This window comes from Lolium rigidum, chromosome 4 (genome assembly GCF_022539505.1).
Source record: "Lolium rigidum isolate FL_2022 chromosome 4, APGP_CSIRO_Lrig_0.1, whole genome shotgun sequence".
NCBI lineage: Eukaryota > Viridiplantae > Streptophyta > Magnoliopsida > Poales > Poaceae > Lolium > Lolium rigidum.
The window spans coordinates 194,328,396-194,400,484 of NC_061511.1; the positions used below are offsets into that span (position 1 = coordinate 194,328,396).

Below are 72,089 nucleotides of genomic sequence, written 5' to 3' on the forward strand. Positions count from 1 at the left end.
TTCAACAAAGAACTACAACAACCTATATGCATACCACAATCTTCAAAACTAAGCTCAACCTACAAGTAAACTTTTGATGGATACTTGACTCATCCCACAACACAAACAATACATGAAGGAAAAGTATTTCAACATCCCATTATCACTAGACATTGAGGAGGTCTTGGAGAAATCTTAATAAAGAGGTAGATTGTTCTAGGGTGTTGTATTCATATCTAAATTCTAAAGGCACACCCAAAGCAAAGCCAATGTAAACTTCAGTTACCATTATACGAATTAAATTCTCGGTGATATAAACTTACAGTGGATATCATCACATAAAGGCAAACACCATAAAAAACTACCAACCTCAGAAGAAACATTAACTTACGAGCTTATCGAATAAGTCACCCAGCTTATTACTTGAGGCTTCGGAACTATTTATCCTATAACTAATTTATAAGCCTAGAATAAGTTGGGTGGCTTGTCGAATAAGCTAGGGAAGGGCAGGTTATTTTTTAAGCTGATAAAATAACTGGGCCACGACATGTTGTTGATGTTCTTCGTGCTCTTCTTCTGCAGCGCACATTGATCGAAACCCATGAGAAAACCACTGGTCAACCCAAACAAACCAATTCGAAATGGGAGAAGCAGTGCAAGGGGGATCATTCGAGTGGCTGCAGCCCACAACAAGCTAGGGGATGCGGGTGGCCTCGGGGTAGGCGGCGGCGTCGTCAATGGAGGGTTCTCCTATTTAGCGATTGTTCCATCGTCGAGCGAGTCAACACACACACACATCGCTCTCGCGGGCCACAAGCAGAAAACCAAACACCGACAGAACCTGCGAAAACCGAAAGGAAAAAACTAAACCAGAATGTTCTAGAAAGGTACTAAACCGAAAACCCAGAATACATGTACATGGCCCACGGCCCAACTTGGTCTTCCATGCGTGCGCGCATTAATAGGTCTCGCTGCTGGGCGATGTATAGTACTCCGTAATTGGAATTTACTAAATGGAAGGCTCACGAGTCACGGAGGGATCAGCGAGAGGCACTATGGGCCTTAAAGGACTTATTCGAGCTCAACAAGATACCGAATGGGCCGTAGCTAGGGCTGATAAGATGCGTCCCTGTTGTCATTTAAATGCATCGTAAATAGAATGCTCCTGGTTGTTCCAAAGTCCTAGCCCATCTCGCCACTGTTTGCAAAAAACCCTAGCACGAGCCGTGCAGCCCCACCGCCGCCGTCGCCCTAGCAGCAGCAGTGAAGGCGTCGCCGGTCCGGGAAGATGACGGCGGAGGGCAAGGGCAAGGGGAAGGTGCTGGACATCCTCGCGGGCTCCGACGACGACTCGGACGCCCCCGCCGAGGACAACTCCAAGATCCAGATCAACGAGGAGTACGCGCGCCGCTTCGAGCACAACAAGCGGCGCGAGGCGCTGCAGCGCCGCGAGGAGCAGAAGAAGAAGGGCCTCATCGCCGAGTCCGACGACGAGGACTCCGACGACGAGTCGTCGGACGAGGACGTCGCCGTCGCCGCCACCTCCCGCCGCGTCGACCGCCGCGTGCTTCAGGTCATCCGCCGCATCCGCAGCGGCGACAGCGCCATCTTCGACAAGGACGCGAAGGTGTACTCCTCCTCCTCGTCGGAGGACGAGGCCGGCGCGGAGGGGGAGCCCAAGGCGGGGAAGGCCAAGAAGGAGCGGCCGCTGTACCTCAAGGACGTGAACGCGCAGCACCTTCTCGAGGAGGGCCCCGAGTTCGCGGCGCAGACTGGCCGCGGCAACAAGTACGACAGGATTGCGTACGACGAGCGCCAGAGGGAGGGGCTCAAGGAGTTCCTTGAGGCGGAGAAGAAGGAGGTGGGCGATGGTGACGGCGAGGAGGACGATTTGTTCATGGTGAAGAAGGCTGGTGGAGATGGTGGCGAGAGCGAAGAGGATGAAGATGAGAAGCAGACGGAGGAGCTGGCAGGCGAGGTTTTCGGGAAGGATGAGGAGCTGGATGAGAATGAGAAGTTCTTGAAGGATTACATCCTCAACAGGCCGTACCTTGAAACAGGGGCGGGCAAGAACTTCTCTCTGGATGATATCCAGGAGGTGTCGGAGGAGGAGGCTGAGATAGAAAAGTGGGAGGATTATGAGGATAATTATAATGCCCGAAGTTATAATTTCCGGCATGAGGAGATGGCAGCTTCAGAGGCGCCAGTGACTGATAGGGTGATGGGACATCCCCGGGTGATTGAGGGGTCTGTGAGGAAGAAGGAGAGCAGCAGGAAGAAGCAGAGGAAGAGCAAGGAGGAACGGAATGCACTAGCCAAGCAGCAGCAGGCAGAGGAGCTGAAGCATCTCAAGAATCTGAAGAAGAAAGAGATCGCGGAGAAGCTCGAGAAGATCCGGATGATTGCTGGAATCGAAGGGGATGCTGCTTGCAAGCTTGGTGCGGATGACTTGGAGGAGGATTTTGATCCGGAGGATTATGACAGGAAAATGCGCGAGATGTTCAATGAGAACTACTATGGTGCTGATGAGGTTGATCCTGGGTTTGGAGGTGGGGATGATTTTGATTTGGCCAAACCTGATTTTGACAAGGAAGACGAATTGCTTGGGCTACCTAAAGAATGGGCTCTTGATGATAATAACGAAGGGTCTACTGCTAGTGGTGAGAAAGCTATTAGCGAGAAGAAGAAGAAGAAGAAAAATAAGGAGCTTGCAGACGGTGATGAGGTTGGTGAGAAAAGGGAAGGGAAGATATCTCGCAAGGACAAAGTGGAGCTTGAGAAGGAGTTTGACGAGTACTATAAGCTAGACTATGAGGACACCATTGGAGACCTGAAGACTCGGTTCAAGTATAGGAAAGTTCAGCCAAACAGTTATGGCCTAAAGACCTATGAGATATTGCAAGCAGATGACAGGGATTTGAACCAATATGTTCCCATAAAGAAGCTAGCACCATATAGGGAGGATGAATGGGAGGTGACTTATCATAAGAAGATGCAGAAAGATTTGATCCTAGGAGGACAGAAGATAGAAGGTAAGAAGGTCAAAGCTCACAAGAAATCAAAGTCTGAGGAAGGTCCTAGTTCTGAAAAGCCAAGGGAAGATAAGCTGATGAGTGAGCGCGAAGAAATATATGCCAAGACAAACTCAGAAGGCAAGAAGGTCAAGATTGGCAAGAGATCTAGGTCCGAGGAAGACCCTAGTTTGGCAGAGCCAGAGAAAGACGAACAGACAAGTGAACAAGAAGGAACACATGCCAAGGAAAAGTCAACCAGAAGTAAACGGAGAAATCGTAGCAGGAAGGAGCTGCGTATATCTGACGCCAGGCGAAGGGCATATGAGTGATAGATCCAAAGCATCACAAGGGCAATTGAGTTTTGGGGATTCAGCAGAGTTCATCTAGAAAATTTAGTTCTTTCAATGCATTTCTGTGTGGGTGTTACGCTAGTGGAAACATCTGTTTGAAGCCATCGATATATTATCTAAGTAGGAATGTAGGATATGTTCTTATATTCTCGGAAGTTACAAACCCAGTGTTATCCTTGAAGAAACTTATTTATCTCTGAAAGTTTTGAAGACAGTTGCATGATATAATATATTAGATTTTTGTTACAGTTTGTTTCGTTTGTGTTTTCTGGATGAGTGCTGATACCAATGTTTGTCTTACCATCAGATCTCTGTGATTTTTACAGATTAATTCATATATGCTCTACTTCTGTAGTACCAGAAAATACCCATTGTCCGTGGCATTAGTTATATGGTAGTCCCTCTGTCTCATAATGTTATTACAACTAATATAGGCTGTAATTGGTTGTAATAACATCTTATATTACGGGATGGAGTGAGTAGTAGCGATACAGTCCTGGTGTTCTTGATCAATTTTCTGTTACTTTCCTGCTTGTGCATTTTACTCTTCCAGGAGTAGTTGCTTACCATTTTAATTTGACGGATTTTCTGAATCTGGTAGCAATATTCAGGTGAATAACATCTCTATATGTTCAGTAAAATAGTTGTGGTGATTGCTTTCACGAATTGCCCATTGTTGTTTGCAGTCCAAAATGTGAGTAGTCAGATCAGATCAACTGTGAAGTGGACGCTGTTTTTTGTACTGTAGCTCTCATGTGTAATCAGAACGGAGCTTCTTTCACATGCATATATTTACAGGCCTCCAGCTCTAGGGTCCGGCTGAAGAAGAAATTTCCATCAACAATGTAAGACAATGCATTAAACTAAGACTAATATAGGTCTGGCCTCACCGGGTGAAGACCAAATCAAAGTAACCCTACAGGCTACAGCAGTGGCAACCAGGTCAACATGATTGTTTTTTGGCCTGGCGTCTTCCTCTTATCATCTAATTTCTCAATTCTTTGTCATCTTGCCCCCTGCACGAAAAAGAAAGTACTCGGTGAGTTTATTCCCTTTTGTTGGTTGTTGCACATGTCTCTTTCTTGTGGCGTCACAATCTTCAACTCCCCAACGTTGTGCTCTTTGTATATAGTTCTCACAGTGGAGCTGTTTATATAGACGTCCCTGTCTGTTCCCAACTACTGTTTCCAGTTTGTGCTCTGCTGTTCCCCAATCTTTCTTCTCCCCAGAGACCTGTGATCAATTTGTTCTTCCTGTATCAGTGATCACTCTTCTGATTTCTTGTGTGAAACAGGTCGATTTGTACCGGTTTATTGCTGATTTTGGGTGCTCGTGCCCTCTTGGCTTCCTTCTTACCGGTATTTGTTACCTTCAGCTGTTAGGTTCTTGAGTCAAACAACTGGTTGAAGCTACTCTTGCTGCTACGCAATGTCCACGACTGAAAGCAGAAAGCTGTCTGATGACTATGAAGTTGTGGATGTCCTCGGCCGAGGTGGTTTCTCGATAGTGAGAAGAGGAGTCAGCAAGTCTGAAGGAAACACCCAGGTCGCGATAAAGACCCTCCGAAGGCTCGGCCCAGCGATGATGGGGATGCAGCAAGGGTCAAAGGGTGGCGCGCCGAGCTCGGGCCTCCCGATGTGGAAGCAGGTATCCATCTCCGACGCATTGCTGACTAATGAGATACTCGTCATGAGGAGGATAGTTGAGAATGTTGCGCCCCATCCGAATGTTATCAGCCTGCATGATGTGTATGAGGATGCGAACGGCGTGCACCTTATCCTTGAGCTGTGCTCTGGTGGTGAGCTTTTCGACAGGATAATAGGCCGCGAGCGGTACTCGGAGTTTGATGCGGCTGCTATCATTAGCCAGATCGCCGGTGGGTTGAAAGCTCTTCACAAGGCGAACATCATACACAGAGACTTGAAGCCGGAAAATTGCCTGTTCACGGACAGAAAAGAAGATTCCACGTTGAAGATCATGGATTTTGGGTTGAGTTCTGTAGAAGATTTCAGTGACCCGATTGTGGCGTTGTTTGGGTCGATAGATTATGTTTCACCAGAAGCACTATCGAGGCAAGAGGTTTCAGCTGCAAGTGATATGTGGTCTGTTGGGGTGATTCTGTATATTCTCTTATCTGGGTATGTTGGCCATCCTTTCTTCTGATAATTCTCTTGGCTTGACTCATGTATGATAGTTCACAGGCTTTATTGTACATTGCAGATGCCCGCCATTTCATGCTCCAACTAATCTAGAAAAGCATCAAAGGATCCTCCAAGTAAGTATCCATCTGAACTAGCATCTGGGGAAAATTGTCTGCAATGGTTATATTATTGGTTTGGAGTTTTCTTGTGATTCATATCTCCAGTTTTTCACCTATACAGAACTTCTACAACCTAGTATGACAATACCTGTAGTGGAAAAGGGTGTTAAATAAATTTCTTTGAATGCATTTGCTTATGAAACAAGATTGTTGTGCCCATGAATCATCCGATCTCCATAAACTGTATGCCCTATGCTCTTCCAGTATAAATTATGGGCGAGCCATGTAATGTCAGAATGAGTGTTCACCTTGTGTCAGTTGGATTGGAACAATTGACTGTACTTAGTATAGAAACATGCCTGTCAATCATTGCTGAAGTTTCTTCTCTGTTAGTTATTGCCACTTGAATTTTTATTTGTCTTATCTGATGTCTAGTTCCAAACTTCCAATGGGCAAGTTTCTTTGAGATATTTAAGTCAGTAGCAAACTAGAGATTCCTTTAAGGATGCAAACAAATATTGTCTTACATGTAATCCACAAGAATATAACGTGTTCTACTACTCAGAATAACACCCAAAACTGTGAGCCATCATGGATGTGGGGTTAATTGACTTTGTCATAAGCCACTCAAAAAGGAACTGGTACCTTTTCTTTGAAGAATTAAGGCCTTATAAATACGGATAATATGGTGTCTTAGAACTTGAGCACTTGAGTGTCTATACAAAATTACAAATACTCCTGCTTACTTGCAGGGTGAATTCAGTTTTGAGGAGCACACATGGAAAACAATAACTTCATCAGCCAAAGAACTGATTTCCAGTCTTCTTTCCGTTGAACCTTACAAAAGGCCCACCGCGAGTGATGTATATCTCCTGCTCCCTTTTGTGCTTCTTCGCACTTGACTTGATATAACTGTACTTAGCTGTGTGCCCATTTATCATGACAACCCAGCTTTTGATGCATCCTTGGGTGATAGGAGACTGTGCCAAGCAAGATCGAATGGATGCAGAGGTTGTCACAAAACTGCAAAGATTCAATGCCAGAAGGAAATTGCGGGCAGCAGCTATAGCAAGCGTCCTGAGCAGCAAAGTGGCACTGAGGACAAAAAGGCTGAGGAGTCTTTTAGGAACCCATGATCTTACCTCGGAAGAGCTAGATAATCTGCGGCTTCATTTCGCACGGATGTGAGTGTATGGGTTTATCTACAATATGTTGTCTAGTGCTTGATATATCGGTAACAGCGTTACTCAGTTAGAGCATCCCCACTCGTTGACGCTCCCCACGCCCAAATCCGGCGAAATTTTCGTCCGGATTGGACGAAAATTTGGCCTGGGCGGCAGTATATTTCCAGTCGTGTGCTCTCCAAGCGGCGTTTCTCGGGGAAAAAGAGGATGGCCCGGGGAGTCCGGACGAAAGAGGAGACACGTGGGCGTGGGCGATTGGTTTTGCTCCATCCGGAGTCCCCGAGCGCTCCCCGGGGGGCCGGGGATGGCGTGGGATCGCCGGATGGATGAAGGGCCAAATCCGGACGAAAACGAGGAACCGGGGGCGCGACTGAGCCGATTTACGCCGTCCGGATGTAAAAAAGGCTCACCGGGGGCCTGTTCGGGGGGACGAGTGGAGATGCTCTTAGACGAGATGTTCAAAATGTGGATAATCCCAATACGGATAGTTGACCATGATGTATAAGCAGATTAAAGTTTGAATAGTTGCAGTCCCTTGTAAGAAGCTGCGTATTTCTGAAATCTGTAACTTTGTTGAATGAATACCTGAACTTATTTACAAAGTGGTCCTGGTGCAGATGCGCAGACGGAGAGAATGCCACGCTAACAGAGTTCGAGCAGGTGCTGAAAGCAATGAAGATGGACTCCCTGATCCCTCTAGCTCCCCGTGTGTTTGATCTGTTTGACAACAACCGTGATGGAACCGTGGACATGAGGGAGATCCTCTGCGGGCTCTCCAACCTGAGGAACTCGCGCGGCGATGATGCCCTGCGGCTCTGCTTCCAGGTATATACCCAAAATCACACTCTACTAGAGAAAGATTTGATGCTACAGATTGCAGTAGCAATCAATGCATCATCTCAATGTTTGCTTTCAGACTGGTTCCTAAACTGACACGCTAGGTTGATTCAACATCTGACAACAAGAAACACGATTTCAGATGTACGACGAGGACCGGTCAGGCTGCATCAGCAAGGAAGAGTTGGCGTCGATGCTCCGGGTAAGAGGAATTCAGACTAACTCTACCAGACCAAGCGTTCTTCAGGCGGTTTGGTTTTAGATGTTGACAAAGCTTCTTGTTCTGAACTTGTGAAAATTGCTAGGCCCTGCCCGAGGAGTGCCTTCCGGGCGACATCGCGGAGCCAGGGAAGCTGGACGAGATGTTCGACCAGATGGACGCCAACGGCGACGGCAAGATCACCTTCGACGAGTTCAAGGCCGCGATGCAGAAGGACAGCTCCCTCCAGGACGTGGTCCTCTCGTCGCTGCGGCCCAGCGGGCATTAGCCAGCCTCCTTCAGATTAAATCTGTAGTTGATGATCGAAACAAAGCCCCCTGTCTGTCTGAATTTCATTTTCTTGCCAGTGCCATGTGGCAACTCAGTGATGTGATCGTTTCTTCAAAACGTATGTTGTGTTGTGACATTTCTTTGGCACGGATTTGGAAGCTGGCACCGCGTCAACTGACGCGTTTTTCCCTCTCTGGAAGTCAGCTAACTTTTCTGGATCAGTTCTTGATGTAGTCTTACCATTTAAAACTTACTAGTTAAAATGCCCGTGCGTTGCCACGGGTTCTCAAATTTTATTTGCCCAATGCACATATATAGTTCCTAATGCACTTATGAAAAAAAATTAAAGATATCATAAATTATAATCATCAAAGAAACCAATACTACTTATAAAAGATAATTTAAAATCATTGGTTATCACAAACCATGTCACCAACAGAAAAATATTTGTTTCTAACAAAATCTCCTTAGGCCAGGAATTCCTTCAATTGCTCCACACCTCCTCTTCACCTTGAGTTTCAAAAACACTATCAAAATGCTACCATACACCTTCTATATGCCTCTTTCAGCAATCTCTATAGCTCGATCATGCTCGCCAACTACTTCACCTGCCACACTAACATGCTCTTCAATAATGGCAGGGATTATAAGAAAATATGACTTCTCCACTTCAATCAGGTTGGGAGAACACACTTACTCTTTACAAGAATTTTACAAGAACTTTGCAGTTTCCATAGTTCATTTCATATTGGCATCTCAAAACATCCATGCTACTACTTTCAAGAAAACAACTGAAGAGAGCAGCAAAGACATCGTCGAACGCGAAAGACACTGAAGAGAGCGATACTGCACTCGAGACACTCATCATAATGTACTATTTGTTTATAATTTATAAACAAGAAAATGTGTGTGTACTTACAACACAGCCGCCCACAATCTAAGAAAATATTGGCATCTCATTTAGTAACTGATGGTATGAAATACAATATTGCATCACAACAACCATCAGAAATGAACCATGATATACTATTGGAGTGGTAGGTAACCAAAGCAATTCGGAAAATGAAGCAACACACCTACAATATTACAACAAATATTGGACTGGTAGGTGACCAAATCAATTCTGTTTTAAACGAGCAAAATCAAGATCCTATCTTTTTGTGAATTCTGAACCTCAGAATCACCCCCATAATCCTAAATCCAGAACTGGACAATTATTTACCATGAACAAAACACTACGTGGTACGCCGCATTTTCTCCACTTGAAACTAACATGTTACACTTTCTTCAGCAACACCTTTGTGCTGCTTCTTCAGACAGTTCTCACAAATTTTCACAAAAGAATGTCTAGCTTTATCCTTACTGTAGTGCAGAGATCTTGAATACATCTCCACAGGCTCCACCGTGAAAAACTTGGTCCATGTATTAGCATGAACCATCATTTTCTTCCGTTTTTGCATTAACCAGATGTTGTCTCGGGAACAAGCGATGTAATTTCTTTAGAGGCGACAAGAGCTGGAAAAAACGATGGTTGTTTGATTGGACCGCTGCAACAAAGAAACATTAAGCTAAGTGTCAATGAGGCAAGTGACATATAAATGGGAGAATAAAATTTGAGAATATTGATCCAGGACTTCTAGTGCCATCCACTCCGAATGAAGGCCAACCGGAAATACGGTCATGATAAGCACGCCACCTGAACAAGGGAAATATAAGACACAGTACTTGTTGAACTAAATCAATGAATCAGGAAACTATTATAGATGAAAGAATATACAGGCAGTTGCTTCTACACTGAAGCAGAGCAATTATTCAAACAAGAGAGCACACAATGATCATGTTGGGGATTTCTAATAGTGCACAAGGAACAATATGTTTCTTTTGACATGAAGTTTTCCGTGTGAGTTCAAACATTATGAAGGTATGTAGGTGCTAGTCAACTCAACCGACGAGACCTCACAAGTTTCTCTCTTTCAGGGTGCAGTATAATCTACGTATCCAGCACCACTGTCTCAAATGGTTTTGCTTCTCCATATTAAACATGATATAAATCCATGAACACATATTTGGTAAGCTCGGCCCATTTATATTGTACTACAAAAGTTTCAGTATAAGTTCAAAAGCATGGTTTCGATTATCTTAATGCATACAATGTCCACTCGAACAACTCAATTTGAAGTCTGATTTAATCTCCAATGAATATTTGCATGCCTTTGTGTGTGAGATGGTTGACAAGAATAATAATTCTAATAAACCAAAAAAAGATAAGCAGTGTAAGTGGCTCGAACTCTGCGTACACCTTTTTAAATTCTAAATTTGCATGACCAGAACTCAAGGGTAAAAACAATGGAGACAAAATAACACAACCTCTATCCCCGTAAATCCCATCAGTTGTCACCTCATTGGCCAGCATAACTTCATTGAAAGTCCACGTAGAAACAATGAATATTTCATTAGCAACAGAAAATAGAAGAACAAAAATCTAGCACATCAGTGCTTCCTATGTGCTGCAAAAATCCACATGATGCACATGTAAGAACTTCAAGAAAACTCAGACCTAAATCAAACCCAGGGTTGGGCACTGAACCATCGAAACCAGCTGTGCTTGCATGTTTATTTACAGGCAGATTCGCTGGACAGTGCACAACCAGCTGGTCGCTGAAAGTTACCCTAAGGCACAAGAGTATAGCTTGCTGTTGTAGCACAAAACAGTGCAAAAAATTAGCACACACACTTTAGCAACATAAAAGAAACTAACAACAATAACTTCCGTGACAAAAATCTATGCTAGGTAAGCCTTATGGCATCTGTAACATTAAAAGAGAAGCATTATAAATATATGCTTCCAGAATTCCTAAACAATGATATTTTAGGCATGGGAAATGATTGCGCTAGCCCATATAGATAATCAAGATATGTGAACACGGCACGATATTGGTCAAGCTTTGGCCCTCCAAAATAGTGGCATCTCATTTTGTGAGAACTTTTAAAACTTTATAGCAGATCTCAACTTATCTGAAAATAATTTTATCCGTGTTTTGCTTTAATACCTCATTTAGATGGAATTTACCTTTTCTTAATAGCAGATCTGAGGCTATCTAAAAAAAATCTAGTATCTAACTGGACCATATTGTAGAACCATATTTAGATGGAATTTACCTTTTCTTTCCTCCCAAATCGAATAGGAAGAAAGGTATATGCCACTCTGTTGTCTTGGATCCATCATACATTAAACTCCAATTAGGCCTTGAATTGGAACTCTAAAAGAACCGGAATAATTATCAAGAAATTCTGATTCAGAGACAACTCACAAGCCACAACTCACCTCCATAATTCTTATTGCCCTTCACGGTTCATCTTCATGTCTTCCTAACTCCCATGACCCAACTTGCAAAATAAAGAAGCACAGTCATCCATAAGAACAGAAGAACGATGAAGAAAACGGAAACAAAAGCGAAAGGTAAATCAATGGACTGCTTTCAAGCATGACATGTATGTGTTCTTAAATGACCACAATATCAGAGCCAAATAACAGCATCCATCCCTATACATAACAATATAACAATATCAAATTCTTCTTGCCCTTCACGGTTCATCTTCATGTCTTCCTAACTCCCATGACCCAACTTGCAAAATAAAGAAGCACAGTCAGCCATAAGAACAGAAGAACGATGAAGAAAAGGGAAACAAAAACGAAAGGTAAATCAATGGACTGCTTTCTAGCATGACATGTATGTCTTCTTGAATGACCACAATATCAGAGTCAAATAACAACATCCATCCCTATACATGACAATATAACAATATCAGATTTTCTATTCATAATTGCTATATAGTCTAGGATAATATTTGCTTGTTTCAAGAAACTAAATACTAATATGAGCATTTTGTAGTTGAAACAAAATGAAACCTAGCCGGCACAAGATAAGAAAAAGTTACAATGCATTTTCAGACGTATCTGCAGGATCATTAAGTGGAATGTTCTAAATAGTCTTTGATGCATGACTGTCTGGGGTGGTCTTGGATTCTCCAAGGTCAAAACCTGAATAAGCAGAAAGGATCATCCCTTTATTCTTTCAATGACCTCCACCTACCATCCTGCAAAGCATAAATTTAATTTTTCAGCTGAACTGGACCATGTATCTATTTGAATGAACCAATCAATAAAATCCGGGCACCTACTTTTCTGTTGGAGACAAAGGAAAAAAAATCGCTGTTTTAATAGGAAATGCCTAGTATTGCCACATATAGTAGCAACTCTGCTCCTAACCCACATAAAGGCAATTAAAATGGCGCAACTGGATTTTGTTGACATACTACTCTCTGTTACTATTATTCATGTGAGTTTCATAACTACCAATTCTACTTTTCTTCATACTACCAAAGCCAAGAAGGGACACATCATATATTGATAGGACAGTTAATTGTGTTACCAATAGCGGCAACTTATTCCTACATGCTGACATATTTCGCCCCGTCCTACGCCACACTCGTTGTTACCGACCGCGTGCCAAGGCATCATCCGGGCCCACGCAGCTGGTCGATTCGCTCCTCGTCGCCACACACAACATGGACATCCCCAGATTTCTTCGTTTTATTTATATTCTTCATTTATGCTTCCGCAAAGCAACTGAGCTTCATTTCAAAGATATAAAAACACAAATATACATATTTCAACAAAAGAAATTGCATGCATATATATAATATATCTCACAGGCACTCCACTTTATATTTGCTAACAGAAGGAAAGAAGCATTTCAATGATTAATCGATTGAAGTTGTTTGCTGGTTATTCCTATTGCCGCGAAGCAACTGAATATTAGATAATTTAATGCCAGAGTTGCATTTCAAAGATATAAAAAAATAGAAAACCACAAATATACATATTTGACGAAAAGAAACTACATGCATATATTTCTCGCAGGCACTCCACTTAATATTTGCTAACAAAAGGAAAGATTAGCAGGTTGTAAAAATTAGCAGTCAAAGCTCTCAAGATAACAACTATCTTGAATATTTGTTTTCTGGTCATTCATAAGCAGTCGATTCAAGCTCCTAGATCATTCTTTGGTATTAACACACAAAATGCATATATTTATTCAATGCATCATAACAATAAGTGCATGTAGAAAAGGTTCCACTACACACCTTAATACAACCAGGACCTTCTCCTGGCAAAGAACACAGTGCAGTTGTGCGAGCCAGGTTCTAGCAACCAGCCTATCCTACTTCTTTTCCTGAGTTACTGGCAATTAAACATAATTAGCGAGTCAACACCCGTAATCCCATTCTTTATGTACAGTGAATACAGTGAATTCGAAGGTTGTGTACATGCACAACAAATGCTGAAGGTTAATGCTTAGCAACCCAAGAAGCCAAGATTCCAAGAATGTGTGAACGGATTAGATTATGAACAAAACTGGAATTCTAGTTAGAGTGTTTTTACCATGTCGTTTGGGTGTTGTGGGCAAAGAAATCCACCATTTGATGCTCATCGATCTTCTTTCAGTTGCGTCCAAACCTGAAATCCGGAAGAATCAATCAGCTATTGCAGGGACGCAAGATTATTCAGAGGCAGAGTAGAACATAGCACATCCCGTTGCAGTGGTCCGAGGAGGGCATCGAGGAAGCGCTCATAATCCACCGGGCACCACGCTCTCCCTCAGCCCGAGGAGCCGTCCTCACCTTCCCACTTCCCGTCCCTATCTCTCCTCGGTGCAGATCTGGTGGACGTGGACCTGTGGGGGGATCAGGGTTTGCCCTGGAGGCAGCGACGAACGAAGCATCGTGGGCGGATCCGATCTCATCGCAGAGCTTGAGACTACGGAGGTGGCGGCCATGGAACCAATGGAGGAGGAATCGGTGGGAGGAGACGTCGCGGTGTCCACGGATCCTTTGGTGGACGATGCGGCCGGGTGCGGGTCTCGACTCTCGCCGCCCACAACCTCATCCAGCTCCGCGGCATGCGTCTCCACGCCCTTCCCGGATCCGTTCGCGGGATTGGGCATCGCCGTCTCCAGTTCTCCACCTCCATCGTCAGGGGCGAGGGGATGTGTCCAGGATTCAGGTGGTGGCGGCCGGGAACAGACCTAGGTCTGGGATCAAGTGTGTAGGGGAATGGAGAGGGCAAGGAGGCAAGGTAATGTGCGTTGACGATGCGGGCGGACGAAGGACGGTATAGCGGAGAGCGTGAGTGATTTGTTGGGCTTGGCCCAGTTTTGCGCGAGCGACGTGCGACGAGAGGACGATGACGAAGGGGTTGTAGTGGCAGAATAGGGAACACCTTCCTCCTTTTTAAGTAGTGTAGATGTAGATTTCGGCTAGAATCTGAAGACATCAATTTTTTTTGTATAACATAAATTTCAAAAAGCTTTGGCACCATCTTCTGAAAATGGTTGTGCAGCACAAGTCATAACCTGCATCATAGCAATTTGTTCCGTGCATTATTTGGTGATTCTTGTAAAGCCAAAAATGTTCATACATTTTGCGAAATTTAACAAGGTTAACTTTTTACCCATCCTTAGCTTACATATTTTTGCACAATTTTCCGTGCTTGGAATTTTTTTTTTTTGAATTGAGGATGGTTATTGTGCCGAATAGTATTTTCCTAGTAGTAGATTTTTTGTTGTTCCCCACCCACTGATAGTCGGCAAAAACTAACGGCTTATCGCTGCTTCACATCTGTCAGCTGCCAACCAAATCATTCGAAAGCGCCCGACTGACCGTTCCTCGTACTCAACACACTCGCCGCAGACTGCTAGCAAATAAGCTCAGTAGCTAGAGTCACACCACGCACGGCACGGCACGGCTCGGCGTACCTACACTACTCTTCACGCCGCCGCGATGGCCCGCACGAAGCACACCGTGGCGAGGATGCCCAGGCTGGAGCCCAGGGAGGCGCCGCCCGGCTTCGAGCGCTCCCGTCCCTGGAGGCCGCCGCCGCCGCTGCGGATGGTGTCGCCAGAGCCTCGGCCGGAGCCGGAGAAGAAGAAGAAGAGGGCGCACCGGCTCCGGCCGGGCACGGTGGCGCTGCGGGAGATCAGGAAGTACCAGAACTTCACCGGGCTGCTCCTCCCCTTCGCGCCATTTGTCCGCCTGGTGCGTGCCTCCGTCGTGTCCTCTGCTCTGTCACTGTCAGTCAGGGTGTCCATGATTTAGATCGATGAATTTGCAGGTTAAGGAGATCAATGACTCCCTCTCCACCGATGTGAACCGCTGGACTCCTGAAGCGCTCGTCGCGCTGCAAGAGGTCAGTCAGTAATGCCCTAGTTGTACTTCCAGTCACTGTCCTTCATCATATTTTGCTTTGCATTCAATATGGTTTTCTCTTCTTTTCCATACGCAGGCTGCAGAGTATCACTTGGTAGACTTATTTGAAAAGGCAAATATCTGCGCCATCCACGCGAAGCGAGTTACCATCAGTAAGTTGTCACTGAATGAGCACTTCTTTTCGTTTGCACTTATCTTATTTTTGGTAATTGCGAAAGAAACATGCCAAAGTTATCAAAACATTTCAATCACAGTATCATCTTTGCTTTTATTTGAGGTGATATTTAGTTTTATGTTATTTAAAGTTGCAAAAATTCTAATGGTTAATAATAATTAATAAGAAGATCTACAAATAGCAGATCTCAACAGGACCTTCTATTCTTTTTTCTCAACGAACATGTGGAACAAACAGTACATATTCTGAAAGTTATGGCTAGTGTGCTAGAATTTTCAATCCTGCATTTAGACACCAAATCTGGTTGGTTACCATTGCAGATAACTCTGTGTTTATTTCCCATCTCGAGGATACAAACATAGTATCAAAATAAGAATTTTTATTTGTAAAATATGTCTGTATTTTCTACTTGCGTACTGTTTGTCGTAACAAATTGATGTCACTCATCATCATCATCATCGTTCTTGTTTCTATCTTAACAAATTGATGGTATCAACTAGCAATTACTTTATATATATAATGGAAATACATGTATAGATTGGCATGCCCTCATTCACCTGACCTTTTTTGCTACAGTGCAAAAGGACATACATCTTGCCAGGCGCATCGGGGGGCAAAGGCATTGGTAATACTAATGGAAGATGCTTTTCTTGGGTCGGGGTGTGCAAATATAGTGGTCATAATAATCGGTTACGTTTGTGAGTGTATCATTAACAAGTGTGGGTGTGTATTGGTTAGCTTGTCGGTTCTGACTTGATGCATGTTAGGGCTCAGTTGAGTTTTCAGCCTTCGCTCCATTTTAATTGGTCTAATTCAGAGTTTCTGCGAACAACACTATGATATGGATTCTGAAATTACTAGTAATTGTTGCTCACTATTATTACTGTCATTATTATTATTATTATTATTATTATTATTATTATTATTATTATTATTATTATTATTATTATTATTATTATTATTAGGGGAGCACAGGGACAAGATAGATTCGAATTATTTGCACAAATGTGATTCTAGCATTGCACATGAATATGTACATTCGTAACTGTATGAGTAGATGCACTTTTGGTACTTCCTGTGCTTCTACTATAGTTCATTCCAGGTAGAGGCACTTCAATGTTTACGCAAAGATAGTCTGGTATTTCCTTTCTCTTGTTTGCAATAATCTTGTACCTAAGAGAACACTTTTACATGTTCTTTTCTTGATGAAAGTGCCATTGGCTCATCTCTAGTTAGCCAAAATTCAGACATTTGACTTTGTAATTATAGCTGCATCTTTCTCATTACAACTGAATCAGAACTTTCCTTTACCGATTAATTAATGAACTATTGGTACGAACAACTGTACCTACTTCAGAATTAGGGTGCTAAGTGATAGTAGTTCTCATGACATGACTTACATATTGAAAGAGCTTAGTTGTTCCCTCTGTCTTCTAACAACTATGAGAGCTCTTAGCACAATAGAGCTTGTTCGATCAGTAGTTTCACCCTGAATCTTCTAACAGCTATGAGAGCTCTTAGCACAATAGAGCTTGTTCGATCAGTAGTTACCCTTTGTGAGATTTTAATTACATTACCCATTACAAGGTAATTATCAATGGGTGTAGGTGAAAAAATCCAATAATTGTATTTGTGGAATTTGAACAATTATGTAATTGATTAATGCTAAAATATGATGAAGGACAATTTTCTCCTGGATAAATTTAAATCTAAAATTTCAACTTATAAAACTAACTCCTTATCTCTTGTGGCGAGAGTGGAACTTATTAATTATGTGTTTGACTCCATTCCTGTTTATTACATGTCTAATATCATTTTCTCTAGAAAGTTTCTAGGAAAACTGACCTCTATCATAAGGAACTTCTGGTGGACACGAGTGGATTTAGAGCCTTCTTCTAAACCTCTTTGTCTTGCAGCTTGGAAGAATATTTGCGAACCAAAAAAGAAAGGGATGCTTAGGGATTTGACATCTTCAGGCTGTCAATTATGGGCTTATCCTTTCTCCTTCCTGAGAATTGCATCGAATCCTAGAAGTTAGCTCTCCTGTATCCTTCAATCCAAATATTTCAGTGACTCGTCGATTTAGAGGCCGAAGCCCAACGTCCCCAAATTAGCTCTCTAGATCTCAAACTTAATGTTATCCCACTGCTTCAACAAAACTCTTTCTGCCAGATTGCCATAGGGAATCTTTCAATTTGGAGTACGCCTTGGTGCTTGTCCTGGACCAAGATCGACGTTGATCTTATCATTCAGCCTCAGGGTTATACCTATCCAGCTAAGGTGTCTGGTCTTTGGATCCCTCTCCAAAAGTCTTGGAATGTTCTCCTTATTGATTCTCTCCTCCTCCCTACCACAATGGCCTCAATCAAATCCACTCAAATTTTAAACTCTTAAGAGGAAGATATCATTTGTTGGAATTCACTCCAAATGAGAATTGCTACTCTAAATCTACTCACCGATGGGCCGTGTCAGGGGCAGTTAAGAGATGACTTCATTCAGTGGTTATTCAACCTTGATATTCCTGATGATGAGTTATGGTTATTCATGGGGGATTTTAATTTTATTAGATCCCAAGATAATAGAAGTATTCCTGGTGGAGATGCAAATGACATGTTTATCTTCAATGAATTAATTAGCCACTTGGGCTTGCTTGAGCTACCTCTTAAAGGAAGATCTTTTACTTGGTCTAATATGTAGAATAATCCTCTCCTAGTTCAACTTGACTGGTTCTTCACAACCCCAAATTGGACTTCTGTTTACCCAAATACTATGGTTCTTCCTCTCTCAAAACCCACTTCTGATCATGTTCCCTGTGTAGTTTCTATTGACACAGTTATACCACAGGCTCATATTTTCAGATTTGAGAATTTTTGGGTTGATCAACCTGGTTTTTTGGATTGTGTATCTTCTGCTTGGAGCATTAATGTCATGGGACAAAATGAGGCCTCTGTACTGGCTAGAAAGTTGAAATTTTTGAGACAAGCCTTGAAGAAATGGAAGACTGGTTTGTCAAAATTAAAGCAGTCAATTGCCAAGTGTAATATTGTCATCTTATTTTTTGATAATCTTGAGGAGGAGAGGGGCCTTTTCACTATGGAACAGAATTTCAGAAAAATTGTGAAGATTCATTATGAAAAGCTTTTGCATGCTCAATTTCTTTATTGGAAAAAGAGGTGTACTGCAAGATGGATGAAGTTGGGAGAGGAGAACACTAAATATTTTCACTCTATGGCAACCATTAGGTACAGGAGGATTAATGTGGTGAGTCTGCTTGCTGATGATGGAAGAATTGTCACTGATCATCAAGAAATGGCTGCCTTGGCGCTTAATAGTTATAAAAACAGAATGGGAACTTCTAAAGAAATTGATATGTGTTTGGACCTTCATGCTTTAATTAAAAGGGTGGATGGACTTGATGTACTTATTGCTCCTTTTACATCAGAGGAAATGGATAATGTGATTAGGAAAATGCCTCCTAACAAAGCTCCTGGCCCTGATGGCTTCAATGGTCTTTTCTTAAAGAAATGCTGGGGAATTGTCAAGGAAAGTTTCTACAAGCTGGCTGAGGAGTTCTATCATGATAGAGTAAATTTGGAACAAATTAATACTTCTTATATCACACTGGTTCCAAAGTGTCAAAGCCCTAAGAAAATTACCTATTTCCCTCACAAATTGTTGTCTCAAATTCCTCACAAAAATGGCTGCAGATAGACTGCAAGATAAAATTATGATGTATATCCATAAAAATCAGTATGGTTTTATCATAAACATGACAATTCATGATTGTGTTGCTTGGGCCTTTGAATACATCTATCAATGTAAAGCTGTTAGAGCTGAATGCATTATTTTGAAATTGGACTTTGAAAAGGCTTTTGATACAATTGAGCATGAAGCTTTAGTGCAGATCTTGAAGCATAAGGGTTTTAATGATGAGTGGATCAGATGGGTCAGGTGTTTTCTTGGCTCTGGGTCTTCCTCTGTTTTGCTTAATGGCATCCCTGGAAAGCAGTTCAAATGCAGAAGAGGAGTGAGGCAGGGGGACCCTCTTTCACCCCTACTATATGTGTTAGGGGGTGATGTGTTACAATCTGTGGTTAATGATCTGTTACACCAAAATCTGCTACACTTGCCAATCATTACTGGTGATGAGGATTTTCCAATTCTTCAGTATGCAGATGATACCCTTCTAATTATGCAAGCTGATGTCAATCAACTATGGTTTTGAAGCAGGCTCTCGATGATTTTAGTAAATCTACTGGATTGTTTGTGAACTTCCATAAGTCATGTATGTTGCCTATAAATATATCAGAGGAGCAGGTGCAACATCTAGCCCAGGAATTTGGCTGTATTGTGGGCACAATGCCCTTCACTTATTTGGGTTTGCCTCTGGGTACAACTAGACCAAAAATTCAGGATCTATTGCCTTTGGTAGACAGAATGGAGAGAAGATTGGTGTCCACTTCTTTCCTTTCTGGCATATGGGGGGAGATTGCAGCTTATTAGATCATGCCTGAGCTCTATTCCTATAACTTTTCTATGCTCTTTGGATATTCCTCAAGGAATTATTTCTCAGATGAACAAAATTATAAGATAGTGTTTATGGAGTATTAGAGATACTGAGACAAAAGGAAAATCCCTAGCTTCATGGGATATGATCTGTAAGCCAAAAGAGAAAGGTGGGCTGGGTATCATGGACTTCCAGAAACAAAATGAAGCTTTGCTTATTAAGCATCTCCATAATTTTTTCAACAAGAAGGATATTCCTTGGGTAAAACTTGTCTGGAATTATTATCCTAATGGTGTGTGATACGTCTCAAACGTATCTATAATTTCTTATGTTCCTTGCTAGTTTTATGACAATACTCACATGTTTTATATACACTTTATATCATTTTGATGCATTTTCCGGCACTAACCTATTAACAAGATGCCGAAGCGCCAGCTCCTGTTTTCTGCTGTTTTTGGTTTTAGAAATCCTACACAGGAAATATTCTCGGAATTGGACGAAACAAAAGCCCACGGTCTAATTTTCCACGGAGCCTTCCGGAAGTCCGAAGAGGAGACGAAGAGGGGCGACGAGGCGGCCACACCATAGGGGCGCGGCCCCACCCCTGGCCGCGCCGCCTTATGGGGTGGGCCCCTCGAGCGTCCCCCGACTCTGCCCCTTCGCCTATATAATCTCTCCGTCGTGAAAACCCTAGTACCGAGAGCCACGATACGAGAAAAGTTACTGTGGCGCCGCCGCCGCCAATCCCATCTCGGGGGATTCTGGAGATCGCCTCCGGCACCCTGCCAGAGAGGGGAATCATCACCGGAGGGCTCTACATCACCATGCCCGCCTCCGGACTGATGCATGAGTAGTTCATCCTTGGACTATGGGTCCATAGCAGTAGCTAGATGGTTGTCTTATCCTCTTGTGCTATCATGTTTAGATCTTGTGAGCTGCCTATCATGATCAAGATCATCTATTTGTAATGCTACATGTTGTGTTTGTTGGGATCCGATGAATATGGAATACTATGTCAAGTTGATTATCGATCTATCATATATGTGTTGTTTATGATCTTGCATGCTCTCCGTTGCTAGTAGAGGCTCTGGCCAAGTTGATACTTGTGACTCCAAGAGGGAGTATTTATGCTCGATAGTGGGTTCATGCCTCCATTGAATCTGGGATAGTGACATAAAGTTCTAAGGTTGTGGATGTGCTGTTGCCACTAGGGATAAAACATCAATGCTTTGTCTAAGGATATTTGTATTGTTTACATTCCGCACAGTACTTAATGCAATTGTCTGTTGTTTGCAACTTAATACTGGAAGGGGTGCGGATGCTAACTGATGACCCACAAGTATAGGGGATCGCAACAGTCTTCGAGGGAAGTAAACCCAATTTATTGATTCGACACAAGGGGAGCCAAAGAATACTTGTAAGCCTTAACAGCGGAGTTGTCAATTCAGCTGCACCTGGAAACAGACTTGCTCGCAAGAGTTTATCAGTAGCAACAGTTTTATAGCAGTAGCAGTAGTGAAATATAAGTAGCAGTGTAATAAAGATAGCAGTAGTGATTATAGTAAATAGCAGGATTAAAATACTGTAGGCATAGGGATGGATGAACGGCGCTGCATGGATAAGAGAACTCATGTAATAATCAAGGCAAGGCATTTGCAGATAATAATAAAACAGTATCTAAGTACTAAATAACCATAGGCATGTGTTCCATATATAGTCGTACGTGCTCGCAATGAGAAACTTGCACAACATCTTTTGTCCTACCAGCCGGTGGCAGCCGGACCTCTAGGGAAACTACTGGTAATTAAGGTACTCCTTTTAATAGAGTACCGGAGCAAATCATTAACACTCCGTGAACACATGTGATCCTCATATCACAGCCTTCCCCTCCGATTGTCCCAACTTCTGTCACTTTGGGGCCTCGGGTTCCGGACAGCAATATGTGTATACAACTTGCAGGTAAGATCATAAAACAATGAAAATCATCATGAATCAATAACATGTTCAGATCTGAAATCATGGCACTCGGGCCCTAGTGACAAGCATTAAGCATAACAAGTTGCAACAATATCATAAAAGTACCAACAACGAATACTAGGCACTATGCCCTAACAATCTTATGGCTATTACATGAACAATCTCATCCAATCCCTACCATCCCCTTCATCCTACAGCGAGGGATTTACTCACACATGGATGTGGGAAACATGGATGGTCGATGGAGAGGCGTCGGTGGTGATGATGGCGATGATCTTCTCCAATTCCCCGTCCCGGCAGGGTGCCAGAACGGAGTTTCTGATCCCGAGATTGAGTTTCGCGATGGCGGCGGAGTTCTGGATGTCTTCTGGAAAATTGGTCGAACCCCCCTTGCGTTTTTAGGTCAAAGGCTTTAAGTAGTCCAGAGGGGAGCGTCGGGGGCTGGCCGAGGCGACGCCACCATAGGGCGGCGCGGCCCAGGGGCCCACCGCGCCGCCAGGTGGTGTGGGCGCCTCGTGGCCCCCCTCCGTCTCGTCTTCTGGCTCCGTAGGTCTTCTGTGAAAATAGGCCCATTGCAATTATTTCCGGGGATTTTCCTGAAAGTTGAGTTTCGCACAAAAATAAGACACCAGGGCAATTCTACCGAAAATGACTTTAGTCCGTGTTAGTTGTATCCAAAATACACAAATTAGAGGCAAAACAATAGCAAAAGTGTTCGGGAAAGTAGATACGTTTTGGACGTATCAACTCCCCCCAAGCTTAGCTTATTGCTTGTCCTCAAGCAATTGATGTCTACGTTCCCCCTCCTTTCCTGTAGACAGTGTTGGGCCCCCAAGAGCAGAGGTTTGTAGAACAGCAGCAAGTTTTCCCTTAAGTGGATCACCCAAGGTTTATCGAACTCAGGGAGGAAGAGGTCAAAGATATCCCTCTCAAGCAACCCTGCAACCACAAAGCAAGAAGTCTCTTGTGTCCCCAACACACCTAATAGGTGCACTAGTTCGGCGAAGAGATAGTGAAATACAAGTGGTATGAATAAATATGAGCAGTAGTAACGGCGTGTAGTTGATGGTGGTAATATGGTAGCGGTAGTAACACAGCAAGTAGTAACGCAAGAAAAACAAGTAAACAAGCAAGCGATAGCGATATTTTAGGAACAAGGCCTAGGGATTACACTTTCACTAGTGGACACTCTCAACATTGATCACATAACAGAATAGATAAATGCATACTCTACACTTTTGTTGGATGATGAACGCATTGCGTAGGATTACACGAACCCTCAATGCCGGAGTTAACAAGCTCCACAATTTGTTCATGTTTTAGTAACCTTTAGTGCAAGATAGATCAACAGACTAAACCAAGTACTAGCATAGCATGCACACCGTAACCTTCATGCATATGTAGGAGGAATAGATCACATCAATACCATCATAATGATAATTAATTCCACAATCTACAAGAGATCATGATCATAGCCTACGACAAGAACCACACGGTGCACACACTAGTCACCTTTACACACGTGCAGGAGGAATAGAACTACTTTAATAACATCACTAGAGTAGCACATAGATGAATTGTGATACAAAACTCATATGAATCTCAATCATGTAAAGCAGCTCATGAGATCATTGTATTGAAGTACATGGAAGAGAGATGAACCACATAGCTACCGGTACAGCCCCGAGCCTCGATGGAGAACTACTCCTCCTCATGGGAGCAGCAGCGGTGATGAAGATGGCGGTGGAGATGGCAGCGGTGTCGATGGAGAAGCCTTCCGGGGCACTTCCCCGCTCCGGCAGGGTGCCGGAACAGAGTTCTGTCCCCCGAATTGGAGTTTCGCGACGGTGGCGGCGCCCCTGGAGTCTTTCTGGAGTTTCGTCAATTGGTGTCGAAGTTTTAGGTCACGACGGCTTAAATAGGCAAAGAATCGGAGTCGGAGGGGTTCTGGGGGGCCCACACCCTAGGGGCGCCCCCTTGGCCGCGCCGGGGGTGGTGTGGGGCCCCCGTGGCTCCCCTCCGGTCCTTCCCGGGTGTTCTGGATGCTTCCGATGATAATAGGAACTTGGGCGTTGATTTCGTCCGATTCCGAGAATATTTCGTTACTAGGATTTCGAAACCAAAAACAGCGAGAAAACAGCAACCGGCCTCTCGGCATCTCGTCAATAGGTTAGTTCCGGAAAACGCATAAAAATGATATAAAGTGTGAACAAAACATGTTGGTATTGTCATAAAACAAGCATGGAACATCGGAAATTATAGATACGTTGGAGACGTATCGGCATCCCCAAGCTTAGTTCCTACTCGTCCTCGAGTAGGTAAACGATAAAAGATAATTTCTGAGGTGACATGCTACCAACATAATCTTAATCATACCATTGTAAAGCATATGAGATGAATGCAGCGATTCGAAACAATGTAAATGCAATGAGTAAACAATTGAATCATATAGCAAAGACTTTTCATGAATAGTACTTTCGAGACAAGCATCAATAAGTCTTGCATAAGAGTTACTCATAAAGCAATAAATTCATAGTAGAGACATTGAAGCAACACAATGGAAGATTAAGTTTCAGCGGTTGCTTTCAACTTGTAACATGTATATCTCATGGATAGTTGTCAATGCAGAGCAATATAACAAATGCAATAAGCAAGTATGTAAGAATCAATGCACAGTTCACACAAATGTTTGCTTCTTGAGGTGGAGAGAAATAGGTGAACTGACTCAACATTGAAAGTAAAAGAATTGTCCTCCATAGAGGAAAAGCATCGATTGCTATATTTGTGCTAGAGCTTTGATTTTGAAAACATGAAACAATTTTGTCAACGGTAGTAATAAAGCATATGCATCATGTAAATTATATCTTATAAGTTGCAAGCCTCATGCATAGTATACTAATAGTGCCCGCACCTTGTCCTAATTAGCTTGGACTACCGGATCTTTGCAATGCACATGTTTTAACCAAGTGTCACAATGGGGTACCTCCATGCCGCTCTGTACAAAGGTCTAAGGAGAAAGCTCGCATTTTGGATTTCTCGCTTTTGATTATTCTCAACTTAGACATCCATACCGGGACAACATGGACAACAGATAATGGACTCCTCTTTAATGCATAAGCATGTGGCAACAATTATTATTCTCATATGAGATTGAGGATATATGTCCAAAACTGAAACTTCCACCATGAATCATGGCTTTAGTTAGCGGCCCAAAGTTCTTCTCTAACAATATGCATGCTCCAACCATAAAGGTGGTAGACTCTCTTACTTCGGACAAGACGGACATGCATAGCAACTCACATGATATTCAACAAGGAATAGTTGATGGCGTCCCTGAAACATGGTTATCGCACAACAAGCAACTTAATAAGAGATAAAGTGCATAAGTACATATTCAATACCACAATAGTTTTTAAGCTATTTGTCCCATGAGCTATATATTGCAAAGGTGAATGATGGAATTTTAAAGGTAGCACTCAAGCAATTTACTTTGGAATGGCGGATAAATACCATGTAGTAGGTAGGTATGGTGGACACGAATGGCATAGTGGTTGGCTCAAGTATTTTGGATGCATGAGAAGTATTCCCTCTCGATACAAGGTTTAGGCCAGCAAGGTTGTTTGAAGCAAACACAAGTACGAACTAGTACAAGCAAAACTCACATAAAAGACATATTACAAGCATCATAAAACTATACATCGTCTTCCTTGTTGTTCAAACATCTTACTAGAAAATATCTAGACTCTAGAGAAACCACTCATGCAAACCAAATTTTAACAAGCTCTATGTATTTCTTCACTAATAGGTGCAAGGTATATGATGCAAGAGCTTAAATAAGAGCACAACAATTGCCAAGTATCAAGTTATTCAAGACATCATATCAATTACTACATGTAGCATTTTCCAATTCCAACCATATAAAAATGAACGAGCAGCTTTTAACCTTCGCCATGAACACTAAAAGATAAAGCTAAGAACACATGTGTTCATATGAACCAGCGGAGCGTGTCTCTCTCCCACACAAGCATTTATTCAAACAAAAACAAAAACAAAAGCACACAGACGCTCCAAGTAAAGTACATAAGATGTGGCCGAATAAAAATATAGTTTCAAGAGAAGGAACCCGATAATTTGTCGATGAAGAAGGGGATGCCTTGGGCATCCCCAAGCTTAGACGCTTGAGTCTTCTTGAAATATGCAGGGGTGAACCACCGGGGCATCCCCAAGCTTAGAGCTTTCACTCTCCTTGATCATGTTGCATCATACTCCTCTCTTGATCCTTGAAAACTTCCTCCACACCAAACTCGAAACAACTCATTAGAGGGTTAGTGCACAATATAAATTGACATATTCAGAGGTGACACAATCATTCTTAACACTTCTGGACATTGCATAATGCTACTGGACATTAGTGGATCAAAGAAATTCATCCAACATAGCGAAAGAGGCAATGCGAAATAAAAGGCAGAATCTGTCAAAACAGAACAGTTCGTATTGACGAATTTTAAAATGGCACCAGACTTGCTCAAATTAAAATGCTCAAATTGAATGAAAGTTGCGTACATATCTGAGGATCATGCACGTAAATTGGCATAATTTTCTGAGCTTCCTGCAGGGCAGTGGGCTCAGATTCGTGACAGCAAAGAAATCTGGAACTGCGCAGTAATCCAAATCTAGCATCAACTTTACCATAGAGACTTTACTTGGCACAAAAACATGATAAGGAGAGGTTGCTACAGTAGTAAACAACTTCCAAGACACAAATATAAAACAAAGTACTGTAGCAAAATAACACATGGGTTATCTCCCAAGAAGTTCTTTTCTTTATAGCCATTAAGATGGGCTCAGCAGTTTTGATGATGCACTCGCAAGAAATAGTAGTTGAAGCAAAAGAGAGCATCAAGAGGCAAATTCAAAGCACATTTAAGTCTAACATGCTTCCTATGAAGAGGAATCTTGTACACAAATGAATTCATGAAGAACAAAGTGACAAGCATAAGAGGATAAAACACGAGTAACTTCAAGATTCTCAACATAAAGAGGGGAAACTTAATATTATTAAGATGCATATAACCATATTTCCCTCTCTCATAATAACTTTCAGTAGCATCATTGATGAAATCCACAATATACCCATCACTTAAAACATTCTTATCATGGTTCATATGCATAGAAGTATCATTAAATTTGGCATAAGAAGAATTATTCTCATTAATAGTAATTGGAGCAGGATTATTATCAAGAATTTGAACATGGTAAACAAGTTGCATATTAAGGAAATTGTTTTTGGTAAGCCTATCATAACTATGACAAGTTTCATAAGGATAATTGTAACATGTGTCATATCCATCTCTATAGCGATTATCTAGACCGGAATATGTGATATCATCATTTTCACTAAAAGTAGAGGTCTCAAGTATAGGATCTTTGAGCACAACATCCCCAAGCTTAGAGCTTTCAATATCATCGTTTGAGGGGACATGAATAATGCTATCATCATTACTTTCATAATCAGTACCAAAGAGATTTCCAACATCAAAGTTAATGTGCTCTTCCAAATCATGATCATTAATATGGGTAAAGGGTATAGGAAGATCATCGTACTCGGATTCATTATCACAATAATCATCGGGAGCAACATACTTACGGTTACCTATCGTTATCTCATATACGCGGGGATATGTTGTTACCTCTTTCTTTTTATTCCCCTTATTCTTCTTCTTCTTCTTCGTTCCCTTCTTCTTCTTCTTCTCCTCCTCCTTTTCCTCGTTCCCTTCTTTAGGAGGAAGAGGCTTGGGTGGCTTGTCCGCATAACCTGATTTACTTTCAGAAACAATGGAAGAAACTTGGGAGGATCCCTCCTTTTCATTAATTAGTTGAAAACACACAGCGGTCCTATCATATTTTGGTAAGGTGTCATCTTCTAAAATATTTTGTATGTAAGTATTTGTATGACTATTATCAATGCAATAAGAAAAACACCCATGCGGGACATCATCGATATCAAGATCACTCATATGTAACAAAGAGATTTTTCTCGACAATTCTTCACACCCCAAAAATAAAGTAAGTTCATCATGCTGATTAGGAGTAATTTCATCATCACAATACAAATTTGCAGCACTCATTGGGTTCAAATTATCATTGGAGGAGCATTGAAAATTAAAATGACCCACTTCATGGCAAACTTCACAAATAAAAGGATAGAGGGCACAAACTTTTTTACCAAGATCATCTAGAGTCCTAAACCACTTTCTAGTTTTTTCATTAGCATGATGGATACAATATTCATCTTTGATTTGATTAACTCCACAAGGTCTATGTATTCCACAAAAATTAACATGCTTATAGGAAATAACATTCTTAGGAGTTTGAGCATGCTCATTACAATAATTAACAACAATTTCATTCTTCATGCAAGCCTCTTTAAAAGGTTCATGATACTTATTCAAAATGAGAAACAAAGGCTTTATAAAGATTTGCAGCAACTTGAGAGTCAAGACCATAAGTAGCACTAATATTTCGAAATTTATCGGTATCCATAAAAGTTTCAATGCATTCATAATCATAATTTATACCGACTCTTTACCTTTGTCGTTCTCCCAATCTTCAGCGTTCTCCTTAATCCGATCAAGAAGGTCCCTTTTAAACTCTTCTTTGTTGCGCGTGAATGATCCAGAACAAGTAGCATCCAAGCAAAGTCTTATCTTGAAGAGAAAGTCTCGCATAGAAATTATCAATAATGATATTACCTGGAAGCTCATGATTGGGGCATTTGAGCATTAAAGACTTCAATCTCTCCCATGCTTGGGCAATACTCTCTCCATCATGAGGCCAGAAATTATATATTCGGTTTCGGTCTTTGTGAATTTCACTTGGAGGATAGAATTTAGAATAAAATAGAGGCACAATATCCTTCCAATCAAGAGAATGCTCATCTTTTAGCAGTTTATGCCAATGCGCCGCTTTACCAGGTCAACGACATAGAGAATAATTTCTTCTTCACTTCATCCATAGAGATACCCGCACACTTGAATAACCCGCATAATTCATGCAAAAACAAGTAAATGATCTCCAGGATGCACAGCTCCATCCCCTTCATAGCGGTTATCCATAACACGTTCAATAATTTTCATAGGTATTTTATATGGAGTCCTTTCAGTAGGTGCATTTAAAATATCACAAGCATCATTAGAGTTATCGCATATGGGAGATAAAGTATTATCGAGCAAATTTTCTCACTCGAAGATGGGAAGCTAAAAAGATCATGAAAACCAGACTTCCCCAAGCTTAGACTTCTCCATAGCATTAGCGGTAATTGCATTCATACTAATAACATCGCTACTAGCATGCAAATGAGGTTCTATTGGTTTTTTAATGTTTGCACCAAACAATTCTAAATCAGGAAAAAGATTAAAAAGCTCACTAAATTTTTTGTTGTTTTCCATTATGCCTAACTAGTGTAAACAAGAAACAAAAAGATGCAATTGCAGGATCTAAAGGAAATAGCTTCGAGCACAAACACAATGGCGCCGTAAAAGTATTGTTACTCGGAACCGGAGTATGAGTGCCTTTTTACCTTTCCTCCCCGGCAACGGCGCCAGAAAATAGCTTGATGTCTACGTTCCCCCTCCTTTCCCGTAGACAGTGTTGGGCCCCCAAGAGCAGAGGTTTGTAGAACAGCAGCAAGTTTTCCCTTAAGTGGATCACCCAAGGTTTATCGAACTCAGGGAGGAAGAGGTCAAAGATATCCCTCTCAAGCAACCCTGCAACCACAAAGCAAGAAGTCTCTTGTGTCCCCAACACCCCTAATAGGTGCACTAGTTCGGCGAAGAGATAGTGAAATACAAGTGGTATGAATAAATATGAGCAGTAGTAACGGCGTGTAGTTGATGGTGGTAATATGGTAGCAGTAGTAACACAGCAGTAGTAGTGATGCAAGAAACAAGTAAACAAGCAGACGATAGCAGATATTTTAGGAACAAGGCCTAGGGATTACACTTTCACTAGTGGACACTCTCAACATTGATCACATAACGTAATAGATAAATGCATACTCTACACTTTTGTTGGATGATGAACGCATTGCGTAGGATTACACGAACCCTCAATGCCGGAGTTAACAAGCTCCACAATTTGTTCATGTTTTAGTAACCTTTAGTGCAAGATAGATCAACGTGACTAAACCAAGTACTAGCATAGCATGCACACCGTAACCTTCATGCATATGTAGGAGGAATAGATCACATCAATACCATCATAATGATAATTAATTCCACAATCTACAAGAGATCATGATCATAGCCTACGACAAGAACCACACGGTGCACACACTAGTCACCTTTACACACGTGCGGGAGGAATAGAACTACTTTAATAACATCACTAGAGTAGCACATAGATGAATTGTGATACAAAACTCATATGAATCTCAATCATGTAAAGCAGCTCATGAGATCATTGTATTGAAGTACATGGAAGAGAGATGAACCACATAGCTACCGATACAGCCCCGAGCCTCGATGGAGAACTACTCCCTCCTCATGGGAGCAGCAGCGGTGATGAAGATGGCGGTGGAGATGGCAGCGGTGTCGATGGAGAAGCCTTCCGGGGGCACTTCCCCGCTCCGGCAGGGTGCCGGAACAGAGTTCTGTCCCCCGAATTTGAGTTTCGCGACGGTGGCGGCGCCCCTGGAGTCTTTCTGGAGTTTCGTCCAATTGGTGTCGAAGTTTTAGGTCACGACGGCTTAAATAGGCAAAGAATCGGAGTCGGAGGGGTTCTGGGGGGCCCACACCCTAGGGGGGCGCCCCCCCTTGGCCGCGCCGGGGTGTGGTGTGGGGCCCCCAGGGCTCCCCTCTGGTCCTTCCCGGGTGTTCTGGATGCTTCCGATGATAATAGGAACTTGGGCGTTGATTTCGTCCGATTCGAGAATATTTCGTTACTAGGATTTCGAAACCAAAAACAGCAGAAAACAAGAACCGGCCTCTCGGCATCTCGTCAATAGGTTAGTTCCGGAAAACGCATAAAAATGATATAAAGTGTGAACAAAACATGTTGGTATTGTCATAAAACAAGCATGGAACATCGGAAATTATAGATACGTTGGAGACGTATCAGCAATTCAGTTAACAACTGAGTGCGATAAAAGAACTTTCACGAACACATTTGTTCATATGATGTAAATATTCTCATGATATGGACGAGTACTTAGGAAATTCATAATAAGATACATGCAAATAAAGTCATCTAATAGTTATGTCAATCATGAAAAAGATACCAACAAACTAAAAATAAGCATCATGAATCATGTCTATCAGCAGGATTGCAATGTTCATAAAAAGATATGATAAAGTGGTATCTCGCTTGCCCGTATTTGTACAGAAAAACATAAATGCCTAGGCACCTTTGAATTTCATAGAAAGACTAGAAGTAAAGATTATCAAAGATAAAAGCATCAAAGTTATACCATAGTTAACCATATTCTGGGACAAACATATTACACTAAGAATGACAATTATGCTCTCAAGAAGGTGCTCAAAGAAAGGATGGTGACTCAACATAAAAGTAAAAGATTGACCCTTCGCAGAGGGAAGCAGGGATACATGTGCTAGAGCTTTTCATTTTTAAAACAGAAGTAAAATTGTTTTGAGAGCTGTTTGTTGTTGTCAACGAATGGTAGTGGGCACTCTAACTACCTCGTCAACCAGACTTTCAAGAGCGGCTCCCATGAAGGACGTTATCTCTACCAGCAATGTAAATCATCTCTCTTCTCTTTTGTTTACACATGTATTTTAGTTTCATTATGGATGACACTCCCCCCAACCTTTGCTTACACAAGCCACGGCTAACCGAATCCTCGGGTGCCTTCCAACATTCACATACCATGGAGGAGTGTCTATTTGCAAAATTAAGTTGCTTACTGATGAATCATGGCAAAACATGTGAAGAGAATTATTGATGAAAGCTAATTAATTGGGGCTGGGCACCCCGTTGCCAGCTCTTTTTGCAAAATTATTGGATAAGCGGATGTGCCACTAGACCATTGGTGAAAGTCTGTCAGGAGTAAATGACAAGGTTGAAAGATAAAACACCACATACTTTCTCATGAGCTATAAAACATCGACACAAATTGAGATGTACTTTGAAGGTTTTAAAGGTAGCACATGAAAATTTACTTGGAATGGTTTGAGATGCCATGCATAGGTATTTATGGTGGACACTTTGGAATAACTTGGTTTTCGTGGGTTTGGAAGCACGAGCAGCATTCCCGCTCAAGTACAAGTGAAGGCTAGCAATAGACCGGGAAGCGACAATCAAGAGAGCAATAACTGTCATAATCATGCTTGCGACAAAATAAAATTAACGGAGGCATAAAAGTGATACAAGAACTCTGAGGCAAAGTAAATCATCGAGGCTTAATTGACTTTTGTTTTTCAGTATTATGCATGCGTGAGCATGTGCCAAGTCGATTCAAATGAATTATTCAGAGGAGGATACCACAATGTCATACCTATCTATGAATAAAACAATGCAAGCAAATATTTATGACATGCTACTCATATTAATAAATTGGAGCTAAACATGAGAGATCATGAACTACTAGACTTTCATTAAATGACATATACCTCACATGAACCAACTAAGCATGCTCACATGGATGAGTATATGTACAAAAATGAAAACAAATAGAGTTCATACCAGCCTCTCACCACAGTCGAGTTGTCGTAGATCGTCATTATGGCCTTTCATTTGTGTGGCTTGAATAATATGGAATGAAAACCAAGCTCCAACCACCGAAGACCGCTGAACTCCATAGTGAACTTTACAAAACCAAAGTAAAATCTTTTTGGATTTTCTTATAGCAAACCAACGATAGTAAATAAAGCAAAATATGAACAAGAAACCAAATAAACAAATGGTAAAGAGAAACAACAGAAATATTTTTGGTATTTTTTTGTTTTAGGAAAGAAACAAAGCAAAAACAAGAGAATGAAAACTAAAAGAGTCACATAAACACAAAGTGGGAGAAATCCGTCAAACTTGACAGCAGTACAGTAATCATTTTTTTCGAAAATCTTCCGCTGTTCAACTCGAAAAGTGCTAAACTAATGAAAGTTAGATAATAACTTGGGGAACATGCACAAAAATTGTATTCTCAAAATAACGTTCTGGCTATTTTTAGATTTTTTTTAGTATCAGTCCAGAATCTGTTTTTTAGACAGCACTTCCCCAAATATCATCCTCCTCATATTAGAGGCAACCATCAGAAACGAAACAAATATGTACAAATATCCGGCAATTGTAATATGCAATGAATGAGTGTGCCGGCATACCTCCCCCCAAGCTTAGGCTTTTGGCCTAAGTGGAGATCAATCCCACGGTGCCCATGAGGTGGCACCTCCGTAGTATGATGAAGAAGGATCCTGTCCTTGGTACGTGCTGGAAGACGCACCAGGATACGTGAAAGTGTACCCGTCGGAGGGCTCGGCGTCCTCGGAGTCATGCTGCTGGTGGAAACCACGTATCCTCAGCTGCTCATCCACCTCCTCCTTGGAGCGCGACCATGGCTTCCTGCGAACACTGAACAAATCGGTCTGCGGCAAAGGGATTTCCCTCTCATCCCCGTCAATAAACAACATTCTATAGACAATATTTTCTAAATTAGAGTTAGTTGTGACAAATTGGTGACTCTTCATAGCAGCAATATCAAGCTTAATATGAGTTAGTTTCTCATCACTAGGATCAATAGAAAAACCTAGATACGCAACAATACGTGAGGCAATAATTCCTCCATAAATAGGTCCCTTACTATCTAAGCGACGAGCAATAAGAGCACCAAGATGATAAGGTGTACTTCCAGTAAGTGCAGCAACCAGAAAAGCAAGATGATAACTAGAAATGTTGCTAGTGTTCTCCCTACCAAGAATGCTAGTAGCAAGATAGTAAGTGAAATATCTAATGGCAGGGAGTTGAATGTTCCTTATCTTGCCGCGCTGAATGGTGCGGCTATCATCGTTGGTAACTTCTCGATAGAGTTTCGTCAAAGCTTTGGGGCGGTTCTCGATCTTCTTCGCTGTACCTATAGGAGTAATATCCAATGCAGCACAAAAATCCTTCAACTTTATAGTAATAGCCATGCCATAAATCCTAAATTTAACTGACGGTGTGAAGGGTGAGTTGCTGAATTTAAAGCTTTCAACAAAGATTTTAGTTAGCCTGTAAAATTGATCACTCTCATCTTCCATATAGGTAGATAAGCCCACACTATTGATGAGAAACAAGAAGTCATCAAGCAGCCCTGCATTACGCAAAAAGTCAAAGCATGGAAAGGATGAAGCATTAGGAACCCCATTATCCTCTTCAGCTTCAAAGCTAGGTGCAATAACATCCTCATCATAGGATCGCCTAACTCGAGTGGCTTCCCTTGAAGGCCTTGCCGCTCTTGTCGTATCCCTCTCGAACACTTGTCCAAAGGTGTGGTTATGCATTTTCCTTTTCTGAAATTTTTCAACAATCATTATAAAAGTTGATTTTGAGACATATAAATGAGGGAAACTACTATAGGAACTTGGTAGAGTACTAAACATGCATCAAAACTAATTTTTACAACTTAGAACAAGCATGCAAACTCACTTAACATGTCACCTACAGACAGCAAAATACTCAAGATATACTCGACCAAACAAAATTCTATTTGGATAATCGGAGGAGTCACATACCGGAGAACAAATACCCCAAATTTCAGCAGCAAAGATGGGCTGAGCAAGGAGATCGAAAATCTCGAGCAAGAACAACAAGAAACTCGGGTTTGAACAATGGTGGTGTGTTTCCCCGTGAAAGAGAGTGGAGTGGTAGGTGGAGGAGTAAGTGGAGGGCCAGGTGGGGCCCTCACCATAGGGTAGCGCGTCCCCCTCCTTGGCCACGCCGGCACATGGGGGGCAGCCCTGGGGTGCCCCACTGGTCAGCCCCAGGCACTCCCAGGTTGCATTTTGAAAAATAGGACCATCGGTATAATTTTTGTAAATTTTTGAAAACTTCGAAAAATGCACATTTCTGGGTGTTAAAATAACTATTACAGGGCAGAAAAAGATTTTCAAACTTCTAAACAACTAAAGCGTCTTGCAAAACAAGTAGTACTACAGCAAGTAAACAAGTGTGGATAAAGAAAGAAATGTTGTTTAGCTCTTCTATGCATAAAAATGTACTTGTTAACAAGGTTGATCAAGTCTTGCCACCAAATAAATTTTACATGACATAAGAAGAAATAAACCTCAAATCAATCATATTACCTTATATTGTATTGATATGGATCCAATCATAATATTTTGATATCCTTCTTTAGGCTCATATATAGGACAATCAATAACTCCCACTTTGATAGTCCTCAAATTAGAAATTGTATTAACTCCATACACTTTATCAATCCTCTTGGAAAAAATAAACAGTATGCTCCTTGTCATCAACATTGAAAGTAACTTTTCCTTTATTGCAATCAATAACTGCCCCTGCAGTGTTAAGAAAAGGTCTTCCAAGAATAATAGACATATTATCATCTTCAGGCATTTCCAACACAACAAAATCAGTTAATATTAAGCAATTATTAGTAACTTGAACAGGAACATCCTCACATATACCAACAGGAATAGCAGCAGATTTATCAGCCATTTGCAAAGATATATCAGTTGGTATCAACTTATCTAAATAAAGTCTCTTGTAAAGAGAAAAAGGCATAACACTAACTCCTGCTCCCAAATCACATAGAGCAGTTCTAACATAATTATTCTTGATGGAACAAGGGATAGTCGGTATACCTGGGTCTCCCAGATTCTTTGGAACCTTGCCATTAAAAGAGTAACTAGCAAGCATAGTGGAAATCTCCTCATTAGAAATTTTCCTTTTGTTAGAGACAATATCTTTCATATACTTTGAATAAGGAGGCAATTTAATAGCATCATTCAAAGGGATTTGCAGGAACAAAGGTTTCATCCAATCACAAAATTTATTATAGTGTTCTTCCTCCTTTGATTTTAATTTCTTAACAGGGAAAGGCATTTGCTTTTGAACCCAAGGTTCTCTTTCATTACCATGTTTCTTAGCAATAAAATCTTCTTTAGTGTACTTTTTATTTTTAGCATGCTTTTCAGGTTCATCTTCAACCTCTTCTTTATCATAAACATCATTCTTATCATTATCTTTATCATGTTCATTACTACTTTCGGTTTCAGACATCGTAAATAGAAATACTATTAGGATCATTAACAGGCTCAGAGGATTCTACAACAGTCTTATGTTTCTTCTTCTTTTTCTTAGAAGGAGCACTAATTTCTTTAGTTTGTTGAGAATCTTGTTCAACTCTTTTGGGATGCCCCTCAGGATATAGAGGATCCTGAGTAGAAACACCGCCTCTAGTTGTTACTTCATAAGCATGTTTTTCTTTAGAAGTATTTTTTAACAAGTCATTTTGCACTTTAGTGAGTTGATCAATTTGAGTTTGAACCAGATGAAAATGTTTAACAAGCATCTTAACATCATTGGAGGTTCTCTCCACAATATGATGCAATTTACTAATAGCTTGAGAATTTTCCATCAAATGATTCTCTATTCTCATATTAAAATTATCTTGCTTAACAATATAATTATCAAACTCATCTAAACATTGATCAGGAGGTTTTGAGTAAGGAATATCTTCTTCATCAAAGCGTTGAAGAGAATGTACCTCAATCGTGGATGAAGGGGGAGTTATCTTACATAAATCTTCTATGGGGGGTAAATTCTTCACATCTTCAGATTTAATACCTTTCTCTTTAAGGGATTTCTTGGCTTCCCTCATATCTTCATCATTTAATTTAATCATACCCCTCTTCTTCAATATTGGTGTTGGGGTTGGTTCAGCTGTAGTCCAATCATCATGATTTTGGCCTATTCTAGCCATTAATTCTTCAGCTTCATCTGGAGTTCTTTTCCTGAAAACACAACCAACACAACTATCCAGGTATGCCCTAGACTCAATGGTTAGTCCACTATAAAATATATCAAATAAATCATGCTTTTCCAAATCATGTCCAGGCCGAGCTCTAAGAAGAGAGCAAAATCTTGCCCAAGCTTCAGGCAATTTCTCTCCATCTTCCTGGTCAAAACTATAAATTTTCTGCAAAGAAATATGTTGAGCACTAGCAGGAAAATATTTTCGAAAGAAAACATCAAGCAAACCACTTGGACTATCAATAGAATCAGGAGGCAAACTATTATACCAACTTTTAGCATCATCCTTTAATGAAAAAGGAAAATTTTTAGCAACAAAATAAGTACGCTTCTTGGTATCATCAGAAAACAAGCTACTCAAAGTAGAAAGCTCAATCATGTGCTCTACAACACTTCCTTTTTCAGTACCACAAAAAGGTGTTTTCTCAACAATAGATATATGAGATAAATCAAGAGAAAAATCATAATCCTTATCCTTAATGTTTATAGGAGATGTGGAAAATTTAGGATCAGGAGACAGTTTATATCTAACAAAGACGTTGTGCAAGAAGCTTTTTAATATTACTTGCATCAGTAGTAGCATTACATTTATCAATAAAATCATCATCAAGTTCCACATAATCTTCATCAAGATCATCACTAGAGTATTCAACGAGTCTCGAGTGAATTAACGAGTGTAACAAGTATTTTCATTAGGAATTTTAGTATTTTCAATTTGTCTAGACCTAGCAATTGTAGCATCTAGAAAAGGACCTAATGAACCATTATCATCAAGCACAGTAGAAGCATCATCAAAATTATAAGAGGAATTTTCAGATTCAGCAGAAGTACCAGAATGAGAAGCTTGTGGTGGTGAAACAAGTTGACTTATCACAAATGGTGAATCAAGAGCAGCAGAGGTACTCAGAGTTGTACCTTTTCTTGTAGTGGATGGTAATATGGCGACTTTAGCATCGCGAGGTTTACCCATGATGGAGGATTTGCAGCGAACAATATCAATTCAGGTGAACTTGTAAATAAAGCTATGCTCCCCGGCAACGGCCGCCAGAAAATAGTCTTGATGACCCACAAGTATAGGGGATCGCAACAGTCTTCGAGGGAAGTAAAACCCAATTTATTGATTCGACACAAGGGGAGCCAAAGAATATTTGTAAGCCTTAACAGCGGAGTTGTCAATTCAGCTGCACCTAGAAACAGACTTGCTCGCAAGAGTTTATCAGTAGCAACAGTTTTATAGCAGTAGCAGTAGTGAAATATAAGCAGCAGTGTAATAAAGACAGCAATATTGATTATAGGAAACAACAGGATTAAAATACTGCAGACATAGGAATGGATGAACGGGCGCTGCATGGATAAGAGAACTCATGTAATAATCAAGGCAAGACATTTGCAGATAATAATAAAATAGTATCTAAGTACTAAATAACCATAGGCATGTGTTCCGTATATAGTCGTACGTGCTCGCAATGAGAAACTTGCACAACATCTTTTGTCCTACCAGCCGGGCCTCTAGGGAAACTACTGGTAATTAAGGTACTCCTTTTAATAGAGTACCGGAGCAAAGCATTAACACTCCGTGAACACATGTGATCCTCATATCACAGCCTTCCCCTCCGGTTGTCCCAACTTCTGTCACTTTGGGGCCTCGGGTTCCGGACAAGCAATATGTGTATACAACTTGCAGGTAAGATCATAAAACAATGAATATCATCATGAATCAATAACATGTTCAGATCCGAAATCATGGCACTCGGGCCCTAGTGACAAGCATTAAGCATAACAAGTTGCAACAATATCATAAAAGTACCAACAACGGATACTAGGCACTATGCCCTAACAATCTTATGGCTATTGCATGAACAATCTCATCCAATCCCTACCATCCCCTTCAGCCTACAGCGAGGGATTTACTCACACATGGATGGGGGAAACATGGATGGTCGATGGAGAGGCGTCGGTGGTGATGATGGCGATGATCTTCTCCAATTCCCCGTCCCGGCAGGGTGCCAGAACGGAGTTTCTGATCCCGAGATTGAGTTTTGCGATGGCGGTGGAGTTCTGGATGTCTTCTGGCAAATTGGTCGAACCCCCCTTGCGTTTTTAGGTCAAAGGCTTTAAGTAGTCCAGAGGGGAGCGTCGGGGGCTGGCCGAGGCGACTCCACCATAGGGCGGCGCGGCCCATGGGCCCACTGCGCCGCCAGATGGTGTGGGCGCCTCGTGGCCCCCCTCCGTCTCGTCTTTTGGCTCCGTAGGTCTTCTGTGAAAATAGGCCCATTGCAATTATTTCCAGGGATTTTCCTGAAAGTTGAGTTTCTGCACAAAAATATGACACCAGGGCAATTCTGCTGAAAACAGCGTTAGTCCGTGTTAGTTGTATCCAAAATACACAAATTAGAGGCAAAACAATAGCAAAAGTGTTCGGGAAAGTAGATACGTTTTGGACGTATCACTAACCCGAAGGTGGACTTTTTAGGCATAGATGCATGCTGGATAGCGGTCTATGTTCTTTGTCGTAATGCCCTAAGTAAATCTCATAGTAGTCATCATGATATGTATGTGCATTGCTATGCCCTCTCTATTTGTCAATTGCCTAACTGTAATTTGTTCACGCAACATGTTATTTATCTTATTGGAGAGACACCACTAGTGAAATGTGGACCCCGATCCATTCTTTTACATCTGAAATACAACCTACTGCAATCATTGTTCTCTGCTGTTCTTTGCAAACAAACATCATTCTCCACACCATACGTTTAATCCTTTGTTTACAGCAAGCCGGTGAGATTGACAACCTCACTATTAAGTTGGGGCAAAGTATTTTGATTGAGTTATGCAGGTTCCACGTTGGCACCGGAATCTCTGGTGTTGCGCCGCACTACACTCCTTCACCAACAACCTTCACGTGGCCTTCATCTCCTACTGGTTCGATAAACCTTGGTTTCTTACTGAGGGAAACTTGCTGTTGTACGCATCACACCTTCCTCTTGGGGTTCCCAACGGACGTGTGCTTCACGCGTCATCAGTGTGCCACAGGCCACTAATTTATGTGGTTCCTTCTGGTTGAGAGATGTCATGAAGTTGGTTGACAAATACAGATCTATATGCAATGCTACACCTGGTTGTGGGGAATCTATTCTGTTTTGGCATGATAAATGGTCAGGTATTATACCAGCTCAAGAATTTCCAAGATTGCATTCTTTTGCCCTCAACAACCAACTATCTGTCAAGGAGGTGGTACAATGTACAAATAGGGCTGAACTCTTTTATAGGCCCTTGTCACAGCAAGCTTTTGAGGAATATACTAGGATGCAGAATATTATAGGCTCTATGTCACTGGATCCTATGAAGAATGATGTTTGGGAAACAATTTGGAAAGATGGAGTCTACACGACTAATCTCTATTACAAGCATTGCTATATCAATGTCACTTCTTCCAAGATTTTCACCTGGATTTGGAAATGCAGAGTATTACAGAGAATCAAAGTTTTCGCTTGGTTACTGGTGAGTGATAGGCTAAATACCAAAGATATGTTGAGAAGAAGGCATTGGAATGTCACCAATGGTTATAACTGTGTGCTATGTCCCTGTCATATCACTGAGGACTGGGTTCATCTCTTCTTTGAGTGCAACTTCAGTAGAAGAATATGGACTTATTTACAAATTGATTGGGAGCAAGCTGACAATATTGAAACCATGTTCATCAGGGCAAGGACAGCTTTTGCAAAACCTTTCTTCACTGAAATTGTGGTTCTGACCTGCTGGCATATTTGGAAAGTGAGGAATGATTGTGTTTTTCAACATGTGAGACCTTCTTTTAGAGCATGGGTTAGTAAGTTTAAGCATGAAGTTACACTGAGATTGGAGGATTAAAGACAAGCATTCTGAATCCTTCAAATCCTGGATAGACACCTTGTTGTAACGTTTCTCCTTTTCCTTGTATAGCTCTTTTCTCTTTCTTTCTTTCTGTACATAAACTTTTGTAAAGCTGAGGGTTTAATAAAATGTTGTGGGGGGTTTTTCCCCACAGTTCTTGGTCAAAAAAAAAATCTACTCACCGTGCGTGTTTACAGTTTTTGCAAGATGCGGGTATGCCAAGACAGAAGAAATCACAAAAAATATTCTCATGAGGTATAGAAATGTAAGAAAATGATTCATAGGGTAAAAACTTTAGTTTGAAGGATTTTGAGGAAAGTATTGTGAACGGGAGAAAGAGTTGTCAGGTATTCAAAGCATATTGGAAATATTTGTTGTAGGTGCTGATTGGTTGAAGATGATTTACACCTTTTCTTCAACATTCCTTTTGCTAGAGCGGCCTGGCTTCTCAGTCCTTGGTTTATAAGATCAGATTCTTTCGTAGCAAGCTCGAATTCCTTTGCTCAACTCATTTCAAACCTGCTGGATATTGATCATCCTTGTGCTGACATTCTTAACATATGCACCTTTCTCTGGTGTCTTTGGAAAGCAAGGAACGAGGAACTTTTTTGCAGGAAAAAAGACAACCCTATCAGATTGCAATCACATCACATCTCTTATTGAGGACTTAGAAATGCTTGGTGGAACACACTTGGAGGCTTCTCATGACAAGAGGAAAGAAACTCAACGCTAATTCAAGGTTCTATCGTCCACACACACATTTTGTTTTTACATGTCCCAAAATCTACTCTGATTCGGCTTGGATGAAAAGGAACAACTCTTCTTCAGCGCCTACAGGATTGGGAACCTACTTCCATGAGCAGATCCTGAGCTCTCACACGGATCTGGTCATCAAAGCCAAATTTGTGCTAGTTTCTTCTACTCTGCAAGCTGAAGCCTAAGCGATAAGCACTGCTTCCGGTAGATCGTTGCGATGAATCTTCAGAAACCTATTTTCTTCACAGATAGTTGTAACTCGGCCAAGGTAGTGTCGGCTTTTGGACAGGGCCGGTCCATAGATTTTGGAGGCCCTAGGGCGAAACAATATAAGGGCCCCTTATGTAGCGAAGTTATCGTAGGGCAGGGGGCCGTTATCCCCCCCCCCCCCCCACACACACACACGCTCTAGATTTTTTTAAAGATATTTATTTATGCTGAATATATTTGTATATATTACTTAAAATTTAAGAATGATTGGTGTTTTGGCCCCTTGTGTATATTTGTAGGGCATGACCAATGCTGGGCGCTTGTGTAGACGCTTGAGCCGAGAAAGAAAGACAATTAATCCCACCTTTCCTTGGCAAGAGTCTAGAGATACAACGGTAGGCTTCAATTTCAGGCGCTTATTTATCCAACTTTTTTTGACGCTGCAAACCAAACTGTATTCAAGCGCCTGGCGCAACATCTTGAGGTGATGCCTGAAATTAAGCGCGTGTAAGCTGGGATCCTACGACCCAACTGCAGTTTTGTTGGGATAATAACCCTAGCACCCACGTTTAGCGCCTCCCCTTAGCGCCTTCTGTTGTAGTTGTCCTTATGATACGTGTTCCTGAAGAGACGTGACGTCGCTCTCTCCTTCCCTGCAAGTGCAACCAAGAGGTGAGAATGTGTCCGCCCCAAGAAAACGATCAATTTGATAGTAGCTATGGGCCAAGCCTTAGGTGTGATTTAAGAACCACGCTGATACAACGCAGAGGCCTACCAAAACTATTGATGGGGCCAAATTCTATTCCATCGAGCTTAGGGAACATTCGTATACGTATTAATGTATTTTTTTGCCATGCCAGAACCGTATACCATGAAGATCTCTGGTGACATGCACTGTTCCAACGGTAACTTAGATATGAATGAACCAATTTGGCAAGTTCCACTCCAGAGTCCAGAACCCTTCCCGAACCGCTCCTCTGCCACCTACCTCCCACTGCCAACCGGGCCCACTAGCCCAACGTTCGACTCGCCCTAGTAGCCGTTACTTCCACAGCCCATAAAGCGCCTCCACTCCACAACGTGCGACAATCTCAGGGTCTCGTTCCAAGAAAAAAAAAGACAAGCCTTCTTCCTCGCCGCCGTCGAAAGCCCGCCCGCCAGCCCCGCCGCGATGGCTCGCACGAAGCACCCGGCCGCGAGGAACACGAAGCAGCATCCGAAGAAGAAGCTCCAGTGGACGGCGGCCGAGCAGGACACAGGTGAGCACGCGCGAGCCCCTCCCGCGCGCCCTTCCACCCAATGCCGTCGCCTTGCCGGCGTGACGTGATTCCTAACCTCTTCCTCTCCTTTTGCAGGCGCCGGCCCGAGCACGTCGGCGACACCGGTGCGTGATCCTGCCTATCTCTACCCGGGTTGCTTCGATTCGTTTTGTATCTTTTCTTTCGTCTGACTGACTTACCCTGTTCGACGGAATGCAGAGGCGAGGTGGGCGGAGGGCGGCCGCAGCGACGGCTCCAGGTGAGGTGTCCTTGTGCGGTCCTCTGGTTTCCCTGCACGCGTTTACGGATCTAGGCCGATTTCTTGGGTTATTTCCGATGATTCCCCTTTCTTTACTGCCACGATTCGGTGGGATTGCCACTGAAGCTGTAACTTTTATGCCCCCTCCCGTTCCCTGCTCCTACGGGGGTGGATCGACAGTTCTCCGTTCCCTACCCTCGTCCAGTTTTTAGTCTCTACAAATCTTGTAGCGACAGATTTGATTTTCAAGGGGTCCCCTCCCCGGCAGTTGTTATCTGGGTTTGGAACTGACTCTGGCACGTCTATGTTCTTGGACAAGCAGGGGCGCCTGCGCAACCGAGGGTGAAGAAGCCGCACCGATTCAAGCCAGGCACCGTCGCGCTGCGGGAGATCAGGAGGTACCAGAAGTCCACCGAGCTGCTCATCCCCTTCGCGCCCTTCGTCCGTCTGGTGGGTGCCTGCCTCTGCCAACTCCCGGCCTGTCAACGATTTAGAGTGCAAAGTGTGATGGAAGCTTTTTCTTGCTTGCAGGTTAGGGAGCTCACTCGGGACGCGTCACTCGAAGTCACCCGCTGGACTCCTCAGGCGCTCCTTGCGTTGCAAGAGGTCAATGCTGAAACCTGTCATGTACTAGTATTATATTACACCTCATGCTTTGCTTGCAGGACTATAATGCTCGCTCGTTAACTTAAAAAGATGCCACCATGAATTGTAAAATTCATAGATTCTGAATGCTCTGGTGTTTAACTCTATTTATATACATATTTATCCGCGCTAATGCAAAAAGGAGAGAATTCTCTGGGTTTAGCTTTTGTTTCTAGTAGCATGCTCGAGTGTGTCTGGTTGTTTGGTCTAAGATATACACTGTGTCTTGCATGTCAGGCATGCAAAACTGAACTATTGCTTAGATTCCATTTTGCTTATAGAATAAGGGTGTAATTGAGAGGTGAAGGAAGATGTGTAGTGATCAGCGGTACCTTAAATTTTGAATCAGGAAGGGGATTCTGCAATCCAGAAAATTGAGTGTTTTTTATGCGATGGTTATGAGGCGAAATATGTATCCAGTACAACAAAACAAGTACTCTAGAACCATACAAGTTTATTGCCCATTTTTCTTATAGAATAAGGGTGTAATTGAGAGGTGAAGGAAGACGTAGTGATCAGCGGTACCTTAAATTGTTTAGATTCCTTCACGTTTCAATTGTTTGGTCTAAGATATACACTCTGTCTTGCATGCCAGGTATGCAAAACTGAACTATTGTTTAGATTCCATTTTGCTTATAGAATAAGGGTGTAATTGTGAGGTGAAGGAAGACTTAGGTACCTTAAATTGGATTGATCAGCAGTACCTTAAATTGTTTAGATTCCTTCACGTTTCAATTGTTTGGTCTAAGATATACACTCTGTCTTGCATGCCAGGTATGCAAAACTGAACTATTGTTTAGATTCCATTTTGCTTATAGAATAAGGGTGTAATTGTGAGGTGAAGGAAGACTTAGGTACCTTAAATTGGATTGTGCAGTCCAGAGAATTGAATGTTGCCATGTGATGGTTTTGTGGCCGAATATATGTATCCAGTAGAACAGCACAAGTACTTTTGTATAGTTTAGGTCCTTATTATACAAGATTGTTATTGCACGGAAGACTTACTTTAATCGCCTCTTGCCAGAATGCATTCTTCTGCATAACCAGCAAAAATGGCATAAAGTTGACTAGATTCCGTTTGACCTATGAAGAGTTAATGTTGTAATTGTACGTTCAATTACCATCCTGTTTGCTTTGAATTCACACATGATTTTCTTTTCCTTTCCCTCTGCAGGCTGCAGAGTATCACTTGGTAGACTTATTTGAAAGGGCAAATCTCTGCGCCATCCATGCAAAGCGTGTTACCATCAGTAAGTTGGCACCGAACGGACACTTCTTTTCTTTTACAGTATTATGCAACAGGAAACATGCTAGAGTTGTAAAAGCATTTCAATTACAGGGTCATCTTTGCTTTTATTTTATGTGATATCTAGTTTTGATGTTATTTGAAGTTGCAAAAATTGTAGTGATTAATGATACCAAGACCTACAATTATCAGACTTTAGCAGGTCCTCTTATCTTTTGTTCTCAATGAATGTGTTAAAATTGATCCTAAATTTTCTCAAGCTGCATGTTTAGATACCAAATCTGGTTACTATAGCAAGAAATTCAGGCTGTTTATTTCTTATCTTGAGGATACAAACAAGCACCAGATCATATTTTTTACTTGTAAAATATGTTTTTATTAACAAACACACTAGAATCATTTTATCATTGTTATTGTTGTATCATAACAAATAATCCATGTTTTCAACCAGCTTTGATTCTATATATCTTAAGAAGGAAGCTCCTGAATAAAAGTGACTATTTTATGAAGAAAATAAATGTTTAGCATGTTCACATTCATCTGACTTTTTTTTTGCTTCTACAGTGCAAAAGGACATCTATCTCGCTAGGCGCATCGGGGGAAGAAGGTGGTGATACCGGAATAACATCATTGTTAGGAAGTATTGTAGCTGTTTCTTCATTTAGTTAGCATGTCGTAGTCATTTGACCTTTCAGCCTCTGCGCTGGGATTGTCGTAGTCATTTGACCTTTCAGCCTCTGCGCTGGGATTGTCGTAGTCATTTTAGTTAGCTCGTTGTGGATTTTCAAGCTACTAGTGGAGCAACAGGACGAGGAGAAAATCAGAAATGTGTGTACAGACATTTGAAACCATAAATCTTATTATTTCTCTCGGCCATGGAGAACGAGCAAAGCATGCTATTTATTTTATTATTTCAACCAGTGTCTAAAAAGTTCTGAACCCAAGATTCCTCGGAAGGGAAGACAGTGAATTCTAAAAATAGTCTCGATGAACAGCATGGGATCAGCATGAATTTTTGTGATAAGGAATTTAGGCTGGTGCTCCACACATCCTCTCAGTTCTAATCCCAACCCAGGATCTGATGCAGTTCAAAGTTCACAATGACAGGCACTTGTATCGCCCCAGGCACACCATTCTTCCATAGATGCAACAATGATGGTCCACACCATTCTTCCATACGATCACAACCTCTGTATGAATTGGCTGTCAATTTCTCAGCCAAAATATGTTTGATGAAACGGAGCTGTTCATCAAGTTAGTGGATTTTAACTTTATATGGCCACGGCAACATACATGATCATGATGAACAAGAGACAAGTATTTTAACTTTATCATGTACAAGGAAGAAGCTCCGGTATAAAATTAAACATGTGCCTGGCAGATTTACAAACTGACAAAGCCTCGGAAGAGATCATCTCGGACATGCTAGGGGCCTAGGGCTGCTACTGACCTACAAACTGTGAACCATTGGGCTGCGACAAGCTAGAACCTCAAGCTACCATACCAGCTGTTTCTACCGCGAGCACGGGGAATATATATGCGGTGTAATCTACAAAAATTACTATGAACATCGTCATCGCCATCGCTGTCAAACGGGGGAGGAACTTGTTCTTCGGAGCCGATACTTCGGTTCTGGGGGTGGCGCGGAGATCATTAGCATGTCCAACTCCTGAAAATTTTGTGAAATTTGAAAAATAAAAACAGTAAGTATCATTAGACACATCAGACATACATGAACACCACTACACCGTAAGCTAGTGGATTGCAAAGAGTAAGGCTAAGAATTATGCATAGCCACAAGGTACGGAGCATCATAATTTCAACTAGGACTGTAAGATCATGGCATCAAAGAACAAATTTACATGGAGGGATATGTTTACGAACATTTGCTACATATAATTAATATAATCAGCATCATCTCCAAGTAATAATATGATATGTTCAATAGATAAATGAGCATCACCATTTGAAGGATCAAATGAACAAAATAAAGAAACACAAGCATAGGTGTCCTGTGACTTGACAGGTAATTACGATTTAATGAGTACTAATAACTAATGTGTTGATTTCTAAGAGCATCTCCAACAGGCGCGCTATATAGGCCGCGCGGCATAAAAACGTCCGATATAGCGCGCGCGGGACAGAATCAGGCGCTCCAGCAGGCGCGGTAAACGGCGCGGTGCTGTAAAATTTTTAGGGCGCGCGGCGCTTTGCACAATCCGGAGCGGCATATCCATGGCGCGTCGGCTACGCGCGCGCGGCATCGCTCGTCCAACCGCGAAAATCCCCGCGCTGAAACTTCCTCCCGCGTCGCTGCCCCGAGCCCAATCCGTCGTCTCCGCGCGCCGCCGGCGATCCCGACGATGGACGACCCCTCCGGCAACCCGCCGACCCTCCCTACTCGTCACACCCTCCGCCGCCGCCGCCACTTCCGCTCGCGCCAGCGCCAAACCCTAGCGGCGGCGCCGACGCCGGGAACCCAACGAGCTGCCGCGCGCGGCGCCGTTCGTCCCGCCGCGCGGGGCACTACACGCAGGCGCTGCCGCGGCGCAGATGGCCGCGCAGGCACCGGCAACGCGCGGCCCGCGCCGAGGAGGAAGGCGCCGTCAACGAAACGGCCTCACGCCGGCCCCGCCGCCGTCGCGCCACCGAAGAAAGCGAAGGCGCCCGTCCCCCGCCGACAGCCTCCTCCTCCGGCGCCGAACCAGGCGCCTTCTCCTCCTCCTCCTCCGCCGACCCAGCCGACGCCTCCGTCCGGCAACCGCGCCCGCGCGCGCTGTATTTTCTTTCATGAATTGTGAATGCAAAATAGACTAGAAATCTGTTTTCCGCGCCCGCGCGCGCTGTATTTTGCAGCGCCTGGCGGAGGACCATTTTTCCTGCGCGCGCACGCGCTGTATTTTGCCGCGCCCGGCGGAGGAAAAAACGGCACAGCGCGCCATATCTGTTTACCGCGCGCGGATTCTTGGTTTTAGCGCGCCGCGATATAGCGCGCCTGTTGGAGATGCTCTAACAGTTATATGCTTTGGGTTATAAGATTTTAATCGCACTAATGCATTGATCTCTAGTAATTTTAATCCATATGTTGAGATGTATGCAACATATAGAACACCCTGTCAAACATTAAAATGCTGGTGAAATGATGATAATTAACATTTTAAAACATTGAAACCTAGCGGCCAAGTTAATGCAGTGAGACAAGTCAGCAAATCAGGGCTGAATAACATTCTGAAGAACTCCATAAGAGTTCCCTCTGAATGTCGAATATACAGCTGATCATGTTTCCAACAATTATTATGTTCATGCTAACACAATCTAGCCAAATTTTGTGGGCTCAAACTTGCATATACTTACATACATTATAGCATGACCTGGTATGTTTCGCCTTTCAAAAGAAAACTAGGCATAATCTTTATTTAAATCCCAAAACTTAGTTAGATTAGATCAGTAACCAAGAAAAGTAGCTTTGAGACTCTTCTTTCTTGACACAAAAATTAGTTTGACTATCTGAACAAGAACAGTGTTAAAAGTACCTACAGTTCACTGCAATGCATAGTGGAATAACCTAGTTTTAAATATCCTCCCCCAAAAAGAAGGGGGAAGGTAACAGTATTATGATAATAGGAAATAAGGTACCTTCTGCCTCTTTAGCCTCTCGTTCTCCTCTTCTAGATGAGATACCTTGTTTTCAAGCTCATTAGTGTAAGCCTGCCAAGCAGAATGCATTTGGTTATTAATGCATTAGAATGACGTAGAAGAAGAACAACACACCACTACAGTGCCATAGAACCTAATAATATGGTTGCAGTCTTAGGCTAAACTATGCAAGAGATATACCGAAATCAATATATCCGAGGATAATTTTTCATTACGCTTTGATGTTGCAATCAGAAATATAGCAAAACAAAACTCAATACATAGGAGATCAGAAGTAGGCAGGACAATAGAAGTAGACCTGCTTCCTCGCTCTTGACCGCGCAGCCGATTCCCTGTTTTTTATCATTCTCTTCCGCCTTCTTTCTACAACCTTATCAGGTACACCCCCTGAGGAGGCACCACGTTTGCGCCCAGGTGTTTGGGGATCTGAAAGTGCACTGAGCATGGGTGAAGTGATCTGGCCATCCGAGTAAATCGATTCCAAGATAGCTCCTGTAGCGACAGCCAGTGGCTGAGGGGCCAACTGAGTTGCCATGAAAGAACCTGCCATGCTTGGATGTGGAGGCTCCAAAGCTTGCTGCTGGTACTGCTGTAACCACTGTGCCTGTGGTGTCGAGCTCGAACTGGGCGCAGCAGCCGCGATTACACTGCTCCCAGCTGCATCCATGTTGGGTGGGAAGTCACTCGAATCCTTCAAACACCCTTCTGTGACGACCCCAGCTTTCAGCAGGAAATCCTCGAGTGTCATCTCCCCAAGCGTAAGCTGCCTCTCCCGCCTGCGCCAACCACCCTCCTCGCCGCTTTTTTTCTTGGGCGAATCCAGGATGCCCTTCCACACCTCATCAACAGTCTTCTTGCTGAGCTCCGGAGGCATCGTGATGCTCCCCTGGCGATGCAGGCCCAAGGGCGGCTCAGACTGGCCAGCGACGGCACCATCAGGGTCCACGCCATCAGGAAACACGCTCTTGAGCAGCTCATCAAGGTTCATACTGAGCAAGGGCTCTGTCAGCTGGTTCTGCACCTCGTCGAGGGTGAGGCTGTACAAGGATCCTTGCCTGGCCAGGCCCTGCGGCTGCCTGCCCGACGGGCCAGCGTAGCCACCGCCTCCAGCCTGCGACTGCGAATGCGACGCCATTGCCTGAATCATGAACAGGCGCTCTCTTGAACTGGTCGCCCCTATGGGGATTCCACCCCCACAAAGACCTCGGGCCCAAAGCAGCCTCCTTTCCCGCGGCAGAGCCTTGGCACGGAGATCACCGAAACACAGATCCACGAGACCGTAACACAGCACGCACCAGCGAATTGAACCTGCTATAGATAGACAGCAGGGTTGCATCAGCTTGAATCGCACAGTTGTTCCGTACAAAACACTACTACTTGGATGAGAATTACAAGGGCGAAGAAGAAGAACGGGCAGGGAATGTAATCGAACCTCGAATTATCTCTGGACACGACGGTAACCAGCGGATTCGAGGGTCGTCCGGCGGCCGGATCTCCGCCGCTCCAACCTTGCAGCTGGAACCTCGCGCCCGGGAGTTCCGCGCGCCTTGCGCTGGATCGAGGCCCCGCGCGGTCAGTCGTGGCTCGAGCTGCTGGCACCTACCATTGGGGAGGGAGGGAGGAGGAGGGGGCGACGGTGGAGTTCTCGGGAGAGGCAGAGGCAGCCATGGTGGAAGTGGGACTGGAGGAGAAGAAAGAAACTGCTGCGGGTTCTGATGCGAAACCGTGGGCAACGGGGGAATGGGCCCACTCTGAAGAGATGGGCCAAATGGATAGGAGTGCCGGACTGAGGGCCGTGTCGGTTTCCACTTTGAGCTTCCAACAAAAATGTGATCCTTTCTACTCCCTCCGTCCGTAAAAGGATGTGGAAGATTTGTCTAAATTCGGATGTATAAGTGTATAGATACATTCATATTTAGATCAATTTGCGACATACTTTTATAGATAGAGGTAGTAAAAGAATTTAGTTTTCGGGTCCGCTTCTATGTTTTCTCTTGAGGCAGGTGAAAGGGAAGAGGACCGTTCTCTCCGCCGGCGAGACCAAGGGTTCCTATTTCCTCCACGGTGGGATGGGATGGTACCCCAGTGTCACGTTTGTGGTGTGTAGATAGGTTAGGGTTTGGTCATCTAGCATGTGACGTTATTTTGGTGGTGGCTATGGTCTCTATGGAATAAGTTTTCATCATATCCAGTCAGCAACTCGACTTCGCTCGAGGGACCTGGCAGTGTGGTGTCCTATCGTTCATCATGGACGGTGTTGTTAGGCTTTCTTGGGGTCGTCGGTGAGGTAACAACGACCCTCCGAGATTTTTGTTCTCCACCTTTGTCCCTATTGTGCTGGTGGTTCCTATTACATCACCATGGAGTTAGGAGATATTGTACATGAGTTAAATTGGTGGCTGATGGGATCTTTTTTACAAAGACACAGTAGGAGAGGCTCCTACTGTGGTATTTCATTCATTACCACAAATATTTACATAGTTTGGTGTAAACACCCTTTACAATGACGGACATGAAAAGAAAAATTACAATGTGTCTATACGACTAAAAATGTGATTTACCAGGTTTTGAGGTGCCCTGAACCTAAGCAAAAGTAAGTCGGAGTAAACTCTTTCTCTCCAAGATGCTCTAGATGGTCTAATATCCCTAAAAATAAGATTGTTTCTCTCTTTCCAGATTCCCGACGCACCAATGATAAATTTCTCAAAGAAGAGTGGACCCTGATGCATTGAGTGAGCTCGAGATATGATGGGCATTGTCTTGGGTGACAACGACGGTCCACGGGTGAGGCGGTGGTCGAGGAGCTAGCAGTAGGTGGTCCGATGGCAACACTTCTAGTGAGCACTGCTCTCCATTTACTTGGTCGGCGCTGATGGATATGTGATCTTATAATCAACACAAGGATGATCCATGGTTGAGATACCACGACATCAGTGGCTTTGCTGCATCGCACGCCTCTCCACCGACTCACAAAGCTACTGACGCTGATGGTGTTGCCTCAACACCGATGATGAAGAAAGATAAAATTCATATAGCTCTCCTTTCCTTTCGATGCATCTTTTTTGTCTCTTCGTTGTGTTCACTGCAAAGTCTCCTAAAAACACGTGTTTTCTTCCGATCTATCTAGAAGTCTTCAGATGTGTGTTTTTAAACTTTAGTACTATTAATGAAATGTGCAAGTACTTCCTAAAAAAGGATGTGATCCAACCTAGGAAAAAAATGCCATGTTATTTTTATCCTGGCACCTCATCTTGATAAAGATGGAGGGTGCTACCATGACTTTATTTTATCTATGCTATTGCTCCTAAAATGTTAATAATAGTGATAAGAAAACATGGTGTTTATATATGAGCATATGGAGCGTGACTTGTGCTATCATGGCGTCATATGCTAACATAGTCATACTATTCTTTTAGATATGTATGTTGATATTCATTCTATTCTTTTAGATATGTATGCTGGTGAGGAACTTTATTCCAATACTGCCATTTTTCATAGAATTGCAAATGCAAAAAAGAATGAAACATATTGTGCACCATTTACAACATGAGGGAATTGTTATTGAGGGCGTTGGCAATCCTATAGATCATGCTACTGAATTCTAGAAACATTTGTTTGGCCCTGCTCAATCTTTTTCCAGTTTTCCATGGCAAGCTCATGAAATTTTGACTAATGTACATAATAGTAATATAACAAGACCTTTTACTATTGAAGAAGTAAGAAATGCCTTGTTTTCCATGAAACCTAATAAGGCACATGGACTTGAAAGTATGCCTATAGGGTTTATCAGAAGTGTTGAGACATTATTATGCCTAATATTATGCATATGTTTGATAAATTTCATATGGGCCAGCTAGATGTTCAAATACTTAATTATGGTATTATTAACTTTCTCCCAAAAATAGATGGTGCAGATAAGATCCAACATTTCCGTGCAATTTGCCTATTAAGGTGCTTGTACAAATGGATAACTAAAACCTTATGCATTCGCCTAGAACCTTATGCTTCTATGTTGTTTAGTGTTCAAAAAAATGCTTTCGTTAATAAAAGAAACATCATGGATGGCACATTATGTCTTTACATGAAATTATTTATCACACATGTGAAAAAACAAGCATTCTTAAATTAGATTTCGAAAAGGCGTATGACAAAGTGAATTGGAATTTCCTTCTTGATTGCCATAGATTAGGGGTTTCTCTGAGTTATGTTGTAACTGGGTCCTTCAAGTTCTTCATAATGAAACATTATCGGTGAAAATTAACGATGCGATTGGGCCTTATATTCAAAGTGCAAAAGGGGTGCGACAAGGGGATCCTCTATCTCAGTTATTTTTCAATATGGTGGGAGAAGTTTTAACTCAAATGGTGTTGCATGCTCAGAGAAATGGTATTCTATTTGGTCTAGTTCCCGATTGTTTTACTCAAGGTTTTGCAATTTACAATACACTGACGATATAATTATATGTATTACTCATGATGCCGAGAAGGCTATTGAAAGTTTAGAGATGGTAAACCTAGAAGGGGGTGAATAGGTTTCTACAGATTTTAATTCTTTCTTTGCAAGATTAGGCTTTGCGGAATATAAAGGTGAGCCTAATGCAAACTAGGTGAGGCACCCTATATGATGATACAACTAACTCGAGCACGAAGGCTCTCACAGGCAGATATATCACAAGTAAAGAGTTCGGTTAGAGATAACCAATAGCACGCGGAGACGAAGGTTTATTCCCGTGTTCCCTTCCTTTGCAAGAAGGTACGTCACGTTTGGAGAGGTGGGGGTCCCACGAAGGATTCCCCAGCGCCACGAAGGCTCACCTTCTTCTCCTGAGCCTATCCCACGAAGGAATAGCTCTTTTCACTTGTGGTAGACTTTGAGGCAGCCTCCAAACCTTCACAATCTTGTCAGGAGTAAATCCACAGCTCAGATGCTTCCAGACCCGTTTGCCCTCCTAGGGTTTCCAAGAAACCCTAGAGAGCATGTATCTTGATGAATACAAGGGGAGACATGATTTGGCTCGGTGGAAGTATAGATCAAGACCTCCTCTATCTTTTCCCCCGAGGGATTCGAGTTTGGGTGGAGGAGGAGGGAGATCTGAGACTTTTGGTGTTTCTATCAAAGGACTATGAGAGAGAGAGAAAGAGCTCAGGAACAGTTTGTACTGTAGTGACTGACTGTTCTAAGGTAGGGGAAGGGGTATTTATAGGTCCACTTGAAATCCAGTCGTTGCAGACCATTGAAAACTTGTCCAGCTCAGCTTTCTGTCGAGGGAGTCGGTCAGCCGGACCTGGGGCCGGGCCATCCGGCACAGAGGCCGGTCCAACCGGACCGTAGGCCGGACCACTCGGTCCAAACCGGGCCGAGCGCCGAGCCGTGACCGGGGCGGGACTTGGCCTTACAGTACCTGCCCCCGGTTGTCACCGGAGCAGGAGCCGGTGCACGCCGGGGCAGCCGGTCCTCAGGCCGGCTCGGGCGGTTGTGTGGCCGGACCAGGCCGGTCCAAACCGGGCCATGCGCCGGGACAGCTCCGGGTGAAGGTGGAAACTCCCCTGGATGGTGCCCGGTTGGCACCGGTCCAGGGGCCGGTCGGCGCCGGGTCAGCCGGTGCCACGGCCGGTCCAACCGGACCTCAGGCCGGCCTGAGGCTGAACAACCCTTCTTCATTTCTGCCCAAATGAGGGGGTCTCCCTTCACCTTATTGTTCCATTGATACGCCATAATAACTATTTGGCTAATACCTGGGAATAATATCATAGACATGTATTAGACCAATTACTCTAGCAACGATGTCATTGTTACCAAACTAATGGATAAGGGTAAAATACCCTTACAATCTCCCCATTTTTGGTATACGATGACAAACCGAGCTAGAGTCACATATAAATATTATGATAAGCTCAAACCTTGATTCCATATAAGATATTAAGACAGTCCCCCCCCCATAATGTGTGCACTTGGAGAGTTTGCGTTTGAATGCAAAGTGCGCCATTTGTAGAATTTGAGAAGCTCCCCTAGTATCTTTAGGAAACAAGCATGGTATGGATAGTATATATCAAGATATAAGAATAAAGCATCCTAACATAGAGATTAAGCATACAATAACTTGTCCATACATGAATTATTCAAAGTAGCAAATGGTTCCGGAAATGAAAGCAAGCAAATAGCACAAGTCAAGTAAGAAGCAAATAAAGTATCAAGCATGGCTTGTGCAACACCCAAGGAACCCCGTGATCCTAGACTCTACTCTCTTCTCCCCCTTTGGCATCGGAACACCAAAAAGGCGAAGAAAAGAGTAGGGATGCTAGCGCTCCCATCAATGGAACTGTGTCCCAGAGAGTGGAGAGTCCTCATCACCATCCTCATCATCATCTTCTTTATAATCTTCATACTCTCCATCATCATATCCATTTCCAGCAGCCTCAGGAGCATGAGTATATTGATGCGTGTAGTTGACACGTCCGTTGGGAACCCCAAGAGGAAGGTGTGATGCGCACAGCGGCAAGTTTCCCTCAGTAAGAAACCAAGGTTTAATCGAACCAGTAGGAGTCAAGAAGCACGTTGAAGGTTGATGGCGGCGGGATGTAGTGCGGCGCAACACCGAGATTCCGCGCCAACGTGGAACCTGCACAACACAACCAAAGTACTTTGCCCCAACGAAACGAGTGAGGTTGTCAATCTCACCGACTTGCTGTAACAAAGGATTAACCGTATTGTGTGGAAGATGATTGTTTGCGAGAGAAAATAGTAAAAACAAGTATTGCAGCAGATTTGTATTTCAGTATTAAAGAATGGACCAGGGTCCACAGTTCACTAGAGGTGTTTCTCCCATAAGATAAAAGCATGTTGGGTGAACAAATTACAGTCGGGCAATTGACAAATAGAGAGAGCATAACAATGCACATACATGACATGATAAGTATAGTGAGATTTAATTGGGCATTACGACAAAGTACATAGACCGCCATCCAACTGCATCTATGCCTAAAAAGTCCACCTTCGGGTTATCGTCCGAACCCCCTCCGAGTATTAAGTTGCAAAGCAACGGACAATTGCATTAAGTATGGTGCGTAATGTAATCAACAACTACGTCCTCGGACATAGCGCCAATGTTTTATCCCTAGTGGCAACAAGCACAACACAACCTTAGAACTTTTCGTCACTCGTCCCGAGTGTCAATGCGGGCATGAACCCACTATCGAGCATAAGTACTCCCTCTTGGAGTTAAAAGTAAAAACTTGGCCAGAGCCTCTACTAGAAACGGAGAGCATGCAAGATCATAAACAACACATGTATAATAACTTGATAATTAACATGACATAGTATTCTCTATCCATCGGATCCCGACAAACGCAACATATAGAATTACGAGATAGATGATCTTGATCATGTTAGGCAGCTCACAAGATCCAACAATGAAGCACAATGAGGAGAAGACAACCATCTAGCTACTTCTATGGACCCATAGTCCAGGGGTGAACTACTCACTCATCACTCCGGAGGCGACCATGGCGGTGTAGAGTCCTCCGGGAGATGATTCCCCCTCCCGGCGGGGTGCCGGAGGCGATCTCCTGGATCCCCGAGATGGGATCGGCGGCGGCGGCGTCTCGGTAAGGTTTTCCGTATCGTGGCTCTCGATGCTGGGGTTTCGTCACGGAGACTTTTATAGGCGGAAGGGCAGGTCAAGAGGCGGCACGGGGGCCCCACACCACGGGCCGCGCGGCCAAGGGGGGCCGCGCCGCCCGTAGTGTGGCCCCTCCGTGGCCCCTCTTCGTCTCTCCTTCGGACTTCGGAAGCTTCGTGAGAAAATAGGCCCCGGGCTTTGATTTCGTCCAATTCCGAGAATATTTCCTTACTAGGATTTCTGAAACCAAAAACAGCGTAAAACAAGCAATCGGCACTTCGGCATCTTGTTAATAGGTTAGTTCCGTAAAATGCACGAATATGACATAAAGTGTGCATAAAACATGTAGGTATCATCAATAATATGGCATAGAACATAAGAAATTATCGATACGTCGGAGACGTATCAAGCATCCCCAAGCTTAGTTTCTGCTCGTCCCGAGCGGGTAAAACGATAACAAAGATAATTTCGAAGTGATATGCCATCATAACCTTGATCATACTATTTGTAAACATATGTAGTGGATGCAGCGATCAAAACAATGGTGATGACATGAGTAAACAAGTGAATCATAAAGCAAAGACTTTTCATGAATAGTACTTAAAGACAAGCATCAATAAGTCTTGCATAAGAGTTAACTCATAAAGCAATAAATCAAAGTAAAGGTATTGAAGCAACACAAAGGAAGATTAAGTTTCAGCGGTTGCTTTCAACTTGTAACATGTATATCTCATGGATAATAGTCAACATAGAGTAATATAACAAGTACAATATGCAAGTATGTAGGAATCAATGCACGGTTCACACAAGTGTTTGCTTCTTGAGGTGGAGAGAAATAGGTGAACTGACTCAACATAAAAGTAAAGAGAATGGTCCTTCAAAGAGGAAAGCATCGATTGCTATATTTGTGCTAGAGCTTTTATTTTGAAAACATGAAATAATTTTGTCAACGGTAGTAATAAAGCATATGAGTTATGAAAATTATATCTTACAAGTTGCAAGTCTCATGCATAGTATACTAATAGTGCCCGCACCTTGTCCTAATTAACTTGGACTACCGGATCTTTGCAATGCACATGTTTTGACCAAGTGTCACAATGGGGTACCTCCATGCCGCCTGTACAAAGGTCTAAGGAGAAAGCTCGCATTTTGGATTTCTCGCTTTTGATTATTCTCAACTTAGACATCCATACCGGGACAACATGGACAACGAGATAATGGACTCCTCTTTAATGCATAAGCATGTGGCAACAATTATTATTCTCATATGAGATTGAGGATATATGTCCAAACTCGAAACTTCCACCATGAATCATGGCTTTAGTTAGCGGCCCAAAGTTCTTCTCTAACAACATGCATGCTCCAACCATGAAGGTGGTAGATCTCTCTTGCTTCAGACAAGACGGACATGCATAGCAACTCACATGATATCCAACAAAGAATAGTTGATGGCGTTCCCAGAAACATGGTTACCGCTCAACAAGCAACTTAATAAGAGATAAAGTGCATAAGTACATATTCAATACTACAATAGTTTTTAAGCTATTTGTCCCATGAGCTATATATTGCAAAGGTGAATGATGGAGTTTTAAAGATAGCACTCAAGCAATTTACTTTGGAATGGCGGATAAATACCATGTAGTAGGTAGGTATGGTGGACACAAATGGCATAGTGGTTGGCTCAAGTATTTTGGATGCATGAGAAGTATTCCCTCTCGATACAAGGTTTAGGCTAGCAAGGTTATTTGAAACAAACACAAGGATGAACGGTACAGCAAAACTCACATAAAAGACATATGGTAAACATTAAGACTCCATACCGTCTTCCTTGTTGTTCAAAACTCAATACTAGATGTTATCTAGACTCTAGAGAAACCAAATATGCAAACCAAATTAGCAAGCTCTAAGTATTTCTTCATTAATGGGTGCAAAGTATATGATGCAAGAGCTTAAACATGAGCACAACAATTGCCAAGTGTCAAATTATCCAAGACATTTTAGAGTTACTACATGTAGCATTTTCCAATTCCAACCATATAACAATTTAACGAAGAAGAAACTTCGCCATGAATACTATGAGTAGAGCCTAAGGACATATTTGTCCATATGCAACAGCGGAGCGTGTCTCTCTCCCATAAAGTGAATGCTAGGATCCATTTTATTCAAACAAAACAAAAAACAAAAACAAACCGACGCTCCAAGCAAAGTACATAAGATGTGGCCGAATAAAAATATAGTTTCAGGGGAGGAACCTGATAATGTTGTCGATGAAGAAGGGGATGCCTTGGGCATCCCCAAGCTTAGACGCTTGAGTCTTCTTAATATATGCAGGGGTGAACCACCGGGGCATCCCCAAGCTTAGAGCTTTCACTCTCCTTAATCATATTGCATCATACTCCTCTCTTGATCCTTGAAAACTTCCTCCACACCAAACTCGAAACAACTCATTAGAGGGTTAGTGCATAATAAAAATTCACATGTTCAGAGGTGACACAATCATTCTTAACACTTCTGGACATTGCATAAAGCTACTGGACATTAATGGATCAAAGAAATTCATCCAACATAGCAAAAGAGGCAATACGAAATAAAAGACAGAATCTGTCAAAACAGAACAGTCCGTAAAGATGGATTTTATTAGGCCACCAGACTTGCTCAAACGAAAATGCTCAAATTGAATGAAAGTTGCGTACATATCCGAGGATCATGCTCGTAAATTGGCGTAATTTTCTGAGCTACCTACAGGGAGATAGACCCAGATTCGTGACGAGCAAAGAATTCTGAAACTGCGCAGTAATCCAAATCTAGTACTTACTTTTCTATCAAAGACTTTACTTGGCACAACAAAACATAAAACTAAGATAAGGAGAGGTTGCTACAGTAGTAAACAACTTCCAAGACACAAATATAAAACAAAAATACTGGAGTAAAAACATGGGTTGTCTCCCATAAGCGCTTTTCTTTAACGCCTTTCAGCTAGGCGCAGAAAGTGTAACTCAAGTATTATCGAAGGGTGGTGCACCTACAGCGGGGTTTGGAGTTTTCTCAACCATGCATAGTATATTGGATACATAAGTTTCAACGTCTCCCTTTTCATTAGTCTTGGGCTTGCTACTCTCATCGAACAAATTTTCGAGAACAAGCCAAGCATAGTTATGTTCTAGTGCATCATTCATAGCTAGGAGTTTACATGGTATTGGTGCTTTGATCTCCCCACCAGCATTAGCATTATTAGTGTACCTTATCCTATCCATATCCATTTTTTCAAGAAGGCTAACAAAATTAGTATGAGAACCAAGCATATTAAATTTAGCAAAGACCTTTCTAGCCTCTCTTGCTAGACCACCAAATTCTCTAAGAAGGGTTTCTAAAACAAAATCTTTCTTTTCCCCTCTTCCATATCACCAAGTGTAAGAAACATGTGTTGGATTATAGGATTGAGATTAACAAATTTAGTTTCCAACAGGCGAACTAAAGCAACGACGAGCAATTTCATAAGTGGGAGCAAGGTCTACCAAGTGTCTATCTTCAAAATCTTCAACGGTACTAACATGGGTGAAAAATTCTTCTATATTGTTCCTCCCAATTATAGACCCTTGTCCCACAGGTATATCTTTTTCAGTAAAATTAAGAGGAAACATGTTGAAATAAGTAAAGTAAATGCAAGTAACTAATTTTTTTTGTGTTTTTGATATAGCAAACAAGACAGTAAATAAAGTAAAGCTAGCAACTAATTTTTTTTGTGTTTTGATATAATGCAGCAAACAAAGTAGTAAATAAAATAAAGCAAGACAAAAACAAAGTAAAGAGATTGAGAAGTGGAGACTCCCCTTGCAGCGTGTTTTGATCTCCCCGGCAACGGCGCCAGAAATTTGCTGCTGGCGCAGAGTTGACGTGGGAGTTAGAGATCTCTGTGGTGTAACTTTTCTTCAGGTCCCCGGCAACGGCGCCAGAAATTTGCTTGATGCGTGTAGTTGACACGTCCGTTGGGAACCCCAAGAGGAAGGTGTGATGCGCACAGCGGCAAGTTTTCCTCAGTAAGAAACCAAGGTTTAATCGAACCGAGTAGGAGTCAAGAAGCACGTTGAAGGTTGATGGCGGCGGGATGTAGTGCGGCGCAACACCGAGATTCCGGCGCCAACGTGGAACTCGCACAACACAACCAAAGTACTTTGCCCCAACGAAACGAGTGAGGTTGTCAATCTCACCGGCTTCGCTGTAACAAAAGATTAACCGTATTGTGTGGAAGATGATTGTTTGCGAGAGAAAATAGTAAAAACAAGTATTGCGACAGATTTGTATTTCAAGTATTAAAGAATGGACCAGGGTCCACAGTTCACTAGAGGTGTTTCTCCCATAAGATAAAAGCATGTTGGGTGAACAAATTACGGTCGGGCAATTGACAAATAGAGAGAGCATAACAATGCACATACATGACATGATAAGTATAGTGAGATTTAATTGGGCATTACGACAAAGTACATAGACCGCCATCCAACTGCATCTATGCCTAAAAGTCCACCTTCAGGTTATCGTCCGAACCCCCTCCAGTATTAAGTTGCAAAGCAACAGACAATTGCATTAAGTATGGTGCGTAATGTAATCAACAACTACGTCCTCGGACATAGCGCCAATGTTTTATCCCTAGTGGCAACAGCACAACACAACCTTAGAACTTTCGTCACATCGTCCTGGTGTCAATGCGGGCATGAACCCACTATCGAGCATAAGTACTCCCTCTTGGAGTTAAAAGTAAAAACTTGGCCGGAGCCTCTACTAGAAACGAAGAGCATGCAAGATCATAAACAACACATGTATAATAACTTGATAATTAACATGACATAGTATTCTCTATCCATCGGATCCCGACAAACGCAACATATAGAATTACATATAGATGATCTTGATCATGTTAGGCAGCTCACAAGATCCAACAATGAAGCACAATGAGGAGAAGACAACCATCTAGCTACTGCTATGGACCCATAGTCCAGGGGTGAACTACTCACTCATCACTCCGGAGGCGACCATGGCGGTGTAGAGTCCTCCGGGAGATGATTCCCCTCTCGGCGAGGTGCCGGAGAGCGATCTCTCGGATCCCCCGAGATGGGATCGGCGGCGGCGGCGTCTCGGTAAGGTTTTCCGTATCGTGGCTCTCGGTCATCGGGGGTTTCGTCACGGAGACTTTTTATAGGCGGAAGGGCAGGTCAAGAGGCGGCACGGGGCCCCACACCACGGGGCCGCGCGGCCAAGGGGGCCGCGCCGCCCTGTAGTGTGGCCCCTCCGTGGCCCCTCTTCGTCTCTCCTTCGGACTTCCGGAAGCTTCGTGAGAAAATAGGCCCCCGGGATTTGATTTCGTCCAATTCCGAGAATATTTCCTTACTAGGATTTCTGAAACCAAAAACAGCGTGAAAACAAGCAATCGGCACTTCGGCATCTTGTTAATAGGTTAGTTCCAGAAAATGCACGAATATGACATAAAGTGTGCATAAAACATGTATGTATCATCAATAATATGGCATAGAACATAAGAAATTATCGATACGTCGGAGACGTATCATATATCTAGTCCTAGGAGGGAGGAGCACCACCATGAGCAAACAGGGAGAGATCAAAGTTCTGGAGCATTTCATCATCAATGGGAGGCATCTCCAAAGTTGGTGCAACCACAGGCTCCATCTCAGGTCCAGGTGGAGGAATAGGGTGGTTTCTTGCAGCCATGAACTCATTTTGGCGCCTCCTAGTCTCTTGGTTCAGGGCAAGGCTTTGATGAGCAACATCATTGGTATTCCTGCACATCTGCCATAGGCTAGCCAAGAAGCGAGAGGCACCCCGCTTGGGGCGCATAGAATAGCTGGAGCTAGCTGCAGGGTCATGCCTTTCCTTGGACCGGCGCTCAGAAGGCATCATAGATGGGACTTCCAGTTTATTTCCCTGCTGAGGAATCTTGAACAGTTCCATCCTGACCAGTTGATCTTTCTTGTTGTTGGGAGCTGGCACAACTGTATTGATGAGCTGCTGAACATACTGAGCATAGTTTGGAGTCATACGGTTGCGAACAGAGCGCCTTAGCTCACAGTAGAGAAAGTCACAGTAATCAATCGTCCTAATGTTTTCAGGACGGTAGTAGTGCATGAGCTTAAGATGGTAGGCTCGGCATTCACTTGTATCTCCTGACTTGCTGATGAGACTCTCACGGAATAGCTTGGCAAGCACCAAATAAGAGTAATACATCCCGGAGATGGTTGGAGGGGCAGTTGTAGGCTCCGGAGGATAGCAGAAAGCAATGTCCCCATGAGTGAATTGATCCTGAGAGTGAATCTGAAAACCATGAGCACGGCCACTACCAAATCCCATGGCTTCACAGAAGTCAAGGAAGTTGCAAATGTACTTCTCTTTTGTCCCCCCAGCTTCTTGGTCTCGCTCGCCCTCTGCTCCGCGGTGAGCTTGGGCTTCGCCTTCTTCGTCGGCGGCCCGGGCTCCATGACCACCGGAGCGTCCAGTTGAGGAGCCGCCTCCACGGGAGGAGCGGCCGCGAGCCCTGCCTCGTCTCCGATGGTGGCGGTGACGGCGGCAGTCGCTTCGTCGGCCATCTCTAGGTTTTGGTACTGGAGTGGAGTGTTTGTGTTTTGGGAGACAGATAGGCGGGTCAGGGGCGGACAAGGGGAGGACGCGAGCGACCAGCCTTCGGCGTCCGCGGCCATGCAAACTCGTCTCAGATTTGAGCTGGGTTTGGGTCGTCCCGGACGCCGCGGCCATCCGTTTTAGGGATGGGTCCGCGCGCTGGGCCAAGTTTTTGTCCGGTTGGACCCATCCGGACGCGCGGGCGCGGGATGGATCGCTCGGTTGGAGATGCCCTTATGGGCTTATCTTATTCTGCTACCTTGGAGGCGATATTAAAGCTTCAGCAGAAGACCTTGGCTTATCATTGGAGGTGTCGACTGTTGTTTGGATGTAATTAAGATGATGAAGACAGAGAGCTGTGTAGTTGTAAAGCTACTCTTTTTAAGATTGACAAGATGTCGAAGGAGTTTGTAGAAGCAAAATTTAAGTTCGAAAGTAGGGATACCAATGGTGATGCCCATCTAGTTACTAGGAACTCAGATTATGCAGCCTTTTGGGCGCCACGTATGGTTCACTGAACCTCCTGAGTACCTCTAATGGTACCAGTTGAATATAATCCCTACTTATTCCCCTTTTAAAAAACTATTTTCATTTGGCTCCACCTCTATATTCTGGATCGAGATATGCAATCCCGTAAAAATGGTTACACATTTGACCTGGATAGCTTTACGCCAATAGCTACCGATCGAGCAGAAATGAGCAGAAATTTCTGCTCCATTGAAGGGAACAAAATATTGTCTTTGGTAATGCTCCATCGTCCATCTATACGCACGCCGTCCGCCGCCACCCCGCTACACCAACATGTAGTCCACGCACCGGACGCGCACGTCCATGGACAACAATAATACCGCCGGCCGGAGGCAGATGATTTATCTCCCATGTGGCGCATCCACTTCATCGCCTCCGTCTCTCTGGTAGCCGTCGCCTACCGGCTCTTCGATGCGGCGTCATTCTCCTCAGAGAAATTCTAGCAGACCCTTCAAACCGCAAACTCTAAATATGCTGATGGAGGGCACCTAAAGTGTTGTTTGCAGGTTGAAAAACGTCCCGTAGATCAGACACCGCAAAGGTGGACCGCATAACAACATATTTTCGCATAACATCATATCCGTAGCTAAGGCGGACGCCTCGCCCATCGACGCCGTTAGAGCTATCAAGGACGCTGTGGTGACCCGGCATACCACTGCATGGTGTAGTATGCAAGTCTGATATAACACCAATGAAACACAGTTCCACGGGTATTATATCGCTCAGAGTGGTACAACAGAAACATATGCGGGTCCAAGGCATGTCTATAGAATTACATCACAGACTCGTTACATAAGATCATCACAGACCTCCTACTTTACAATGAGGTAAAACTGCAAATAAACTCCAGAAGAACGACTCGTAGTCTAGTATTATCACGAACTCTATTTGTAGAGTATTTAACTAGCTACTGTGGCTATGAATAGATTCTAGCTAAATAGGAGCTAGGTTTAGGAAGCTAGTTCCTTTCTATAGCTAAACTAGGTTTTCTCCTTGTTGGATGTGGTATCTGACTCTTCTGACGTGGTCCCGTCTCTTGAAGTAGTTGTTGACTCCTCGGCCTTCGAGTTGCACTGTAGATCCTCCTTCTATGCCTCCATATCTAAGCGGGGATTTAAGAGTGGGATGAGTACGAGCGTACTCAACAAGTTCATTATAGGAAAGAGGTGTTTAATGCACTAGCTACGGCATTAGACCAGAAAGTCTAATACCAATGCAGGTTTTCATAATCATTTCTTCAAAAGGTTGCTTTTATTCGGAAGAACTATGTCCGTCAGCCCTTCACCGGTTTACTAGAACTTCATGGAGCTCCTTTCCGGCCGCGTTCGCAGTTCCATATCCCGGAACAGGAGTGACGAGTCACGGTTCTTTACACTCTGCAGAGGTGTGTTGCTTTACCCATAAGAGATCTTAACCTTGGTGCCAACCGGGAATGACCCGTCCACACTTCCTATGGTGTGAGGCCCGGTATAAGGTCTAGCCAATCATGTTCCTCCGCTACCTCGAACACCCACCCGTTGTTGCATACCCCGACCCTGGGTCCTCGTCGGTCCCATTATTCCCGTAATTTCAGGGTGGACCCCGACCACGACAACGGTTTGGGACTCGTTAACCAAACTCCTTCGCCGGTAGCTGCAACCCATCATAGACCACATTACCGTGGGGAATTAGAAGGGGATCCCCACCCACCAATTGTTCCGCAAGCAGCAACCGTCTACGGTAAGCAACAGCTATACCGTGGGGAATTAGAAGGGGCTCCCCACCCACCAATTGCTCCGCAAGATACAACCGTCTACGGTAAGCGCATCCGTTGATGAACGAGAGGTGGAAACACTTTTGACTACTCCGTCCCACTCCGGATCTTATGGTTAACACGGGTATTACTGGCACAAGAATCACTGGCGACATTTGTTGTTTAATCCTAGATGGATATTAACCCTTGCAATGGAACCTCCACCATATCAACACAATCCATGGTTCCATTGCCCACCACATAGTCATATTCATAGTTATGAAAGTAGTGGTTTTGGTTTTTATGCAATCGTGATAACCATAGTACTTTGCAAGTAATTTGGTAAAAATACTCAAATGACATGAGCAAGCGATGAACTTGCCTTTCTTGACTGCAAGATTATGCAGACAAGGTCTTCGTTACGCAATAACTCCAAGTTCTGAAATAGCATCATCGTCCGGTAAGGACGATGTTTAAAAGATTGGCAAGGATGCAATAATGCATAAGAATGAGATGCAATCGTTCTACGCGTGATCTAACCTCGATGATTTAGGATCAGTGAGTTGTAATGATTGGTTTAGGGTGTGTTGCACTTTTAGAATGATTCTCATACAAGGTTCTTATTCAGGTGTGGTTACATGGTATCATGAACGAGTGCTGCAATATAGAATAACAATAATATTACAAGCACACAACTATAACATTTGGTATAATACTAACATGTAATGAATAGTGGTTGGTTTTAGTACTATATGGCATGGTTAGTGGTTAATTATCATATACTTTAAAAGAATAACTTTTGAAGAACATATTCTTTAATAAAGAACAAGTATGATACTTAAGTTGGTGGGGTTATATGGTTGACTATGGTTTCATCTAGTTTCTAGAGTAAGTATTAGATGGATCCAATCAAGATTGGATTCATCAATACCTAGGGCTTGTAAGGTTGAGTTAAGCATAAACATCCTAAGCAAATATTTATACATGGTTGCTATCAAAGTTGATTTATCTGACTGGCGATTGCTAGCTAGGGTTTATAGGTTCTTATAAGCAGGGTTGGTGATGCTTCCTTATTAACTTCAAAAGAATAACTTTTGAAGAACATACTTCTTAAGTGATAAGAAGTATCTCAATTAGAGTTGAGGTTGACTAGGTTTTGCTATTGGATCCACTAATTAAAGAATGGTTGGTTCTTAAATGGGATGGTTCCTAAGTGTCTCACACTAGTGGAGTTTAGTGGAGTATGGTATGTAATGGTAAATAATTGGTATGGTTGCTACTAAGGTTCATCACAAGGGTGTGATGTTAAATCAGGATGAGTAAGGATAAGATTCTGGGTAATAAGGCTAAGGTTGATCCTATTTGATCATCTGGGTAAGTTAGGTGTGCATACATGGAATATTGAATTTATGGATAATAGGGCTTCTATATTTTCTGTTGACATGGTAAGTGTTTAAGTGCTGATTATAGTTTTATGGATCAAAATAAAGTAGGATAATCACAAGGTATACCCTAGGGTTTAGGTTTAGGACAACTTAAGGTTCATATGGATTAATAGAGCTAGTGTTTCTAATTGAATTGGTGTTTTAGGGTTCCACATGAAATTATGAGGTTATCACTATGTTTCAAATGGGACTAGGGTTTCCTAATTACCCTATAATTCTAGGATTAATAACTTCATTATCAAGTTGAAGTTATTAATGAGTTTGAAATAAAAATAATATGAGATTTGATATTTTATTATTTTTAATGAATTAATAAATTAAGGTAATCAGGATTTAAATCCTTCTAATAAGGATTTAACAAATTAACAAATAAAGAAAAATTAGTTTTAATGTTTTCTTTATTTACTTTACTGGTTTTTATTTGTTTTATACCCTTTTCCTAATTATTGAATTTTAATTGATTTTAGAATTAAAATTAAAGGCTCAAATAACAAGTTTTAAATAATTAAATTTTTATTAGAAATAAAAATTTCATTTTATATTTTTATTGGATAGGGTTTATCTTTATAAGGATTTTGATATCTTATATTTATTTTTCTGAGTTTTTATGAATTTTCTATAATTAAATGAAGTTGCAGTAATTGTTGGATTTAAATTAAAATGAGAAAAAACTAAATCTACTCAGCTAGTTTACCCACGCAGTCACTGACTGGTGGGGCTAGTTCCACGTCGTGTGCCACCGTGGCGTCGAGGTGGCAGGAAAGGGCCGGCCGACGGCCGACTGCCGACGGTCGCCGGAGCTACCGGTGTCCCGCGAGGTGGTGCGTGGTTGCGTTGGAACGAGGACAGCGAGGGGATGCTAGTGATGGTCGCGCCGCCACTGGATGGTCGCCGGAGCTTGGCCGGCGACGGGATCGAGCGGCGAGCTCACGGGTTAGCCGTCGCGGTGGAGCTACGGCGCCTAATCGAGCGAAGCGAGCACACCAGGAGGTTGAGGAGCTCACCGGGAGGACGTAGGGCGTGACGGCGAGGTCCATGGCGGTCGGGTTCGCCGGAATCGTCATCTCCGGCCGTCGGAGGGAACGAGCTCGACGGAGATGCTACGCGATCGCCATGGCTTGATTCCTTTTGCAAATTGACCATGTCGAGGACGGCGATCACTGTGGTGGTCACGGCGGGGCCTGGGGCTTCCCCAATCGACGGTGATAGCCGGAGTCTGGTCGGGTAGGGTTTCGGCCTAGGGTGAAATCGCGCGGAGGAGGAAGGAAACCGAGTCGAGGGTTCATGCTGGGGTTTTTATAGGCTCCCAAACGAGCCTCGTCACGTCGTCGATGAAGCGTGAGATCGCCGCCGAGAAGAGAAGCCCGCCACGGCGTCGTGCCGTCCACCATGCGCGACGAAGAGATGAGGACGACCCTCTCTCTGTTTTAATTCGACGAAGGGGTATCTTGGGCTGAGCTGGGCCGTGCTGGGCCGGTGCTTGTTGGGCTGCTGGTGGGCTTCTGCTGATCGTAGGAGGTCCAGTGAGGCTTTCTCCCATTTTTTTCTCTCGTTTTTATTTCTCCTTTTGTATATTTTCTATTTTAACTCATATTTGAATACCATTCTATTTGCAGATATTTGTAATTATGCTAATCCATTCAAGATTTAGTATACTCGACTATTGTTTCACTATTCAATTTGAATTCACATTTTATATTTGATTATTTGCATATTTATGAACTTATTCAAAATAGCAAATAGACATGAGTTGTTATTTTCACTTCAATTTCCTTTTTGTTTTGAATTCCTATTTAATTTAGAAATATAAGAGTTGATACCTTCTTCTCAAGGTATTTCTGAAGTTGTTATTATGTCTTAGTTCCTATTTGAGAAATTAATCACTTGCCCGTTAGTTTCATGTGAGCAACATTTTATTAAGGTTTTGTAGGTTTGATGATCACCCATATTCATTAGCATTTGTGTTCTGGTCTATTAACACTTTGAATTATCTAGAGTAGGTATTACTCTCCTCAAGATTGGGTCTTAATTATATAGATCGTTGATTGATATGAGTGGTTATTCACCACACATGGGTTTTAATTGTGAGTATAAGCACTAGATGTTTATTAGGTTTAATTAGTAAAGCATAGAACTTAGCTAATGAGCAATTCTAGGGTCCTAATTATATTCACCTAATGGCATGTGGTTTGGAACTCAAATGTGAACTAGGTTTATGGTGATGATCATCCAAGTGATGCACCAACTAGGGTTTAGTCTTCCCCTATCCATGATAAGGTGGTTACTTGCTTAATAGTTGAGGTTCTCCTTTAGTTACTAAGGACTTGAGAATTGGTTTTTATCTTATACCAATAGATTTCTTTTATATTCTTAATCTATTGTTAAAGTAACTAAAGTAGCTATAATTCTTTTTATAGTTAACTTTGGTGATAATGATGAATGGTTTCTCACCATATATATTATAGGCTTTAACTCTAAGCTTTACTTATGAGCTTATATCTTCTACTTCAAGTTCTTAGGGTTTATGATCACTACACAATTTATAATGATCAAGGTTTGGCTTCCTAAGTTATTACTAGAAATATTTAGATATGGTTTTACCAATTATCCCTCTCACTCCACAAGGACTTGGATTATAATCTAAGGTTCTACTCTACGAATGATGATGTGATTATCTATATATGTGGTCTTCCTTAGAATTTCTACCTTGCTATCTTCTGTAGCTTGTTCTTCAGGAATTCTGATAAACCTGCATCTTGTGGCATGCCTCCACCTCCTAGCTGCTTCATCTTGATCCTAACTATTTTATGGAGTGGCTCAATGTGTTGGTCTTCTTGCATCATGGTGCAAGATGATGAGATGAATGAGGTAGAGGGTTCCTTTTATAGGCTTGGGCATGCTCTAATATCATGACACATAGGTGGATGACTCTTGTTTTCATTTGATGAGTAAGGTGCTTGGTTGTCATGCTCTCATCCATAGCAATCCTTTAATCATGAGGTGGCATAACTTGGGATTCAAGTTATGTAGATATTTTCATCCAATGTGGCATGATGATTATCCTCTCATGTGATTTGTTTTTGGCTAGCCAAGTGGCTTTTGTTACTAAATATCTTGGGAATGATTTTATGCTTGTGGGTGATTCATTATATCATATGTGATTGTATTTATATTGTAATTGGGAATAAAATGTCAAAGACAAGGATTATACCCCAATTTTGAATGGTGATTGTTGATTTCACCAAGGCATGATCATATGAGTTTCAAAGTACTCATATTTTATTTTATTCAAATAGTTTGAACTATAATTCGTAATGTAAACGAATTTAGTTTTGTGATATTGCACATATTTAATAAGTTATGATTGCAATAAGAATGTGTGGCTTTTATGCACTTAGGTCCTTGTGTTTTGCTATATTTGGTATTTAATTTTAAAGTGAATTCAATTGTGCCTCAAGGTAGTTGCTTAACTTCTAAGTCTTAATAATTTAGACTTTGCTTCTTATCTCTTTGATGGTTATATACCTCTCCCATCTCTAGGGTTTAATGATAAGCTTTTGTTGGTGTTAAGTTCAAGAGTTTAGTTCAAAAAAAATACCATGAGGTTCATGGTAAGAATATTTATTTGTTAAATACATGGAAGAGATAAGTCAAGAATGTTTTCTCCATTTTATTGTTACTTGATGTTCATATGTTATGGCAAGGAATACTATATTATGATCTTTAATAAGACCAAGTAGTTGATCCTGGATTAATATGTTCTTGTGTTGGTTTTAATTCCATTTGATCTAACCCCTTAGATCAAATCATCTTTTCCCAAAACAAAGTTTTGGCAAAGTCACATTGAGATTTATAGCGCTTGACTTGATGAGCTACTTCAATTCCACCAAGGTCAAGTGAAACTTCAGTTACTGTGACTGTTTTACTTTAAAGCGCGAAAATTCCCCAGATTTTCTATGCATTAATGCAATGCATACATCTGTTTCCTCTATATTTGTAACCCCAATACCTGGGATATTACAGTCTCTACCCCTTAAACTAAACTTCGTCCTCGAAGTTTGAACTCTCTCACGTTCCCGAAGTGTGGATCTGACTTGTGCGGACTACGACTTTTCTCGAACTCCATGGTGATCTCATTGGATATAATTGAATATATCCCTTGTCCAGATTCTTCCTGGAATCCCTTAGGGTTTGTCTCTGAACATTTATTCTCACTCCAGTTCTCCGATACCTATCTCTGAGCCATGGCTTCTAACTTTAATTATTTGATTTCTTTCAACTCTATAAGCTTGTTTCCTTTCTCATTGAAGATTCAATGATTGAGACTTCTTCTGGTGCTGCTAGTCTTAACTGAACACTAATTGGATAACATTCTCCTATTTGATAAAATAGGTCTTTGTTTTCCCTTAGTACCAAAACTGCAATAATGGTACTAAGTAAGGTACTAACTATAGAATTGGTCATGATGGTTTATTTTTCTAATAATGGATTACACTCATTGAGTCCATCCAATCATGGTTTATAGTTGATATCTATAACTATTTTTGGTTATTTAGGTTCCATGAAAGGAATCATTTTATTAGTCTTGGATATTGGTATGTTCAATCTTCTTCGGTCTTTGGCCTTTTTGATCTGTATTTAGTCTATGGTATTTCCTTCATCCAACTTCATTATCCTTATTTTACTTGAGCTTTCGTACTTCTGAGTAAATATTACTCACTTTCTCAAGTTATAGTCCACATCTTACTTCCTCGAGGTATGAACCTCGGCTTCTGGTCTGACATCCTTCTGAAAGTAATGTTCAACAATCTTATGAAAATAAGATCGAACTTCCTCTCAGTTCAGACCTTCTGTTTCTATCTAGCTTAAAGTATTGAGTTATTGTATATCCAACTCAATCTTTACTCTACCCCTTAGAGTTTTCTTATGGTCTTCAACTCCTTTTCTTCCAACTATTGGACTTATGATCGAAATATTGGTATAGGTCTTGTTTATGATTTATATTTCTCTAAGGTTTTGCGAAGAATCTTTGTGGTGTATCCACTCAATTGTGGACATCCAATGTGAATCCTTTGACTAAATGTTTATAAATCTAGCTATTTGACTGACAAGGTTTTTATTTGTCCACAAACTTTTGTTACAACTAATTAAATCGTGGACTATTTGTAATACCAACTGATACCAGCTGTGGTTATTATACCAACTGTGGCTAT

At 42.4% G+C, this 72,089-nt stretch overlaps 4 protein-coding genes across 5 annotated transcripts; 3 read left to right on the forward strand and 1 right to left on the reverse strand.

Moving 5' to 3' along the window:
• The first annotated feature begins 1,212 nt into the window (after positions 1 to 1,212).
• On the forward strand, positions 1,213 to 8,112 carry LOC124647985 (protein kri1-like). The gene is given in 6 exon segments (XM_047187822.1): positions 1,213 to 2,953; positions 4,940 to 5,219; positions 5,564 to 5,618; positions 7,405 to 7,612; positions 7,767 to 7,826; positions 7,930 to 8,112. Coding segments are annotated over 6 exon segments (2,472 nt in total). The 5' UTR covers positions 1,213 to 1,267.
• A 6,845-nt stretch (positions 8,113 to 14,957) lies between these two features.
• LOC124647986 (putative histone H3.3-like type 3) lies at positions 14,958 to 16,187 on the forward strand. Its single transcript, XM_047187823.1, has 4 exons — positions 14,958 to 15,212; positions 15,289 to 15,363; positions 15,460 to 15,535; positions 16,135 to 16,187. Exons 1-4 carry the CDS (start codon positions 14,958 to 14,960, stop codon positions 16,185 to 16,187), a joined length of 459 nt encoding a protein of 152 aa, XP_047043779.1.
• A 26,847-nt stretch (positions 16,188 to 43,034) lies between these two features.
• Positions 43,035 to 45,886, forward strand: LOC124648945 (histone H3-like). The gene is made up of 7 exons (XM_047188624.1): positions 43,035 to 43,122; positions 43,219 to 43,247; positions 43,342 to 43,381; positions 43,704 to 43,831; positions 43,913 to 43,987; positions 45,201 to 45,276; positions 45,837 to 45,886. The coding sequence occupies exons 1-7, from the start codon at positions 43,035 to 43,037 to the stop codon at positions 45,884 to 45,886; spliced, it is 486 nt and encodes a 161-aa protein (XP_047044580.1).
• A 686-nt stretch (positions 45,887 to 46,572) lies between these two features.
• LOC124648946 (ABSCISIC ACID-INSENSITIVE 5-like protein 2) lies at positions 46,573 to 50,617 on the reverse strand. Of its 2 annotated transcripts, none has more exons than XM_047188626.1 (4): positions 50,362 to 50,617; positions 49,228 to 50,237; positions 48,909 to 48,980; positions 46,573 to 46,941 (listed from the first exon to the last, which is right to left on the reverse strand). In XM_047188626.1, the coding sequence occupies exons 2-4, from the start codon at positions 50,074 to 50,076 to the stop codon at positions 46,861 to 46,863; spliced, it is 1,002 nt and encodes a 333-aa protein (XP_047044582.1). In that variant the 5' UTR covers positions 50,077 to 50,237; positions 50,362 to 50,617; the 3' UTR covers positions 46,573 to 46,860. The 2 variants fall into 2 exon arrangements, with proteins under 2 accessions (XP_047044582.1, XP_047044581.1); XM_047188625.1 differs by having other exon boundaries at positions 49,228 to 50,240.
• Between the last annotated feature and the right edge of the window lie 21,472 nt (positions 50,618 to 72,089).

Excerpts from the sequence above, each read along its gene's own strand:
- LOC124647986 (XM_047187823.1), top strand. The coding sequence starts at position 14,958 with ATGGCCCGCACGAAGCACACCGTGGCGAGGATGCCCAGGCTGGAGCCC. Across the intron at positions 15,213-15,288 it reads TCGCGCCATTTGTCCGCCTG|GTTAAGGAGATCAATGACTC; the intron begins GTGCGTGCCTCC and ends ATGAATTTGCAG. Across the intron at positions 15,536-16,134 it reads CGCGAAGCGAGTTACCATCA|TGCAAAAGGACATACATCTT; the intron begins GTAAGTTGTCAC and ends TTTTTGCTACAG.
- LOC124648945 (XM_047188624.1), top strand. The coding sequence starts at position 43,035 with ATGGCTCGCACGAAGCACCCGGCCGCGAGGAACACGAAGCAGCATCCG. Across the intron at positions 43,832-43,912 it reads TCGCGCCCTTCGTCCGTCTG|GTTAGGGAGCTCACTCGGGA; the intron begins GTGGGTGCCTGC and ends TCTTGCTTGCAG. Across the intron at positions 43,988-45,200 it reads CGCTCCTTGCGTTGCAAGAG|GCTGCAGAGTATCACTTGGT; the intron begins GTCAATGCTGAA and ends TTCCCTCTGCAG.
- LOC124648946 (XM_047188626.1), bottom strand. The coding sequence starts at position 50,076 with ATGATTCAGGCAATGGCGTCGCATTCGCAGTCGCAGGCTGGAGGCGGT. Across the intron at positions 48,981-49,227 it reads GGTCAAGAGCGAGGAAGCAG|GCTTACACTAATGAGCTTGA; the intron begins GTCTACTTCTAT and ends TCTGCTTGGCAG. Across the intron at positions 46,942-48,908 it reads AGAGGCTAAAGAGGCAGAAG|GAGTTGGACATGCTAATGAT; the intron begins GTACCTTATTTC and ends CAAAATTTTCAG.